Genomic DNA, 72,089 nt, shown 5'->3' with positions numbered 1-72,089 from the left:
ATTTCTTGCGCAATCCAAAGAAAACGATTAAATCGCGTATATACTGTCATTTTGCGCTATAAAAGAGCCATTTGAAGCATGTTTTACATTTGCAAATATCTTTCTTAAAAAGAACTCCATGGACTTCTAAGAGGTATCATTATGTTGCGCTTGAGCTTCTCTATCAGTTCTTGACATCGGTTTATCTCTCTCATCTCTATTTCTTGCGCAATCCAAAGAAAACGATTAAATCGCGTATATACTGTCATTTTGCGCTATAAAAGAGCCATTTGAAGCATGTTTTACATTTGCAAATATCTTTCTTAAAAAGAACTCCAAGGACTTCTAAGAGGTATCATTATGTTGCGCTTGAGCTTCTCTATCAGTTCTTGACATCGGTTTATCTCTCTCATCTCTATTTCTTGCGCAATCAAAAGAAAACGATTAAATCGCGTATATACTGTCATTTTGCGCTATAAAAGAGCCATTTGAAGCATGTTTTACATTTGCAAATATCTTTCTTAAAAAGAACTTCAAGGACTTCTAAGAGGTATCATTATGTTGCGCTTGAGCTTCTCTATCAGTTCTTGACATCGGTTTATCTCTCTCATCTCTATTTCTTGCGCAATCCAAAGAAAACGATTAAATCGCGTATATACTGTCATTTTGCGCTATAAAAGAGCCATTTGAAGCATGTTTTACATTTGCAAATATCTTTCTTAAAAAGAACTTCAAGGACTTCTAAGAGGTATCATTATGTTGCGCTTGAGCTTCTCTATCTCTTCTTGACATCGGTTTATCTCTCTCATCTTTATTTCTTGCGCAATCAAAAGAAAACGATTAAATCGCGTATATACTGTCATTTTGCGCTATAAAAGAGCCATTTGAAGCATGTTTTTACATTTGCAAATATCTTTCTTAAAAAGAACTCCATGGACTTCTAAGAGGTATCATTATGTTGCGCTTGAGCTTCTCTATCAGTTCTTGACATCGGTTTATCTCTCTCATCTCTATTTCTTGCGCAATCCAAAGAAAACGATTAAATCGCGTATATACTGTCATTTTGCGCTATAAAAGAGCCATTTGAAGCATGTTTTACATTTGCAAATATCTTTCTTAAAAAGAACTTCAAGGACTTCTAAGAGGTATCATTATGTTGCGCTTGACCTTCTCTATCTCTTCTTGACATCGGTTTATCTCTCTCATCTCTATTTCTTGCGCAATCAAAAGAAAACGATTAAATCGCGTATATACTGTCATTTTGCGCTATAAAAGAGCCATTTGAAGCATGTTTTACATTTGCAAATATCTTTCTTAAAAAGAACTTCAAGGACTTCTAAGAGGTATCATTATGTTGCGCTTGACCTTCTCTATCTCTTCTTGACATCGGTTTATCTCTCTCATCTTTATTTCTTGCGCAATCAAAAGAAAACGATTAAATCGCGTATATACTGTCATTTTGCGCTATCAAAGAGCCCTTGAAGCATGTTTTTACATTTGCAAATATCTTTCTTAAAAAGAACTCCATGGACTTCTAAGAGGTATCATTATGTTGCGCTTGAGCTTCTCTATCAGTTCTTGACATCGGTTTATCTCTCTCATCTTTATTTCTTGCGCAATCCAAAGAAAACGATTAAATCGCGTATATACTGTCATTTTGCGCTATAAAAGAGCCATTTGAAGCATGTTTTACATTTGCAAATATCTTTCTTAAAAAGAACTCCATGGACTTCTAAGAGGTATCATTATGTTGCGCTTGAGCTTCTCTATCAGTTCTTGACATCGGTTTATCTCTCTCATCTTTATTTCTTGCGCAATCCAAAGAAAACGATTAAATCGCGTATATACTGTCATTTTGCGCTATAAAAGAGCCATTTGAAGCATGTTTTTACATTTGCAAATATCTTTCTTAAAAAGAACTCCATGGACTTCTAAGAGGTATCATTATGTTGCGCTTGAGCTTCTCTATCAGTTCTTGACATCGGTTTATCTCTCTCATCTCTATTTCTTGCGCAATCCAAAGAAAACGATTAAATCGCGTATATACTGTCATTTTGCGCTATAAAAGAGCCATTTGAAGCATGTTTTACATTTGCAAATATCTTTCTTAAAAAGAACTTCAAGGACTTCTAAGAGGTATCATTATGTTGCGCTTGAGCTTCTCTATCAGTTCTTGACATCGGTTTATCTCTCTCATCTTATTTCTTGCGCAATCAAAGAAAACGATTAAATCGCGTATATACTGTCATTTTGCGCTATAAAAGAGCCATTTGAAGCATGTTTTACATTTGCAAATATCTTTCTTAAAAAGAACTCCATGGACTTCTAAGAGGTATCATTATGTTGCGCTTGAGCTTCTCTATCAGTTCTTGACATCGGTTTATCTCTCTCATCTCTATTTCTTGCGCAATCCAAAGAAAACGATTAAATCGCGTATATACTGTCATTTTGCGCTATAAAAGAGCCATTTGAAGCATGTTTTACATTTGCAAATATCTTTCTTAAAAAGAACTTCAAGGACTTCTAAGAGGTATCATTATGTTGCGCTTGAGCTTCTCTATCTCTTCTTGACATCGGTTTATCTCTCTCATCTTTATTTCTTGCGCAATCAAAAGAAAACGATTAAATCGCGTATATACTGTCATTTTGCGCTATAAAAGAGCCATTTGAAGCATGTTTTACATTTGCAAATATCTTTCTTAAAAAGAACTCCATGGACTTCTAAGAGGTATCATTATGTTGCGCTTGAGCTTCTCTATCAGTTCTTGACATCGGTTTATCTCTCTCATCTCTATTTCTTGCGCAATCAAAGAAAACGATTAAATCGCGTATATACTGTCATTTTGCGCTATAAAAGAGCCATTTGAAGCATGTTTTACATTTGCAAATATCTTTCTTAAAAAGAACTCCATGGACTTCTAAGAGGTATCATTATGTTGCGCTTGAGCTTCTCTATCAGTTCTTGACATCGGTTTATCTCTCTCATCTTTATTTCTTGCGCAATCAAAAGAAAACGATTAAATCGCGTATATACTGTCATTTTGCGCTATAAAAGAGCCATTTGAAGCATGTTTTACATTTGCAAATATCTTTCTTAAAAAGAACTCCATGGACTTCTAAGAGGTATCATTATGTTGCGCTTGAGCTTCTCTATCAGTTCTTGACATCGGTTTATCTCTCTCATCTCTATTTCTTGCGCAATCCAAAGAAAACGATTAAATCGCGTATATACTGTCATTTTGCGCTATAAAAGAGCCATTTGAAGCATGTTTTACATTTGCAAATATCTTTCTTAAAAAGAACTCCATGGACTTCTAAGAGGTATCATTATGTTGCGCTTGAGCTTCTCTATCAGTTCTTGACATCGGTTTATCTCTCTCATCTTTATTTCTTGCGCAATCAAAAGAAAACGATTAAATCGCGTATATACTGTCATTTTGCGCTATAAAAGAGCCATTGAAGCATGTTTTTACATTTGCAAATATCTTTCTTAAAAAGAACTCCATGGACTTCTAAGAGGTATCATTATGTTGCGCTTGAGCTTCTCTATCAGTTCTTGACATCGGTTTATCTCTCTCATCTCTATTTCTTGCGCAATCCAAAGAAAACGATTAAATCGCGTATATACTGTCATTTTGCGCTATAAAAGAGCCATTTGAAGCATGTTTTACATTTGCAAATATCTTTCTTAAAAAGAACTCCATGGACTTCTAAGAGGTATCATTATGTTGCGCTTGAGCTTCTCTATCAGTTCTTGACATCGGTTTATCTCTCTCATCTTTATTTCTTGCGCAATCCAAAGAAAACGATTAAATCGCGTATATACTGTCATTTTGCGCTATAAAAGAGCCATTTGAAGCATGTTTTACATTTGCAAATATCTTTCTTAAAAAGAACTTCAAGGACTTCTAAGAGGTATCATTATGTTGCGCTTGAGCTTCTCTATCAGTTCTTGACATCGGTTTATCTCTCTCATCTCTATTTCTTGCGCAATCAAAAGAAAACGATTAAATCGCGTATATACTGTCATTTTGCGCTATCAAAGAGCCATTTGAAGCATGTTTTACATTTGCAAATATCTTTCTTAAAAAGAACTCCATGGACTTCTAAGAGGTATCATTATGTTGCGCTTGAGCTTCTCTATCAGTTCTTGACATCGGTTTATCTCTCTCATCTCTATTTCTTGCGCAATCCAAAGAAAACGATTAAATCGCGTATATACTGTCATTTTGCGCTATAAAAGAGCCATTTGAAGCATGTTTTACATTTGCAAATATCTTTCTTAAAAAGAACTTCAAGGACTTCTAAGAGGTATCATTATGTTGCGCTTGAGCTTCTCTATCTCTTCTTGACATCGGTTTATCTCTCTCATCTCTATTTCTTGCGCAATCAAAAGAAAACGATTAAATCGCGTATATACTGTCATTTTGCGCTATAAAAGAGCCATTTGAAGCATGTTTTACATTTGCAAATATCTTTCTTAAAAAGAACTCCATGGACTTCTAAGAGGTATCATTATGTTGCGCTTGAGCTTCTCTATCAGTTCTTGACATCGGTTTATCTCTCTCATCTTTATTTCTTGCGCAATCAAAAGAAAACGATTAAATCGCGTATATACTGTCATTTTGCGCTATAAAAGAGCCATTTGAAGCATGTTTTACATTTGCAAATATCTTTCTTAAAAAGAACTCCATGGACTTCTAAGAGGTATCATTATGTTGCGCTTGAGCTTCTCTATCAGTTCTTGACATCGGTTTATCTCTCTCATCTCTATTTCTTGCGCAATCCAAAGAAAACGATTAAATCGCGTATATACTGTCATTTTGCGCTATAAAAGAGCCATTTGAAGCATGTTTTACATTTGCAAATATCTTTCTTAAAAAGAACTTCAAGGACTTCTAAGAGGTATCATTATGTTGCGCTTGAGCTTCTCTATCTCTTCTTGACATCGGTTTATCTCTCTCATCTCTATTTCTTGCGCAATCAAAAGAAAACGATTAAATCGCGTATATACTGTCATTTTGCGCTATAAAAGAGCCATTTGAAGCATGTTTTACATTTGCAAATATCTTTCTTAAAAAGAACTCAAGGACTTCTAAGAGGTATCATTATGTTGCGCTTGAGCTTCTCTATCAGTTCTTGACATCGGTTTATCTCTCTCATCTCTATTTCTTGCGCAATCCAAAGAAAACGATTAAATCGCGTATATACTGTCATTTTGCGCTATAAAAGAGCCATTTGAAGCATGTTTTACATTTGCAAATATCTTTCTTAAAAAGAACTTCAAGGACTTCTAAGAGGTATCATTATGTTGCGCTTGACCTTCTCTATCTCTTCTTGACATCGGTTTATCTCTCTCATCTTTATTTCTTGCGCAATCAAAAGAAAACGATTAAATCGCGTATATACTGTCATTTTGCGCTATCAAAGAGCCCCTTGAAGCATGTTTTTACATTTGCAAATATCTTTCTTAAAAAGAACTCCATGGACTTCTAAGAGGTATCATTATGTTGCGCTTGAGCTTCTCTATCAGTTCTTGACATCGGTTTATCTCTCTCATCTTATTTCTTGCGCAATCCAAAGAAAACGATTAAATCGCGTATATACTGTCATTTTGCGCTATAAAAGAGCCATTTGAAGCATGTTTTACATTTGCAAATATCTTTCTTAAAAAGAACTCCATGGACTTCTAAGAGGTATCATTATGTTGCGCTTGAGCTTCTCTATCAGTTCTTGACATCGGTTTATCTCTCTCATCTTTATTTCTTGCGCAATCCAAAGAAAACGATTAAATCGCGTATATACTGTCATTTTGCGCTATAAAAGAGCCATTTGAAGCATGTTTTACATTTGCAAATATCTTTCTTAAAAAGAACTCCATGGACTTCTAAGAGGTATCATTATGTTGCGCTTGAGCTTCTCTATCAGTTCTTGACATCGGTTTATCTCTCTCATCTCTATTTCTTGCGCAATCCAAAGAAAACGATTAAATCGCGTATATACTGTCATTTTGCGCTATAAAAGAGCCATTTGAAGCATGTTTTACATTTGCAAATATCTTTCTTAAAAAGAACTTCAAGGACTTCTAAGAGGTATCATTATGTTGCGCTTGACCTTCTCTATCTCTTCTTGACATCGGTTTATCTCTCTCATCTCTATTTCTTGCGCAATCAAAAGAAAACGATTAAATCGCGTATATACTGTCATTTTGCGCTATAAAAGAGCCATTTGAAGCATGTTTTACATTTGCAAATATCTTTCTTAAAAAGAACTTCAAGGACTTCTAAGAGGTATCATTATGTTGCGCTTGAGCTTCTCTATCTTCTTGACATCGGTTTATCTCTCTCATCTTTATTTCTTGCGCAATCAAAAGAAAACGATTAAATCGCGTATATACTGTCATTTTGCGCTATAAAAGAGCCATTTGAAGCATGTTTTTACATTTGCAAATATCTTTCTTAAAAAGAACTCCATGGACTTCTAAGAGGTATCATTATGTTGCGCTTGAGCTTCTCTATCAGTTCTTGACATCGGTTTATCTCTCTCATCTTTATTTCTTGCGCAATCCAAAGAAAACGATTAAATCGCGTATATACTGTCATTTTGCGCTATAAAAGAGCCATTTGAAGCATGTTTTTACATTTGCAAATATCTTTCTTAAAAAGAACTCCATGGACTTCTAAGAGGTATCATTATGTTGCGCTTGAGCTTCTCTATCAGTTCTTGACATCGGTTTATCTCTCTCATCTTTATTTCTTGCGCAATCCAAAGAAAACGATTAAATCGCGTATATACTGTCATTTTGCGCTATAAAAGAGCCATTTGAAGCATGTTTTTACATTTGCAAATATCTTTCTTAAAAAGAACTCCATGGACTTCTAAGAGGTATCATTATGTTGCGCTTGAGCTTCTCTATCAGTTCTTGACATCGGTTTATCTCTCTCATCTCTATTTCTTGCGCAATCCAAAGAAAACGATTAAATCGCGTATATACTGTCATTTTGCGCTATAAAAGAGCCATTTGAAGCATGTTTTACATTTGCAAATATCTTTCTTAAAAAGAACTTCAAGGACTTCTAAGAGGTATCATTATGTTGCGCTTGACCTTCTCTATCTCTTCTTGACATCGGTTTATCTCTCTCATCTTATTTCTTGCGCAATCAAAAGAAAACGATTAAATCGCGTATATACTGTCATTTTGCGCTATAAAAGAGCCATTTGAAGCATGTTTTACATTTGCAAATATCTTTCTTAAAAAGAACTCCATGGACTTCTAAGAGGTATCATTATGTTGCGCTTGAGCTTCTCTATCAGTTCTTGACATCGGTTTATCTCTCTCATCTTTATTTCTTGCGCAATCCAAAGAAAACGATTAAATCGCGTATATACTGTCATTTTGCGCTATAAAAGAGCCATTTGAAGCATGTTTTACATTTGCAAATATCTTTCTTAAAAAGAACTCAAGGACTTCTAAGAGGTATCATTATGTTGCGCTTGAGCTTCTCTATCAGTTCTTGACATCGGTTTATCTCTCTCATCTTATTTCTTGCGCAATCAAAAGAAAACGATTAAATCGCGTATATACTGTCATTTTGCGCTATAAAAGAGCCATTTGAAGCATGTTTTTACATTTGCAAATATCTTTCTTAAAAAGAACTCCATGGACTTCTAAGAGGTATCATTATGTTGCGCTTGAGCTTCTCTATCAGTTCTTGACATCGGTTTATCTCTCTCATCTCTATTTCTTGCGCAATCAAAGAAAACGATTAAATCGCGTATATACTGTCATTTTGCGCTATAAAAGAGCCATTTGAAGCATGTTTTACATTTGCAAATATCTTTCTTAAAAAGAACTTCAAGGACTTCTAAGAGGTATCATTATGTTGCGCTTGACCTTCTCTATCTCTTCTTGACATCGGTTTATCTCTCTCATCTTTATTTCTTGCGCAATCAAAAGAAAACGATTAAATCGCGTATATACTGTCATTTTGCGCTATCAAAGAGCCCCTTGAAGCATGTTTTTACATTTGCAAATATCTTTCTTAAAAAGAACTCCATGGACTTCTAAGAGGTATCATTATGTTGCGCTTGAGCTTCTCTATCAGTTCTTGACATCGGTTTATCTCTCTCATCTTATTTCTTGCGCAATCCAAAGAAAACGATTAAATCGCGTATATACTGTCATTTTGCGCTATAAAAGAGCCATTTGAAGCATGTTTTACATTTGCAAATATCTTTCTTAAAAAGAACTCCATGGACTTCTAAGAGGTATCATTATGTTGCGCTTGAGCTTCTCTATCAGTTCTTGACATCGGTTTATCTCTCTCATCTTTATTTCTTGCGCAATCAAAAGAAAACGATTAAATCGCGTATATACTGTCATTTTGCGCTATCAAAGAGCCATTGAAGCATGTTTTTACATTTGCAAATATCTTTCTTAAAAAGAACTCCATGGACTTCTAAGAGGTATCATTATGTTGCGCTTGAGCTTCTCTATCAGTTCTTGACATCGGTTTATCTCTCTCATCTCTATTTCTTGCGCAATCCAAAGAAAACGATTAAATCGCGTATATACTGTCATTTTGCGCTATAAAAGAGCCATTTGAAGCATGTTTTTACATTTGCAAATATCTTTCTTAAAAAGAACTCCATGGACTTCTAAGAGGTATCATTATGTTGCGCTTGAGCTTCTCTATCAGTTCTTGACATCGGTTTATCTCTCTCATCTTTATTTCTTGCGCAATCCAAAGAAAACGATTAAATCGCGTATATACTGTCATTTTGCGCTATAAAAGAGCCATTTGAAGCATGTTTTACATTTGCAAATATCTTTCTTAAAAAGAACTTCAAGGACTTCTAAGAGGTATCATTATGTTGCGCTTGACCTTCTCTATCAGTTCTTGACATCGGTTTATCTCTCTCATCTCTATTTCTTGCGCAATCAAAGAAAACGATTAAATCGCGTATATACTGTCATTTTGCGCTATCAAAGAGCCCCTTGAAGCATGTTTTTACATTTGCAAATATCTTTCTTAAAAAGAACTTCAAGGACTTCTAAGAGGTATCATTATGTTGCGCTTGAGCTTCTCTATCAGTTCTTGACATCGGTTTATCTCTCTCATCTCTATTTCTTGCGCAATCCAAAGAAAACGATTAAATCGCGTATATACTGTCATTTTGCGCTATAAAAGAGCCATTTGAAGCATGTTTTACATTTGCAAATATCTTTCTTAAAAAGAACTTCAAGGACTTCTAAGAGGTATCATTATGTTGCGCTTGACCTTCTCTATCTCTTCTTGACATCGGTTTATCTCTCTCATCTCTATTTCTTGCGCAATCAAAAGAAAACGATTAAATCGCGTATATACTGTCATTTTGCGCTATAAAAGAGCCATTTGAAGCATGTTTTACATTTGCAAATATCTTTCTTAAAAAGAACTTCAAGGACTTCTAAGAGGTATCATTATGTTGCGCTTGACCTTCTCTATCTCTTCTTGACATCGGTTTATCTCTCTCATCTTTATTTCTTGCGCAATCAAAAGAAAACGATTAAATCGCGTATATACTGTCATTTTGCGCTATCAAAGAGCCATTGAAGCATGTTTTTACATTTGCAAATATCTTTCTTAAAAAGAACTCCATGGACTTCTAAGAGGTATCATTATGTTGCGCTTGAGCTTCTCTATCAGTTCTTGACATCGGTTTATCTCTCTCATCTCTATTTCTTGCGCAATCCAAAGAAAACGATTAAATCGCGTATATACTGTCATTTTGCGCTATAAAAGAGCCATTTGAAGCATGTTTTACATTTGCAAATATCTTTCTTAAAAAGAACTTCAAGGACTTCTAAGAGGTATCATTATGTTGCGCTTGACCTTCTCTATCTCTTCTTGACATCGGTTTATCTCTCTCATCTCTATTTCTTGCGCAATCAAAAGAAAACGATTAAATCGCGTATATACTGTCATTTTGCGCTATAAAAGAGCCATTTGAAGCATGTTTTACATTTGCAAATATCTTTCTTAAAAAGAACTTCAAGGACTTCTAAGAGGTATCATTATGTTGCGCTTGAGCTTCTCTATCAGTTCTTGACATCGGTTTATCTCTCTCATCTCTATTTCTTGCGCAATCCAAAGAAAACGATTAAATCGCGTATATACTGTCATTTTGCGCTATAAAAGAGCCATTTGAAGCATGTTTTACATTTGCAAATATCTTTCTTAAAAAGAACTTCAAGGACTTCTAAGAGGTATCATTATGTTGCGCTTGACCTTCTCTATCTCTTCTTGACATCGGTTTATCTCTCTCATCTTTATTTCTTGCGCAATCAAAAGAAAACGATTAAATCGCGTATATACTGTCATTTTGCGCTATCAAAGAGCCATTTGAAGCATGTTTTTACATTTGCAAATATCTTTCTTAAAAAGAACTCCATGGACTTCTAAGAGGTATCATTATGTTGCGCTTGAGCTTCTCTATCAGTTCTTGACATCGGTTTATCTCTCTCATCTTTATTTCTTGCGCAATCCAAAGAAAACGATTAAATCGCGTATATACTGTCATTTTGCGCTATAAAAGAGCCATTTGAAGCATGTTTTACATTTGCAAATATCTTTCTTAAAAAGAACTCCATGGACTTCTAAGAGGTATCATTATGTTGCGCTTGAGCTTCTCTATCAGTTCTTGACATCGGTTTATCTCTCTCATCTTTATTTCTTGCGCAATCCAAAGAAAACGATTAAATCGCGTATATACTGTCATTTTGCGCTATAAAAGAGCCATTTGAAGCATGTTTTTACATTTGCAAATATCTTTCTTAAAAAGAACTCCATGGACTTCTAAGAGGTATCATTATGTTGCGCTTGAGCTTCTCTATCAGTTCTTGACATCGGTTTATCTCTCTCATCTCTATTTCTTGCGCAATCCAAAGAAAACGATTAAATCGCGTATATACTGTCATTTTGCGCTATAAAAGAGCCATTTGAAGCATGTTTTACATTTGCAAATATCTTTCTTAAAAAGAACTTCAAGGACTTCTAAGAGGTATCATTATGTTGCGCTTGAGCTTCTCTATCAGTTCTTGACATCGGTTTATCTCTCTCATCTCTATTTCTTGCGCAATCAAAGAAAACGATTAAATCGCGTATATACTGTCATTTTGCGCTATAAAAGAGCCATTGAAGCATGTTTTTACATTTGCAAATATCTTTCTTAAAAAGAACTTCAAGGACTTCTAAGAGGTATCATTATGTTGCGCTTGAGCTTCTCTATCAGTTCTTGACATCGGTTTATCTCTCTCATCTCTATTTCTTGCGCAATCCAAAGAAAACGATTAAATCGCGTATATACTGTCATTTTGCGCTATAAAAGAGCCATTTGAAGCATGTTTTACATTTGCAAATATCTTTCTTAAAAAGAACTTCAAGGACTTCTAAGAGGTATCATTATGTTGCGCTTGAGCTTCTCTATCTCTTCTTGACATCGGTTTATCTCTCTCATCTCTATTTCTTGCGCAATCAAAAGAAAACGATTAAATCGCGTATATACTGTCATTTTGCGCTATAAAAGAGCCATTTGAAGCATGTTTTACATTTGCAAATATCTTTCTTAAAAAGAACTTCAAGGACTTCTAAGAGGTATCATTATGTTGCGCTTGACCTTCTCTATCTCTTCTTGACATCGGTTTATCTCTCTCATCTTTATTTCTTGCGCAATCAAAAGAAAACGATTAAATCGCGTATATACTGTCATTTTGCGCTATCAAAGAGCCCCTTGAAGCATGTTTTTACATTTGCAAATATCTTTCTTAAAAAGAACTCCATGGACTTCTAAGAGGTATCATTATGTTGCGCTTGAGCTTCTCTATCAGTTCTTGACATCGGTTTATCTCTCTCATCTCTATTTCTTGCGCAATCCAAAGAAAACGATTAAATCGCGTATATACTGTCATTTTGCGCTATAAAAGAGCCATTTGAAGCATGTTTTACATTTGCAAATATCTTTCTTAAAAAGAACTTCAAGGACTTCTAAGAGGTATCATTATGTTGCGCTTGACCTTCTCTATCTCTTCTTGACATCGGTTTATCTCTCTCATCTCTATTTCTTGCGCAATCAAAAGAAAACGATTAAATCGCGTATATACTGTCATTTTGCGCTATAAAAGAGCCATTTGAAGCATGTTTTACATTTGCAAATATCTTTCTTAAAAAGAACTTCAAGGACTTCTAAGAGGTATCATTATGTTGCGCTTGAGCTTCTCTATCTCTTCTTGACATCGGTTTATCTCTCTCATCTTTATTTCTTGCGCAATCAAAAGAAAACGATTAAATCGCGTATATACTGTCATTTTGCGCTATAAAAGAGCCATTTGAAGCATGTTTTTACATTTGCAAATATCTTTCTTAAAAAGAACTCCATGGACTTCTAAGAGGTATCATTATGTTGCGCTTGAGCTTCTCTATCAGTTCTTGACATCGGTTTATCTCTCTCATCTCTATTTCTTGCGCAATCAAAAGAAAACGATTAAATCGCGTATATACTGTCATTTTGCGCTATCAAAGAGCCCCTTGAAGCATGTTTTTACATTTGCAAATATCTTTCTTAAAAAGAACTCCATGGACTTCTAAGAGGTATCATTATGTTGCGCTTGAGCTTCTCTATCAGTTCTTGACATCGGTTTATCTCTCTCATCTCTATTTCTTGCGCAATCAAAAGAAAACGATTAAATCGCGTATATACTGTCATTTTGCGCTATAAAAGAGCCATTTGAAGCATGTTTTACATTTGCAAATATCTTTCTTAAAAAGAACTTCAAGGACTTCTAAGAGGTATCATTATGTTGCGCTTGACCTTCTCTATCTCTTCTTGACATCGGTTTATCTCTCTCATCTTTATTTCTTGCGCAATCAAAAGAAAACGATTAAATCGCGTATATACTGTCATTTTGCGCTATAAAAGAGCCATTTGAAGCATGTTTTTACATTTGCAAATATCTTTCTTAAAAAGAACTCCATGGACTTCTAAGAGGTATCATTATGTTGCGCTTGAGCTTCTCTATCAGTTCTTGACATCGGTTTATCTCTCTCATCTTTATTTCTTGCGCAATCCAAAGAAAACGATTAAATCGCGTATATACTGTCATTTTGCGCTATAAAAGAGCCATTTGAAGCATGTTTTACATTTGCAAATATCTTTCTTAAAAAGAACTCCATGGACTTCTAAGAGGTATCATTATGTTGCGCTTGAGCTTCTCTATCAGTTCTTGACATCGGTTTATCTCTCTCATCTCTATTTCTTGCGCAATCAAAAGAAAACGATTAAATCGCGTATATACTGTCATTTTGCGCTATAAAAGAGCCATTTGAAGCATGTTTTACATTTGCAAATATCTTTCTTAAAAAGAACTTCAAGGACTTCTAAGAGGTATCATTATGTTGCGCTTGACCTTCTCTATCTCTTCTTGACATCGGTTTATCTCTCTCATCTTTATTTCTTGCGCAATCAAAAGAAAACGATTAAATCGCGTATATACTGTCATTTTGCGCTATCAAAGAGCCCCTTGAAGCATGTTTTTACATTTGCAAATATCTTTCTTAAAAAGAACTCCATGGACTTCTAAGAGGTATCATTATGTTGCGCTTGAGCTTCTCTATCAGTTCTTGACATCGGTTTATCTCTCTCATCTTTATTTCTTGCGCAATCCAAAGAAAACGATTAAATCGCGTATATACTGTCATTTTGCGCTATAAAAGAGCCATTTGAAGCATGTTTTACATTTGCAAATATCTTTCTTAAAAAGAACTCCATGGACTTCTAAGAGGTATCATTATGTTGCGCTTGAGCTTCTCTATCAGTTCTTGACATCGGTTTATCTCTCTCATCTTTATTTCTTGCGCAATCAAAAGAAAACGATTAAATCGCGTATATACTGTCATTTTGCGCTATCAAAGAGCCCCTTGAAGCATGTTTTTACATTTGCAAATATCTTTCTTAAAAAGAACTCCATGGACTTCTAAGAGGTATCATTATGTTGCGCTTGAGCTTCTCTATCAGTTCTTGACATCGGTTTATCTCTCTCATCTCTATTTCTTGCGCAATCCAAAGAAAACGATTAAATCGCGTATATACTGTCATTTTGCGCTATAAAAGAGCCATTTGAAGCATGTTTTTACATTTGCAAATATCTTTCTTAAAAAGAACTCCATGGACTTCTAAGAGGTATCATTATGTTGCGCTTGAGCTTCTCTATCAGTTCTTGACATCGGTTTATCTCTCTCATCTTTATTTCTTGCGCAATCCAAAGAAAACGATTAAATCGCGTATATACTGTCATTTTGCGCTATAAAAGAGCCATTTGAAGCATGTTTTACATTTGCAAATATCTTTCTTAAAAAGAACTTCAAGGACTTCTAAGAGGTATCATTATGTTGCGCTTGACCTTCTCTATCTCTTCTTGACATCGGTTTATCTCTCTCATCTCTATTTCTTGCGCAATCCAAAGAAAACGATTAAATCGCGTATATACTGTCATTTTGCGCTATAAAAGAGCCATTTGAAGCATGTTTTACATTTGCAAATATCTTTCTTAAAAAGAACTTCAAGGACTTCTAAGAGGTATCATTATGTTGCGCTTGACCTTCTCTATCTCTTCTTGACATCGGTTTATCTCTCTCATCTTTATTTCTTGCGCAATCAAAAGAAAACGATTAAATCGCGTATATACTGTCATTTTGCGCTATCAAAGAGCCCCTTGAAGCATGTTTTTACATTTGCAAATATCTTTCTTAAAAAGAACTCCATGGACTTCTAAGAGGTATCATTATGTTGCGCTTGAGCTTCTCTATCAGTTCTTGACATCGGTTTATCTCTCTCATCTTTATTTCTTGCGCAATCCAAAGAAAACGATTAAATCGCGTATATACTGTCATTTTGCGCTATAAAAGAGCCATTTGAAGCATGTTTTACATTTGCAAATATCTTTCTTAAAAAGAACTCCATGGACTTCTAAGAGGTATCATTATGTTGCGCTTGAGCTTCTCTATCAGTTCTTGACATCGGTTTATCTCTCTCATCTTTATTTCTTGCGCAATCCAAAGAAAACGATTAAATCGCGTATATACTGTCATTTTGCGCTATAAAAGAGCCATTTGAAGCATGTTTTTACATTTGCAAATATCTTTCTTAAAAAGAACTCCATGGACTTCTAAGAGGTATCATTATGTTGCGCTTGAGCTTCTCTATCAGTTCTTGACATCGGTTTATCTCTCTCATCTCTATTTCTTGCGCAATCCAAAGAAAACGATTAAATCGCGTATATACTGTCATTTTGCGCTATAAAAGAGCCATTTGAAGCATGTTTTACATTTGCAAATATCTTTCTTAAAAAGAACTTCAAGGACTTCTAAGAGGTATCATTATGTTGCGCTTGACCTTCTCTATCAGTTCTTGACATCGGTTTATCTCTCTCATCTCTATTTCTTGCGCAATCAAAAGAAAACGATTAAATCGCGTATATACTGTCATTTTGCGCTATCAAAGAGCCCCTTGAAGCATGTTTTTACATTTGCAAATATCTTTCTTAAAAAGAACTTCAAGGACTTCTAAGAGGTATCATTATGTTGCGCTTGAGCTTCTCTATCAGTTCTTGACATCGGTTTATCTCTCTCATCTTTATTTCTTGCGCAATCCAAAGAAAACGATTAAATCGCGTATATACTGTCATTTTGCGCTATAAAAGAGCCATTTGAAGCATGTTTTTACATTTGCAAATATCTTTCTTAAAAAGAACTCCATGGACTTCTAAGAGGTATCATTATGTTGCGCTTGAGCTTCTCTATCAGTTCTTGACATCGGTTTATCTCTCTCATCTTTATTTCTTGCGCAATCCAAAGAAAACGATTAAATCGCGTATATACTGTCATTTTGCGCTATAAAAGAGCCATTTGAAGCATGTTTTACATTTGCAAATATCTTTCTTAAAAAGAACTTCAAGGACTTCTAAGAGGTATCATTATGTTGCGCTTGACCTTCTCTATCTCTTCTTGACATCGGTTTATCTCTCTCATCTTTATTTCTTGCGCAATCAAAAGAAAACGATTAAATCGCGTATATACTGTCATTTTGCGCTATCAAAGAGCCCCTTGAAGCATGTTTTTACATTTGCAAATATCTTTCTTAAAAAGAACTTCAAGGACTTCTAAGAGGTATCATTATGTTGCGCTTGAGCTTCTCTATCAGTTCTTGACATCGGTTTATCTCTCTCATCTCTATTTCTTGCGCAATCCAAAGAAAACGATTAAATCGCGTATATACTGTCATTTTGCGCTATAAAAGAGCCATTTGAAGCATGTTTTACATTTGCAAATATCTTTCTTAAAAAGAACTTCAAGGACTTCTAAGAGGTATCATTATGTTGCGCTTGACCTTCTCTATCTCTTCTTGACATCGGTTTATCTCTCTCATCTCTATTTCTTGCGCAATCAAAAGAAAACGATTAAATCGCGTATATACTGTCATTTTGCGCTATCAAAGAGCCCCTTGAAGCATGTTTTTACATTTGCAAATATCTTTCTTAAAAAGAACTCCATGGACTTCTAAGAGGTATCATTATGTTGCGCTTGAGCTTCTCTATCAGTTCTTGACATCGGTTTATCTCTCTCATCTCTATTTCTTGCGCAATCCAAAGAAAACGATTAAATCGCGTATATACTGTCATTTTGCGCTATCAAAGAGCCCCTTGAAGCATGTTTTTACATTTGCAAATATCTTTCTTAAAAAGAACTCCATGGACTTCTAAGAGGTATCATTATGTTGCGCTTGAGCTTCTCTATCAGTTCTTGACATCGGTTTATCTCTCTCATCTCTATTTCTTGCGCAATCCAAAGAAAACGATTAAATCGCGTATATACTGTCATTTTGCGCTATAAAAGAGCCATTTGAAGCATGTTTTACATTTGCAAATATCTTTCTTAAAATGAACTCCATGGACTTCTAAGAGGTATCATTATGTTGCGCTTGAGCTTCTCTATCAGTTCTTGACATCGGTTTATCTCTCTCATCTTTATTTCTTGCGCAATCCAAAGAAAACGATTAAATCGCGTATATACTGTCATTTTGCGCTATAAAAGAGCCATTTGAAGCATGTTTTTACATTTGCAAATATCTTTCTTAAAAAGAACTCCATGGACTTCTAAGAGGTATCATTATGTTGCGCTTGAGCTTCTCTATCAGTTCTTGACATCGGTTTATCTCTCTCATCTCTATTTCTTGCGCAATCCAAAGAAAACGATTAAATCGCGTATATACTGTCATTTTGCGCTATAAAAGAGCCATTTGAAGCATGTTTTACATTTGCAAATATCTTTCTTAAAAAGAACTTCAAGGACTTCTAAGAGGTATCATTATGTTGCGCTTGACCTTCTCTATCTCTTCTTGACATCGGTTTATCTCTCTCATCTCTATTTCTTGCGCAATCCAAAGAAAACGATTAAATCGCGTATATACTGTCATTTTGCGCTATAAAAGAGCCATTTGAAGCATGTTTTACATTTGCAAATATCTTTCTTAAAAAGAACTTCAAGGACTTCTAAGAGGTATCATTATGTTGCGCTTGACCTTCTCTATCTCTTCTTGACATCGGTTTATCTCTCTCATCTCTATTTCTTGCGCAATCAAAAGAAAACGATTAAATCGCGTACATACTGTCATTTTGCGCTATCAAAGAGCCCCTTGAAGCATGTTTTTACATTTGCAAATATCTTTCTTAAAAAGAACTCCATGGACTTCTAAGAGGTATCATTATGTTGCGCTTGAGCTTCTCTATCAGTTGTTGACATCGGTTTATCTCTCTCATCTCTATTTCTTGCGCAATCAAAAGAAAACGATTAAATCGCGTATATACTGTCATTTTGCGCTATAAAAGAGCCATTTGAAGCATGTTTTACATTTGCAAATATCTTTCTTAAAAAGAACTTCAAGGACTTCTAAGAGGTATCATTATGTTGCGCTTGACCTTCTCTATCTCTTCTTGACATCGGTTTATCTCTCTCATCTTTATTTCTTGCGCAATCAAAAGAAAACGATTAAATCGCGTATATACTGTCATTTTGCGCTATAAAAGAGCCATTTGAAGCACGTTTTTACATTTGCAAATATCTTTCTTAAAAAGAACTCCATGGACTTCTAAGAGGTATCATTATGTTGCGCTTGAGCTTCTCTATCAGTTCTTGACATCGGTTTATCTCTCTCATCTTTATTTCTTGCGCAATCCAAAGAAAACGATTAAATCGCGTATATACTGTCATTTTGCGCTATAAAAAAGCCATTTGAAGCATGTTTTACATTTGCAAATATCTTTCTTAAAAAGAACTCCATGGACTTCTAAGAGGTATAATTATGTTGCGCTTGAGCTTCTCTATCAGTTCTTGACATCGGTTTATCTCTCTCATCTTTATTTCTTGCGCAATCCAAAGAAAACGATTAAATCGCGTATATACTGTCATTTTGCGCTATAAAAGAGCCATTTGAAGCATGTTTTTACATTTGCAAATATCTTTCTTAAAAAGAACTCCATGGACTTCTAAGAGGTATCATTATGTTGCGCTTGAGCTTCTCTATCAGTTCTTGACATCGGTTTATCTCTCTCATCTTTATTTCTTGCGCAATCAAAAGAAAACGATTAAATCGCGTATATACTGTCATTTTGCGCTATCAAAGAGCCCCTTGAAGCATGTTTTTACATTTGCAAATATCTTTCTTAAAAAGAACTCCATGGACTTCTAAGAGGTATCATTATGTTGCGCTTGAGCTTCTCTATCAGTTCTTGACATCGGTTTATCTCTCTCACCTCTATTTCTTGTGCAATCCAAAGAAAACGATTAAATCGCGTATATACTGTCATTTTGCGCTATAAAAGAGCCATTTGAAGCATGTTTTACATTTGCAAATATCTTTCTTAAAAAGAACTCCATGGACTTCTAAGAGGTATCATTATGTTGCGCTTGAGCTTCTCTATCAGTTCTTGACATCGGTTTATCTCTCTCATCTTTATTTCTTGCGCAATCCAAAGAAAACGATTAAATCGCGTATATACTGTCATTTTGCGCTATAAAAGAGCCATTTGAAGCATGTTTTTACATTTGCAAATATCTTTCTTAAAAAGAACTCCATGGACTTCTAAGAGGTATCATTATGTTGCGCTTGAGCTTCTCTATCAGTTCTTGACATCGGTTTATCTCTCTCATCTCTATTTCTTGCGCAATCCAAAGAAAACGATTAAATCGCGTATATACTGTCATTTTGCGCTATAAAAGAGCCATTTGAAGCATGTTTTACATTTGCAAATATCTTTCTTAAAAAGAACTTCAAGGACTTCTAAGAGGTATCATTATGTTGCGCTTGACCTTCTCTATCTCTTCTTGACATCGGTTTATCTCTCTCATCTCTATTTCTTGCGCAATCCAAAGAAAACGATTAAATCGCGTATATACTGTCATTTTGCGCTATAAAAGAGCCATTTGAAGCATGTTTTACATTTGCAAATATCTTTCTTAAAAAGAACTTCAAGGACTTCTAAGAGGTATCATTATGTTGCGCTTGACCTTCTCTATCTCTTCTTGACATCGGTTTATCTCTCTCATCTCTATTTCTTGCGCAATCAAAAGAAAACGATTAAATCGCGTACATACTGTCATTTTGCGCTATCAAAGAGCCCCTTGAAGCATGTTTTTACATTTGCAAATATCTTTCTTAAAAAGAACTCCATGGACTTCTAAGAGGTATCATTATGTTGCGCTTGAGCTTCTCTATCAGTTGTTGACATCGGTTTATCTTTCTCATCTCTATTTCTTGCGCAATCAAAAGAAAACGGTTAAATCGCGTATATACTGTCATTTTGCGCTATAAAAGAGCCATTTGAAGCATGTTTTACATTTGCAAATATCTTTCTTAAAAAGAACTTCAAGGACTTCTAAGAGGTATCATTATGTTGCGCTTGACCTTCTCTATCTCTTCTTGACATCGGTTTATCTCTCTCATCTTTATTTCTTGCGCAATCAAAAGAAAACGATTAAATCGCGTATATACTGTCATTTTGCGCTATAAAAGAGCCATTTGAAGCACGTTTTTACATTTGCAAATATCTTTCTTAAAAAGAACTCCATGGACTTCTAAGAGGTATCATTATGTTGCGCTTGAGCTTCTCTATCAGTTCTTGACATCGGTTTATCTCTCTCATCTTTATTTCTTGCGCAATCCAAAGAAAACGATTAAATCGCGTATATACTGTCATTTTGCGCTATAAAAAAGCCATTTGAAGCATGTTTTACATTTGCAAATATCTTTCTTAAAAAGAACTCCATGGACTTCTAAGAGGTATAATTATGTTGCGCTTGAGCTTCTCTATCAGTTCTTGACATCGGTTTATCTCTCTCATCTTTATTTCTTGCGCAATCCAAAGAAAACGATTAAATCGCGTATATACTGTCATTTTGCGCTATAAAAGAGCCATTTGAAGCATGTTTTTACATTTGCAAATATCTTTCTTAAAAAGAACTCCATGGACTTCTAAGAGGTATCATTATGTTGCGCTTGAGCTTCTCTATCAGTTGTTGACATCGGTTTATCTTTCTCATCTCTATTTCTTGCGCAATCAAAAGAAAACGATTAAATCGCGTATATACTGTCATTTTGCGCTATAAAAGAGCCATTTGAAGCATGTTTTACATTTGCAAATATCTTTCTTAAAAAGAACTTCAAGGACTTCTAAGAGGTATCATTATGTTGCGCTTGACCTTCTCTATCTCTTCTTGACATCGGTTTATCTCTCTCATCTTTATTTCTTGCGCAATCAAAAGAAAACGATTAAATCGCGTATATACTGTCATTTTGCGCTATAAAAGAGCCATTTGAAGCACGTTTTTACATTTGCAAATATCTTTCTTAAAAAGAACTCCATGGACTTCTAAGAGGTATCATTATGTTGCGCTTGAGCTTCTCTATCAGTTCTTGACATCGGTTTATCTCTCTCATCTTTATTTCTTGCGCAATCCAAAGAAAACGATTAAATCGCGTATATACTGTCATTTTGCGCTATAAAAAGCCATTTGAAGCATGTTTTACATTTGCAAATATCTTTCTTAAAAAGAACTCCATGGACTTCTAAGAGGTATAATTATGTTGCGCTTGAGCTTCTCTATCAGTTCTTGACATCGGTTTATCTCTCTCATCTTTATTTCTTGCGCAATCGAAAGAAAACGATTAAATCGCGTATATACTGTCATTTTGCGCTATAAAAGAGCCATTTGAAGCATATTTTACATTTGCAAATATCTTTCTTAAAAAGAAAGCCATGGACTTCTAAGAGGTATCATTCTGTTGCGCTTGAGCTTCTCTATCTGTTTTTGACATCGGTTTATCTCTCTCATCTTTATTTCTTGCGCAATGTTCAAAAAACGATTAAATCGCGTATAGACTGTCATTTTGCGCTATAAAAGAGCCATTCGAAGCATATTTTACATTTGCAAATATCTTTTTTAAAAAGAAAGCCATGGACTTCTAAGAGGTATCATTATGTTGGGCTTGAGCTTCTCTATCTTGCTACGGGGTGGTCCATATATCCTCTAAGTAGTTGGTCCCATTATGTTATTGCTGCACCGTGGTACTCATTTCAGTGGGGTCCATTTTGCCACGGAGTGGTCCATATATCCACCACGCAGTTGGTCCCATTATGTTATTGCTACACTGTGGTCCATATATCCACCACGTAGTTTGGCCTACATATTTTAATCTAACACTGTGGTACTCATTTCAGTGGGGTCCATTTTGCCATGGAGTGGTCCATATATCCACCACGCAGTTGGTCCTCATAAAATGGCTACATTGTGGTACTCTTTTCAGCAGAGGCGGCCCTCCCGGGGGGGGGGGGGGTGGGGGCAGGGGGGGGGGGCACAGTGCCCCCCACTTTTTCAGATACCCCCAAAATGCCCCTTTTTACATAGGTACAGTGCCCCTTTTATTTTGTAAGAAGTGCCCCTTTTACACAGGAAAGGTGCCCCTTTTACTTTGACAAGTGCCCCTATTACTTAGTAAAAGTGCCCTTTTTATTTTTGACACGTGCCCCTTTTCCTTTGACATGTTCCCATTTTCCTTTGTAAGAAATGTTCATTTTCCATTCTCACGAATCTTGAAATTATCTTGAATAAGTGCCCTCTTTAATCTCAAGTAAGTGCCTCTTTTTTTAGGTACGAGAAGTGCCCCTTTTCACTTTTAATAAGTTCCCCTTTCACCTCTGATGATTGCCCTATTCAAAACTGAGAGGTGCTCTTTTTACTTTGACAACTTCTCCTTTTTTCATTTGTAAGAAGTGCCCCTTCTCCTTTTAATAACTACCCCTTTTTTAAACTCAGATGAGCGCACCTTTCATTTTAACATGTGCCCCTCTTATTTTCTAATAAGTGCCCCTTTTCCTTATGATAAGTGCCCCCATTAAAAAGAGAGAGCTCCTTCCCCTTCTCATAACTTCCCCTTTCCCTTTCTAATAAGTGCCCCTTTTCCTTATGATAAGTGCCCCCATTAAAAAGAGAGAGCTCCTTCCCCTTCTCATAACTTCCCCTTCCCCTTCTCATAACTGCCCGTTTTAAACATCTGAACGGTGCCCCCTTTTCATTCAACAAATGCACATTTTCCTTTATTATAAGTGCCCCTTTTACATTTTCATAAGTGCCCATTTCATATCTGGTCAGTGCCCCTTTGCAACTTTGATAATTCCCCTTTTAATAATGATACGTGCCCCTTTTCCTTTCTAATAAGGGACCTATCCCCTTTTCATCTCTTATAAATGACCCTATTAAAATCTGATGGGTGCCCCTTTTCCGTCAACAAATGCCTATTTCCCATTTTCGTAAACGCCTCCTTTTCATCACTGGTGAGTGCCTCTTTTCAAGTAAAAAAATGCCTCATTTTCACCTCTTATAATTATCCTTTGTACTTATACACGTGCTCCTTTTCTTTTCTAATAAGTGTCTTATTCCTTTCGATAATTGTCCCCTTTTCATGTAATCATTAAACGTGCCCCTTATTTAAAGCGACTAAGAGCAGTTTCCCCCAAAGTTCGCTCGCTCCGCTCGCTCGCATTTAAAGATTATATAATTATGTTACTTAACAAAGGTCTTTTCAGTCTTCCGTTAAGAGAATGTGCTTATAATCCCATCACGATTGGATTTTTTCCTCTTTATAAGATGTAATTTTTCGCACTGCGACCTCACAGATCTTTAAAAAATTTCTGGCTCGCTTCGCTCGCTCGTAAATGCATATTCAGACATTACACCCAACTGTAAAGTTTGATGCTTAAGCGATATCTTGTATGATGTATGAAGAGAAACAAATATTGAAATCATCCCTGATAATGTAATCACAATGTAGGGGTATATACCAATGTCTAAAAATTGTATATTTTCGCTTTGAGAATTCCCACTGTAGGTGCCCCTTTTTCAGGAAGTGTCCTTTTTTGTTGGTGCCCCCCACTTTGAAAGTCGCTCGGCCGCCCCTGCTTTTCAGTTAGGTCCATTTTGCCACGGGGTGGTCCATATATCCACCAAGTAGTTGGTCCCATTATGTTATTGCTACACTTTGGTACTCATTTAAGTGGGGTCCATTTTGCCACGGAGTGGTCCATATATCCACCAAGTAGTTGGTCCCATTATGTTATTGCTAAACCGTGGTACTCATTTCATTGGGGTCCATTTTGCCACGTAGTTGGGTCCACATAATGTTATTGCTACACGGTGGTACTCGTTTCAGTGGGGTCCATTTTGGCACGGAATTGTCCATATATTCACCACGTAGTTGGGCATACATATGTTATTTATACACTGTGGTACTCATTTAAGTGGTGTCCATTTTGCCACGGGGTGGTCTATATATCCACTAAGTAGTTTGTCCCATTATGTTATTGCTGCACCGTGGTACACATTTCAGTGGGGTCCATTTCGCAACGGAGTCGTCCATATATCCACCACGCAGTTGGTCCCATCATGTAATTGCTACACCGTGGTACTCATTTTAGTGGGGTCCATTTTGCCACGGAGTGGTCCATATATCCACCACGCAGTTGGTCCCACATATGTTATTGTCACACTGTGGTACTCGTTTCAGTGGGGTCCATTTTGCCACGGAGTGGTCCATATATCCACCACGCAGTAGGTCCCACATATGTTATTGGCTTATTGCTACACTGTGGTACTCATTTCAGTGGGGTCCATTTTGCAACGGAGTGGTCCATATATCCACCACGTAGTTTGGCCCACATATGTTATTGCTACACCGCGGTACTTATTTCAGTGGGGTCCATTTTGCCACGGAGTGGTCATATATCCACCACGCAGTAGGTCCCACATATGTTATTGGCTTATTGATACACTGTATGTCTCATTTCAGTGGGGTCCATTTTGCCACGGAGTGGTCCATATATCCTCCACGCAGTAGGTCCCACATATGTTATTGGCTTATTGCTACACTGTGGCACTCATTTCAGTGGGGTCCGTTTTGCCACGGGGTGGTCCATATATCCACCACGCAGTTGGGCCCACACTTGTTTTTGTTATACTGTGGTAGTGGCTGTAATCCTGGGGGTGGTAGAGGTAATCCCGGGGGGGGGGGGGCAGTAAGAAGAGGTAGTCCCGGGGTGATGGTTCCTGCTGGTTCATGAAATAGTTACAGTGGAACAACCAACCCGGGTGATGGGTCAGCTATTTAAAGAGGGGTGGTAAGTGTTACCTGTCTGGTCCCATAATGATTGGAATGGTAGGGATCCCGACAGAGATGTAAAGTAAGGATGGTGTCGGTGACCGTAAGTTTAGTTAGGAGGAACGTCTGTGTTAGAAGATCGGGTGTCAGCTCTGGTGTGCGGAGTCCATTCGGATCGGTAGGCCTACGGTTTGAGTCTGTTTCTGTTGTACGACCAATTGTTTCTGCTAGCCGTAATGCAATTTTAGGATTCTTTGGATGAGGTTGTTGGCGGGTGACAAGACTCGATACGGTCCTGTCCAGTTTGGCTCCAACTTTCTTCTATATTATGAAGTTGGAGTGAAATCCAGACGAGATCTCCAGGGTTGTAGACAAGATTTCTTTCTTTATTGGCATACATGAACTTTTGCCTTGCTCTAGCTTGATCTTGGCGGGATCTGGCACACAGAAAAGCTGTGTCCAGACTTTGATAGAGGTAATGGGTGTATGGCAGGAATGATGTAGTGAGGTTTGGATCTTGGGTAGTTATAGATGCTCGGAGTCTAGCTTCTTTCCCGTGAAGAAAGGCGTGAGACCCGTTACAGAGTGCACACTAGTGTTTTATGCTATCTCAAGCTGATCCAGCTGTTGGTCCCCCTCTCCTCCTCTTTCAGCTAGGCACTTAGCTAGTTGGTCCTTAATGACCCTGTTTGTCTTTTCCACAATACCTGCTCCTTGAGGATGGTACGGTGAACAGCGGGATTTCCTGTTTCCCATGGTCTTGCACAGTACTAGTTGTTTGACAATGTTAGCTTCAAATTGTCGTACCTGGTCCGTGTGAAGGGTAACTGCTACACCATACTCTCGAATGTAGTTTTAGAAAAGGAGTTTAGCCACATTGGCTGCTGGTTGGTCTTTCATGGCATACATATTTCCATAATTGGTGAAATGATCCACAATGACAAGGATATAACGATGCCCTTAGGAAGTTGTTGGAGGTTCGGCTATGTCTGCGAACACGGTCTGAAACGGGGCAGACCGGATGTTCTTGAGGGGGGCGTGGTATAGTTCGGATTAGGTGATCTAACCGACTCACATGCTCTGCATGTCTCGCAGAAATCAAGGACATCTCTATGCATGTAGGGCCAGAAGTAGGATTCCAGCAACAAGACCAAGCTCTGTAATTATTAGGATCTCTGTCCAGTAGTGCCGTGTTTATGCCATCGAACTGGATCGACCAAAACAATTGATTCCTAAAATATGTTTATATTATATATAATATTTTTCACGTAACATGAGAGTAATTTCAATAAAGTTTCATACTTTTAATTAAAATGTAATGTTAAATGTTATTGTATAATTGTTTTAAATGGGGGCACGCTACGAGATTCCGGGGCAATGTGTCTGACACGGCCGGTTGTAGCAACTATACTCCGAAGATCAAGATACATTAATCTTGATCTGAGGAGACACGAATGAACGAACTTAGCTCGCTCGAGGGTCCGTTCCTGAAGTGACCATGAAGAAGGTTCAAAGCTTCTTGTATAATATTCTTTCTGGGATTACGGCTTGGTAGCGTTTACTGATCGTTTCTCGTCCATTTCGTGCGATACAAGATATCGTTGTGGATGGATAGACGAAAAAGGTGCCAAAGAAGTCTGCGCTTTCTAGGCTGGCTACGACGACTTTCTTTGACAGTGGGCCTTGTATTGTTGGTAATCATGTGCCGGATATTTTCAAAGTCTTTGTCTAGCTGCTGGTGGCAGTTTGGTGCGGAAGATGAAGGCTGAGGAACTTCTGATTGTAATTCAGACATGGTTTGGGTGCCAACCGAAGGATGCTGTTGGAATGTAGCATTAAGGGTGTACACCTGAGGACTCTGAGTGAAAGAAGGACGAGAAAGATGTGACTCTTGATGGCTGTCAGGGTGATGAGACAAAGAGCCTTGGGGTCTGTTAGATGGACGACCATGACTTGGGCTCGATGGACGGTACTCACGACGGAGGGTGTGCCTGGGTTGAGGACTTGGTGATGGATATCTTTTTGTAGATGAAGACTTGTAGCGTTGTGATGGTGAGTGATAGTGCGGGGGAGGGGGGGGGGGACGCTGGTCATATATCTTAAAATACCTCTGTTGAGGACTCTGTGATCGTTGCCTTGCAAAAGGTTGTAATTACTGAATTGTGATTTCAGCATGTCGACATCAATAGGGCGCTTTAGTAACGAGACGGAAGGCAAAGAGGACGGGAGAATTCACTCAACCGAGATCAAATAATGTATGCAGTTCGGATTCTGTCTATTGAAATACTATTATTCTTATCAGGTGAATGAAATAATTTGTATTGAGGCACTTCACACAGACTTATGCATTACATTTGGTTACATTACGAAAATGACGGAAGGCAAAGACGAGGGTAACCGAGCAAAATAATCAATCTGCGCATGTGCGAACCAGAATTGTCTCCGTCTTGTTGATTTTCACGACCTGTCTCAGCCATAATAGCGTTCGTTCCCTAAACTCGACGGAAGAGTTGTATCGCCGTACAATAGACCATTTTCGTAATGTAACCAAATTAAATGCATACGTCTCTGTGAAGTGCCTCAATACAAATTATTTCATTCACCTGATACGAATAATAGTATTTCAATAGACAGAATCTTAACTGCATACATTATTTGATCTCGGTTGAGTGATTTCTCCCGTCCTCTTTGCCTTCCGTCTCGTTACTAAAGCACCCTATTGTCAGCTCCGGAGCGGCGATTGCTGAGATGTGTTTGCAGGTGGTCAAACTTCTCGCCCGTTTCATCTTGCGTGGCTGCAACACAAGTGTCTGGTTTAGGAACTCGGGCATGTCCTAGCAAGTGGGCTCTTTCAATCCGAAGAGCTCGGGCTGTATGTCATTATTTCTTTCAAAAACAGCAGCAAGCGCTCTCTCACTCTCTGCCAAACTTGCCTTTGTTGAAGAAGGGAGATTCTCCCAAACAGTAAAAGCTTATCCAGCCAGGTGCCAAGGAAGGAGAACATGCAAACGACTTTCTGAACTAGGATCAACTTCGGCTGCAACTTTCAGGCGCTTTGCCCACTGGGAAAAATCTCTCCCATCCTGTCTTATAGCAACACCGGTTGAAACCGGCACCAGCATTAGTGAGCCACTAATTGTTGGGGCTAATTTTCTCACAAGTATAGTGAGATAATATATATTTACAAGGTGAATTATAGGGTACCTATAATTCACCTTGTTCAAATATTGCACGGTTCCCGTAGAAAGAATTGGTAGATTTTATACAAAGTATAATGTCGCTTCTTTGCGGATGATGTAAGGGAGACGAAACTCATAATCTCAATAAAGTAATAAGGCCTTAATTAGAACCGAGTAGAGAATCGAGCGAAGAAGTAAGACATGAATTATGATGAAGCTGAATTAGCCTTGATGTAAACAGGGACGTGATAGAGAAGGACTGGAATCAAACCGCTCTCATTGACCCCATGCTCCAAGCCGCCGAAAAGTTATGCGCTAATCTGCAACTGTTGACCAGGCGGTGAGATAAAAGAGCGCATGAATTTTCAGGATTTAGAATTCCTACAGCAGAAAATGGTATCACAGCAACTGTTCGCTGTCCCTTTCAATGATTTCTCATCCATTGTTGAATGTGTAACGAGTAGAATAAGCGAACACAAACTTGTGTAATTTCATCCTTTTTTTAACTTCAAAAATACAAAAAACACGCGAAAACACGCATTACCAAACTTAATGATATTGAAGATTGTAAATCATGGATTAAATAACGGGACATTAAAACATGCACAAATTAGCGCATTATCCTAAATTATTGAGATTTTGTCTGGATGTAATTTTTCTTTTACCAACTCTGGCATACAAATTATAGAAAGGACGGAGTACTAAATTGGAAAATTTGTGTGATGCACTATTCCCAATACAATCCCCATATAAAGTTTTTGATTTACACTGAAATTGTGCCGGTAATTTAATATTTTGTAATAAATGTAAAACTAGTGCCTGGCTTCCGAAAGTCCCCGCAGTGGAAACGCGGTTCGGAGCATGGAACTTCAAAGCCAAGTGGAATGTTACACATCGCATTGAATGCGTGTGAATAAATTACAAGAGTTTCGCCTCCTTTCTTTTACCTCCCTGATGTAAACTCTCTCTAACACCCCATTCACAGTGGCCTCAAACACCGCGACAGCAGCGGGACTGTCCCGCTGCTGTCGCGGTGTTGTCTTCAGTGTGAAGGCTCGGACCCGTTATAAACTATCGCGGGATAACACCGCCTCGCGATAACGCCGCGACAAACTATCGCTAGGCTCGCCTAGCTACAGCAGCGGGACAGTCCCGCTGCTGTCGCGGTGTTTACTCAGTGTGAAGGCTCTCCGCTATAACACCGCGACAAACACGTGTGATTTGTTTACTTACCTATCACTGACCTCTTTTCTCCAGCAATGGGGAACATAAAGTGAAATAGAAATAAAGTAACCAGTGGATTCAAATTGATTTTATTATTATGTAGATTTATAATTATCCAAATAAAAATATTTCACACTTCAAAAAATTAAAATATTCTGACTGGAAGCAATAAAAATGCTAGTTTTTTAAAAAGTAATATGATCGAGGATACAAAAAGCAACTTGACATGTTTACCCTAAAACCCCGCGCTGAAGTATTTCCGGTCATATCGGGGTCACTCGCGGGTCATGAGCCATGCATACACGTGTTTGTTACGGAGGTAATAAAAATCACCCGCTGCAGCGTGAATGGGTACATGATATTTATCCCGCTGCTGCAGCGGGATAACTTTTCTACTGTGAATGCATTTGTAGCGGTGTTATGGCGGTGTCGCCGCTCCGCTACAACGCCGCTACAAATTTCAAAACCACTGTGAATGGGGTATTAGAGACGTGTGCTCCATAAGAACAGCTCAGATGCTATACCAGTACATTGGGTGGCTGCACATCCCAATACAATAGGGTTTAGAATGTGCTTGCCAGAGAAAGTATGTGTTGCTCTCTAACATTTTACAGGTGTCACTTTAGAAATGGGTGACAATTGAATGAAAGGCCAGACTTCAAGCCACACAATTAAGTCAAGACAATAATATTTACAAATATAAAGTTTTTCTAAGGTCAAGTCACTACAGGTCTTTAATGATCATATCCTCAACAGGCTCTTAAATCAGTCATGCACTATTATAGAGGAACAATGGTCTGTCACTGTTTTTCTTTCTTCATGAAAACATAATCAAAATTATTAAATTTAGCACATCGATAATGCACATGATTTTAAAACACTTTATTACTTGATCTATGTATATCAGCAAAAGGCAAATAAATATATTACATTTAGTGAGCTTCATAAATGATGTAATTTTCCCTCTTTTGTATATACTGTAAGCTATTGTATTAAAAAATTCATAATGCTATTTATAAAATTGCTTTAGATTTAGTCTAAAATATCACTGCACGACTACCTGAAGACAAAACAGTTGTTGAGGCTTTATTGTTGTAGGAGGAGACTTGGATGCATTTTAAAATAAAAATATAAATGTTGATATTGTATGTATTATGGTGGAAGCCGACTTGCATAATTATGAAGTAAACATTTCCTGGTTATAACAATCTTGAATATATTAATCATGATCGTTGATATGGCAAACATCAATAATATTACATGAATTGATTCAACTGTGATCGTAGATGGCAAATTATGATATGAACTTCATTATCTTTTGATGGAAGGTCATTTCCATATTTGCCAACATTAACCTTAATATTTGATTTTAAAATGTGTCCACCTTGTTCACTGTTCCTCTTGGTTATTTACAACGGCATTAAGTAGACACACGAAGAATCAAAAGTGTTTTGAATTGATGCAAAACTCATATCATTGCGAAGGGGAAGCCTTACTGATCAAATACAACAACTCTCCTCTTCAAAATATGTTTGGGGCCCGCAGTAATCAACTCTCAAAAATGTTAGTTTTGAGATCCAGACTTTCTGCCTTCAGCGGTCCTTTGAAGAGCGTCAATATTTATGACGTCACACATGGGACACGGCTGGCTAGCTACAGACTAATACACGCGCGACTCCGGTACTGAGCCGTTTGTCCAGTGTGTGACGTCACTATTCAGAGCTCGCTACGCTCGTGTGTTTGGCTTACGTTCAGGGGCATTCGGGGGTCTAAGAAGGGTCTTGAAAAATTGCATTTAACGCCTTTCCATGATATCTATATGATTTCTCAGCAAATTATTCGTGTTTTTCAAGAGAAAATCTTTCCATCCATATGTAATTTGTTCTAATTATTAGTTGTAGTGAATTTTTCTTTGTGTAGTTCCTTTAAGGTGAAAATATTAATTTTTGATTTTATTGTTGATTATTTGCGCATTATGCAAATTACATTCATTACTTAGATTACTTATAATTGCATATGATACAAACTGGGTTCACAATTTGGACATCAAAGACTGTGTCCACCATGCTTAGTAACATTGCAATCAAAATGTAGGGCATTGCAAACATAATGTAGGGCATTGCAAACATAATGTAGGGCATTTGAATGATTTCAATCGGGTAATTAGATGTGAATTTTTAAAAAATGAAATTCTTTTCATGGCCGATGTTACTTTGCATATAAATTTTGCAAATTGTAGTTATGAAAATATTCTGTAGATGTTGTCATTGTGTTCATTGACCTTAAAAAAATAATTTTAGGCACCAAAACCCTTTGAATCTAGGAGCCTACTTAAGTGCAGATTTATGGGGGAAATACAAATTTTCTAATAAGACAATAGCTAATTTGCCTATAATGCAAATTTAACGGCTTTCAAGTACTTAGATTTTCCTAAACTTTTATTAAGTTGTTTAGAAGATAAGTCCTAAGAGCACTGTGCCCAGTGTAAAAATTTCTTTGGCAATTACATTGGGTTATCCCGTAAAATTCGCTATTTCGACTGGACTATTCAACAAAAGAAGAAGAACCAAAGTGGGTAGTTCGTCGCTAATAGCCTTCGAAATTGCATGTAAACCGGTCGCGGAAGATTTCATTTGATTTTTACCATTCTTATCAGTCCATCCTTTTTAATTTGAGGAAAAGCAGTGGGGCTGAAATGTTCTTCTTTTACAAGCAAAAGATGAAAGAAGTTGGTCAAAGGAAAATGAGTTTCCAGTGGCTTTCATGGACTCTTACCTCCTGCTATAATGTTGACGAAATAAGGGAAATGCAAGGTTTCTTGAGAGATGCTTTAGCTCTTTACTCTTCCAGATAAAGTCCAAGCTAAGCACCAGAGAGAAATTTATTTTCAAATTACTAGCAATAACAATTGTAGGAAAAAATCATTCTTTCAGCTATTGCAGATAAGTGACACTACTAATAATATAAATGTACACGAAATTACATATGCTACGCTCTTATATAATTATAAGTAAAGGAAAATGTTAAAAACACGAGGCAACATGGATTTGAAATGATTTAAATTCTAAAAGGGATAAGAGAATTTGTTCATACTTACTGTCTGGAATCTCCATGCGAAATGAGCGAGAAGTGAAGGCTGATAATTTTAAATATCACCTTTCCTCGGCAAAATTGGTAAAAATCCAGCCTCAAACAATACAACAAATGTACCACCAATGTCCTGAGAAGAATATAATAAAACAAATCATCAGGGATGGTGATGATTTTCTGTGATTTTGGCGGAGCTAAAATCCATATGCACAAGCACTAGCCTGTATAGGCCATTTTCGTAATGTAATAGAATTTAACGCATAGATATTTGTTAAGCGCCTCATTACAAATTATGTCATTCACCTGTTTACGGATAAATGTAATCCAAAAGTCAGAATGCGAATTGCATACCTCACGTGTTGTTGTGAGGTAGGGCAAGCCTTAAAGTTTGACCTACCTAGCAACAACTAATGTATGCAGTTGGCATTCTCACTATTGAAATACATTTATTCGTAACAGCTGAATGAAATAATTTGTAATGAGGCACTTTACAAAGAATTGTATAAACATGAATGTCAACTAGGGTCAATAGAAGATTTCTTTTATCGTTTCATTGAGATGTCATTCGTAGTCGTCAAAAGGGACTTTTCGATTTGCACGTCGACAAAGTGGACTGCTACTTAGTGGACTGCTACGTGTGACGTCTTTTTAAGGACGTCACACGTAGCAGTCCAATATGTCGACGTGCAAATCAAAAAGGGGACGTTCACGACTTTACTCTCGTGCTCCATGAGTGTGTACGTCATGAACTGGGCAATGAAGCCAGGGCTGTCGTTACGTGCACCCTGTTACACCCACAAATGTAATAATGCCCACAAATGTAATAACACCCACAAATGTAATAACACTTTACCCACAAATGTAACAACACCCACAAAGTAATAACACTTTACCCACAAATGTAATAATTTCACCCACAAATGTAATAACCACTTTACCCACAAATGTAATAATGACTTTACCCACAAATGTAATAAATTTGAAGGGATATTTTGTCGAATTTAAAACTAAAACCCTGTAATAAAGCATGGGTATAGCGCGCAGTCTTTGCTCCAGACCCGGTTATTTCAAAAAATTTAAAAAATCTTCAAAACTAAGACCCCACCATTTTCCAAACTAAGACCCGGTAATAAAGCATGGGTTTAGAGCGTAGTTTTTCTTCCAGACCCGGTTATTTCAAAACTTTTTAAAAATCTTCAAAACTAAGACCCCATCATCTTATTCCTGTGGAAGAACATAAGTATTGAGCATAGTCTTTCCTCCAGACCCGGTTTTTCAAAAGTTAAAAAACAAACAAACAAAAAACAAAACAAAACAAAACAAAACAACAACAAAACCTTTTAAACTAAGACCCCTCCATCTTCCAAATTAAGACCCGGTAATAAAGCATGGGATTAGAAAGTAGTCTTTACTTCAGACTCGGTTATTAAGAAAAAACAAATCTTCAAACTAAGACCTCACCATCTCATTCCTGTGGAATAACATGGGTATAGAGCGCAGTCTTTCCTCCAGACCCGGTTATTTCAAAGGAAATAGAAATTTAAACAAATCTTCGAAACTAAGACCCACCATCTTATTCCTCTTTTTTTTTCATTTAAAAATAAATTACATTATTACATATGTGGATAAAATACGTCACAAATAAATGATTGGTCGGCGGTCACACGAACTGACGAATCAGTCAAAATGGTCCATATATATATATAACACACAGAGGAGGGACCGATTCGATGGTTCGTTGACCGTCGACGATTTCTTAATCATGTAAATATTCTAACGCCCACAAATATCCTGGAATTCAATGTTCGTAGAAAAAAAAGTAATTGAATAAGTGACCTTAAATGTATTTAAATATTGTCGCTGATTGTTTTATGCATGTGATTATGAAATATGTTCACGATATGTAACACATATTTATATATATATATATATATGTACGCTATTAGTGACATTGGAACGTTGGATTGCGATGTTATATTTTCATGAGTGCGTGAATGAATTACCTTTCTTCATGTGATGAACGTATCAATTACTTATATTGAAGACTACCAATTGGTACGCGGTACACGGTGTGAATTCATGAGAACGAAATTTATTCAAAGGCAAATACAAACAAAACACATATATATTACAGTTTTCCCTACTTCTGAAACACTCAACTCCCATAGATCACTGTATATAAATAACATGAACCTACCTGATTTTGGTCAGAACACACTTTCGTAACAGAAGAAGCAGTCCTTGCCACTTGCTTTTATTGTTCTATGCTTTTGATTTCTACAATATCTTCTGGTCTTTCTGGATATTGTACTACAATGAAGTAATTGATATATCTGCCTGATTTAAGTGCTCAATATTAAGAACGTCTCCGTCACAGTTTTGTTTATTGCTGTGATTTGTTGTAACTTTAGTGTTCTGACACTGCTCATTACCATGGAGGTACAACCACGAGAGAGGGGACTCCCCCGAAAGAAATGTTAGACATAATCTCTAATCGAGAATCTAGGACACCTACCCCCCTGCCAACTACCCCCAGCTAACTACCCCCTAGAATGATAACCCCCCCCCCCACCCAGCTAACTACCCCTAGACATCTACCCCGGACAATACCCCCCCCCGGACATCTACCCCAAGTCAAGTACCCCCCGGACATCTATCCCCGGGCAACTACCCAGGCACGTAGCCAGAGTTGATATTTTTTTTTTTTTGGGGGGGGGGCACATACATTAAATCGATCGAGGTAAAAAAAAGGGGTCTACAAAATTTCAACCGATCCTGGAAATTTTAGGGGGCACGTGCCCCCCCCCCCCCCGTGGCTACGCGCCTGCAACTAACCCCAGACATCAACCCCCCGTCAAATACCCTCGGATATCTACCCCCCCCCCCCCCATCCAACTATCCCCTTCCAACTACCCCCAGCCAACTACCCCCACCCTGAAAACTACCCCCAACTACCTTAATTTGCTTGGGGTAGATGTCCGGGGGGGGGGGGGGAGGGGTAGTTGGAGGGGAGTTAGTTGTCCAGGGGGAGGGGTAGTTGGATTGGGTAAGATGACCGGGGGTAGATGTCCGGGGAGGGGGTAGTTGACTGGGGGCAGATGTCCGGGGGTAGTTAGCTAGGTGGTAGTTATACCCATGCTTTATTACAGGGTTTTTGTTTTGAACAAATTCGACAAAATATCCCTTCAAATTTATTACATTTGCGGGTAAAGTCATTATTACATTTGTGGGTGATTCAAAATATCACTTCAAATTTATTACATTTGTGGGTAAAGTCATTATTACATTTGTGGGTGATTCAAAATTATTACATTTGTGGGTAAAGTGGTTATTACATTTGTGGGTGAAATTATTACATTTGTGGGTAAAGTGTTATTACATTTGTGGGTGAAATTATTACATTTGTGGGTAAAGTGTTGTTACATTTGTGGGTGTTTTTACATTTGTGGGTAAAGTGTTATTACATTTCGTCGTTGATTTTACAAACCGTCATAAACCTCATTTTTCTGTCAAATTTCCGAAATTTTAAGAATAAGAGCAAATTCAAATTTCACCGAAAACGTCCTATCGCCTCGAGTAATTTTACGAAGTGACCTAAACCTTCGTGACTGTTCGTAAAATCACAGTTGGCGCGCTGGATTTTGTTACGATCCGTCCTATCCAATGTAAACAAGACCAAGGACTCATCGAACTTTACTTACAAGGGAAATCACACTATTTTCAAGAGCTGATCGCCGTGGTAAGCATTTCTCATCAATGTTCTGTATGTTTTAACAACTATATAATATATTCAACCTAAGCTAAAATCCCGTGATAGGGATAATATAGGTCCTTGCTTAAAAAATATCGTCTGCTCTTTATTATGCAGTCCCATTCATATACATTTCCGTAGGGTTGTATGTTGTTATTATCATGTTTATGTAGGTCATTTCAGATCTACTAGAGATATGATGACTGTAATTATAGCTGGATTTCGAACGTCAGTGTCATGCTAGAATTAAATTGTCTTGAATAAATTAAGTTAACAAAGTAAAGATCGGACAAATATCTTTCATTTTGTTGTTATTGTCTGATGTGGGCGTCATTATTTCTTGTTTTTGTGGACCTACTTTTGTTTTGTTATCAATGGCAATGGTAACAAGGTTGTCTCATACTAGTTCACAACTGAGTGAAAAGATTTAACAAGAGAAAGCATAATAAAACGGTAATAGATGTGTATACAGAAATAATAATCTGAAACATGGGGAGCCTATAGACTTAGAATAAAAGTAGATCTAGACCTAGTCTACTAAATACAGTTTTTAGTAGTCTACTAGGGTCTATACTCTAGTATATACCTCTAGGTCTACATGAAGCTATTGAGTTAGATTTGACCTTGTCTAGTCTCTAGTCTAGATCCTCAAATGTGTTGATGTGATGGCTATGTACAGTAAATCTGATAGATTTTTATATCTAGGAAAGCTTGCTCACCAAAATTGTTTTTGGATAGATCTACACGAGTGTTAGAAAATAGGAAGCATTGTGTGGTTCATCTAGTAGAGGCGAGATTCCTACTTTTAGGCCCAAATTCACAAAAGCGGTTTAAATTTAATCCATAGTTTAAATCTTCATTTACATAACCCATGGTCTAAAATTAACGCAAAATAAGCGCGACACAGTCAGAGGTCTAATATTAGACCTGTGCTAGGCAAGGTACGCTTAAGTGGCACTAATTCTAAACCAAGGGTTATGTAAACGTGGGTTTAACCCTAATAAGGCCGGGCTATTTGAAGTCTTACTACGGCCGGGGGGGGGGCATTATGGCCCCCCCCCCTAAGATCTCGGCCGTGAAAGGGTCGATCTCCGCGAAAATTTGCACGCATGTCAAGTGAAGTGTACAGAACAATATGATAATTTCAATTTTTTGAAAAAAATCACTCATTTGCATATTTATGGTAATTTATGCAAATAACGTCATAAAATCACATTTTTACCCATAAATCATATATTGTTCATATTTAAGCATTCTTTTTCACTACATATATTCATTAGACCATTTGGAACAATAATACGACAAAATGTTTTGGAAGAGCCAGCTTATTCCTTATGTTATCTCTTGTTTTGATAATTTCTTATGTATTTCATTGTTTTTTTAACTTATTTATGTTATTGTTTGTTTGTTTTTTTCTTCCTACAATTCAACTATTTTGACTCCCAAAACAACCACCTAAACTTTAAACAAGACCCAATAACCAATGTTTGATCTATTTTTAGGAAAAATGACATTCCCATATGTTTTGTACACAAATCACAAAAATGAGCGATTTTCGGGCTGACATGCAAAGACAAAAGGTCACGTGACCTTGTAACTATAGGTCCGATTTTTTTTTTTTTTTTTTTTAAAGATGCGCAAGACTCTTAAGAAAAAAAGTCAGCGAGCGGCGAGGCGCCATCCATATGCGTTCTCGAACAATCAGAAAAATCGTGGAGGGGGGGGGGGGCATAATGGCCCCCCGGCCTTATTAGGGTTAAACCGTGGGTTAAATTTAAACCCCCTTTGTGAATTTTGGCACCAGAGTCTAACTCTTTACATTTTTTTGTTTTTATTCTAGGATTAAATCCTTGCATGGATGAGATTGATGTGGTGGTCCAGTGGGATCGCGACAGGTCCAAAAACACAGTGGCCTTGAAGGACCTGGTGCTGAGGAAGAATGCTTCACTGAAAATTGGAGCTTCTGTTAAGATGAGATGGGGAAAGTGGTGGTGGAAAGGTGGGGTGGAGCAAATCATCTCTACCGGTAATCATGAAGAGGAGCCCATGGACATTGAGGGGGAAGACATGACCGAAGAGGAAGATAGTGAGGAAGATGAAGAGGATGATGATGAAAATGTACTATGACAATTTGACATCATATGGTAAGTAAATCAAATTACAGACCATTTTTATTAGATAAACATGTGATAGCATTCTAAAATCCACATTAAGACTTGTCAGTCTATAATGGATGTTTATTTTTAACATAATAAAGAGGACAAGTGAACTCAGCCTGTACTTTACGGCCTGTCAATATTGTTAAGATGTACGGTATAGTAGTGATGTATTAACTGCCTTCAAATAGTTCAGCTTTATTTTTATTGGGGAGGGGGGGGGGGGGGGGGTTCTGTACGGTTTCTTTATCAAGTTTCGAACAGAACATGCTGCATCCCTCAACAAGTTAAAAATACAAATTTTGTTTTTGTTTACTATATATAACACAATTAACCTTTTTTTCTTCTTCATTCAAGCCATATGGCCCAGATAAAGACTATTTGGAATGTTTGTTCACATTTGTTTTCATTTTCTTTAATATCACAGTGAAACACATCTGCTCCATTCCACAAATCGAAGGTATGAACTGATATTCTATGCATTTTTATATCTTTGTGTTTTCTTAATTCCTCAAGGAAATCACTATAACATTGAACTTATCTTGCAATTTAAATTGTGGGATAATTCAAGCTATGGCTTAAATTAATCCAAGGCCATGGCCGTGGATGCCCTTTTGATTGGCCTCATTGCCCCTCCCATTGGCCTTGGAGATTTTTTGTGCCCTTTCCAATTCTTCCTATTTGTGCTGTAATATAGGAATGTGCCCTACAGAAAAGTGGCCTTGCCCTAAAAATATTCAAATTTAAGGAATGATATAACCTGTATAACAAATGTGAGTTAGGTACAGCAAGGAACATGGTTTAATTCAGTTTATAAAGTTTTCCTTGTATTAAGTTGTACATTGAAGTAATATTTTCTATATATGATTTATACCACTATACCTTATGGTCATTTAATTTACCAGGTTTGAAAGTAACCTCTTGAAAATTGGGGCAAAACTCTGTACAGAATTAATCCGTAAGGCTAGTTACTCATGATCTCTGCGTTTTAACATATTATTTGGCCTCAGAAATGGAAGTATTCACGGAGTTAATTGCAGGAGGTCAAGGCTATGCAGTCCAACAAGAACAGCCTCGTACTGTAGTCCAGAGTCACCTTGCAGAAGAGCTAATGGATATTGAGGTGGAAGAGATTACTGAAGAGGAAGATCGTGAGGAAGATGATGAAAATGTACCATTGGCATCATATCGTAAGCAAACCAGACCATTTTATTAGATGAACATGCGATAGCATTCTAAAAAACACATTAAGCCTTGTCTATGATGGATGTTTATTTTAACATAATAAAGAGGACTAGTGAACTCAGCCTGTACTTTACAGGGTTGTCAATATTGTTGAGATGTATATAGTGATGTATTTACTTCCTCCAAAAGGTTAAGCTCTATTTCTACAAATGGAATCTGTCCTATAGAACTAACACCTGACAACACCATCAGCCAAAGTTGTTTTATGTAGCGGTCAGCTTTATAGCAGCATTTAATCTGAAAATGTAATAATCCATGTATATCAACATTTGCACTTTTCTTTATTGCCCCCCCCCCCCACTCTCCATTCATCATTCCAAATAATGTTAAAGATGAGATGAAATGAACTTCTGGTGATTTTAAGTGATTTACAGCAATCATTATTTGGGTTTAGTTTCTTAGGGGGAGGGATACTTGAAACTGTTCTATATTTTTTTAATTTTTTTTTTATATGCAATAAAACAATAATTCTTACGCATTCACAATTAAAATAGATAGCAGGTCTTTTCAGGAGAGAATTGATATGATGAATTAAATTATAAATTGTGTACATTTATTCTAGTTAAGTTGTTACCATCTTGTATAAAGTTTAACAAACAAAATAACTGAAGAGAAAATCTAAAAGCATTCTATACATGAAAGGTACACTATTGGTTGTATACATGTTTTATATGACTGGGATGTAAGAAGATTTTTAATTATTTTTCTAAAAGTTGTATGAGGTATGACTTTCTGCAGTGCGTCTCTGAATCACAACTTCATTTTCCAAATAAATGCTGTATTTATTATTCTTGATTATTATCAATAATTGTATATCTACAAAATTAGATGTTGGCTTATGTCTTGAAATCAAAGAAAATATATGTTCTCTAAATGACATTGAATGAAGGCCCGTGCATTTATCAGTGATACTTGATGTAAATTGAGAATATAAGGGAAATTAAATTTGACAGTGCTTTCTTTAAAAAAGATAGAAAGAAAGTTGTATGATACAAAACAGCAACACAGGGGGTAAGCAGGGCAGAGGTCTCCTTGATATACATTGTATCTGAGATTTGAAAAGAATATTCCTCACCTCCTGGCAGAGCTAGGGGTAACCTAGTCTCTTTTTCTTTTTCCTTTCTTCCATTCTCATATAAAAAAGTGACTGTTTTTCCCTCCCTAACAAAATACCCTGGCGTTGCTCCTAGTATGACTTACTGAATGTTCAATCTTTTTTCAGTATTCATGGATAAATTGCATAGTACCAGGCCGTTAAGTGAATTAATATATATATATTAAAACTGCAAAAAATTATACTTTAACCTGTGAATTCAGAACTGTAAATAAATTAAGCATTTTATCAAAACTGAAATTTATGTTTTGTTCACTTTGAAGTTAATGAGCAAAGGTATGCTGGGAGAGGTGTGAGAGTAAATGAAATGAAATGAAATGAGAGTGCAATGAGTGTCATGGTTTGAGTCAGATTTTGGGGGTATGAGGGGGGGGGGGGGGAAGAATAACGAAAGAACAGAAATTGACCATTAAAGGTACTATGTTCCTTTTGCAGCCAACCTCAAATGCTGTAGAACTTTGCAGGAATTATGAATTATGAATTATGAATTATGAATATGTCATGTATGTCCTATCTGTGAAATTTAAACGTTAGCAGTGTCCTCATATTCAAATTATGCAAGGAAACCCGTTTACTTGCTAGACTTCACTGTCAGACACTATTGAGTGACTGACTGGCTTTTTTCTTCTTTGGTAATAACATACATGAAAAGAGTTGTAAAGGGTACATGAGCATTTGTCTACATCAATAACCCACTTCTTGTGATGGCCAAGATTAAACTGATTGAATCTTTGCGCAGCATAAAACGTATGACCATTCGGTACAATTGTTTGAAAATCAAGACTATTACTTTTGGGCTCTATAGCCCTAAAGTCGATTTGATAACAAATAGTCGTTATTTTCCCACTTGAAGACATTTTCAAGCCCCACCTTTTTTAGGGAAGTTCTAAATTAGTATTATCTTTCAAAAGCAGTTGGAATTTAACTTTTTCATTTGTTGGCCTGCAAATGGGACATGGTACCTTTAAGGCATGATTTCATTGAAACACAATCATGAGAGGGCTGTCGAGGATGACTTGTGAGAGTGTAGCGTTTAGAAATATATATGTTCAAATATGTAAATAAATGACGATCTTTAAAAAACAAAACAATTATGAATCGTGCGTTTCAATCAGCCAAATATTGTGTGAAGTTATATGAACTTTCCCCAAATCTTGTCATTTGTCATATACATAGAGTTTGATAGTTGGAGCTGCAGCATTTATTCTTTGGAATTTTCAACAATTAAATAGATATGACGAGTATTTCTTTAAGTGATGAATCAAGTTTTAACCAAACGGAAATATTTAAGATTAAATATGTAAAAAATATAGATAAAATAATTTAAAGATAGACAAAAAGTAAGGGGTAGGAAAAACAAAATAGAAAATATGAAGTCTAGTTTTTCGGGAAATGTCATATAAAGATTGCTTAAAATATGCATTTATTCGCATGTGAAAATTACCAGGAGAGGCCTATTATTCCATAAAATACTCTCTCGAGCATTTTTTTGGGGGTAATTATAATTATACTCATTATTATTAGGAGTATAGTAAGTATTATTATTCGTGCATTAATTACCATAAACTAAGTGACTTTACGAAGCGTCCTTAACCATACGGGTAGTATGCGACCGTCAAAAACATGGATATACGTCGTGTCGTGATTCGAATTGCCACACTACCTAAATAATTACGTCGTGTAGTAATTCGAATTGCCACACTACCTAAATAATTACGTCGTGTCGTAATTCGAATTGCTACACGACGTAATTCCGAATTACTGCCCAACGATTTAACGTCATGACGTTAAATGAATTAACTACACGACGTTAAATAATTAAGGTCGTGTAGCAATTCAAATTACTACACGACCTAAATAATTACGTAGTGTCGTAATTCGAATTAACACACGACCTAAATAATTACGTCGTGTTGTAATTAATTACTGCTCAACGATTTAACGTCGTGTAGTTAAATCATTTAACGTCGTGTAGTTAATTCATTTAACGTCGTGTAGTTAAATCAACCAATGAGGTCTTTCGTAATGTATGCGATGCGAAGATCATATTTGCGCGCCAAAAATATGTATACGATGCGCGTTCGTGCGCGCTATAGTAGTGGCCGGTCTTCGCATCGCATATATTACGAACGGTCTCATTGGTTGATTTAACTACACGACGTTAAATGAATTAACTACACGACGTTAAATGATTTAACTACACGACGTTAAATCGTTGAGCAGTAATTAATTACAACACGACGTAATTATTTAGGTAGTGTGGCAATTCGAATTACTACACGACGTAATTATTTAGGTCGTGTAGTAATTTGAATTGCTACACGACCTTAATTATTTGACGTCGTGTAGTTAATTCATTTAACGTCATGACGTTAAATCGTTGGGTAGTAATTCGGAATTACGTCGTGTAGCAATTCGAATTACGACACGACGTAATTATTTAGGTAGTGTGGCAATTCGAATTACTACACGACGTAATTATTTAGGTAGTGTGGCAATTAGAATTACGACACGACGTATATCCATGTTTTTGACGGTCTCCTGCTTCCATACGTTTCGTGACTTTACGAAGCGTCCTAAACCTAAGTTGCAACACCGTCAAATCACGCGCATTCAATTTATGATTTTACGAAGTGACCTAAATGCTTATTGCGAGAAAATCAGCAGTTGCTGAAATGCCGTGATATGTTTTTCTACAATTATCATAATATTAAATTGAATTCATGCAAAAAATGGTGCAATATTACAAAACTAGAGAAGTTACGCTTTAAATTGATATCAAACAAAACGGAAGGTTTCTGTAAACTTCTAAGTAACGAGCGTCCGACTCGGCAATATGCCCTAACTTTTGAAGCGATTTTCTCCACAGTTTAGTTATGCCTTTAAAAGAGGTTTATGACGGTTCGTAAAACCGCCGACGATTTGTGGGCGTTATTACATTTGTGGGCATTATTACATTTGTGGGTGTAACACCCCCCCCCCCCTTTCCGGGAAGAAAACAAATCAGCGCTATACAGGGCAACGCGCAATCTTACAACCGAAAAAAAGGTGTGACGACACAATGCTTTTTCGCGTCCAAAGGCAAGCGCCTCTACTAATGTGGGTCAATGCGTAAACTCTCCTAGCATTAAGATGTGACATCACAATGATACCGGCGCATCGCTCAAACTTCCATCCAATCAGCGCGCGGTAACCACTCATGTGACATCACAATGCGTTACGCGCCGCTATGTTTACGTTTCAAGAAAATGTGTTGCTAACGCTCCATTCTTTACTGAATTCCCTTCGCATTCAGATGTCTGTACATCTTGCTTGCTTTACTATGACAAATCAGTCTATGAGAAGGCGTCGATTCTTTGGTCGATTCAAAAAGACAGTGACCAAAGGTTTTCGAAAATTATGCTGCTGCGTTCGAGGTAAATAAATGAATGAGATAGATGGCATTCTCAAATATAAAGATGAATTCTTAACGATTATTAAAAGGCAGGGGGCGGGTGAGATTGTGTGTTGGAAGGTATTATGTACATCCTCATTTAAACGAGATAGAGGTTGTGTCATTTCAAACCAAGATGTGGTGAGGTTTTAAGATGGAAAAAAAGAATGAGCGAAAAGCGATTTGCGAAAAAGAGAATGACATATTCGATATTCTCATTACTGTTTACAGCATCTACTGATGACGAACTCCCAGTTGCAGTGAGAGTTGATGATATTGCAATGGTAAGTTTATCGTTTCGAGCAATACCAAAAGTCATAACCTCTTCTGAAATTGTTTCAATTATCAATGCCACGCCTAGTAGTGTAATAAATAGACAGAATACACTGCAAATTGTAGTGCTTTTTTCCCGGGGGGGGGGGGGGGGGGGTTCAAGACTAGAATGTACTTTCGAGTTCCCATTGCTATTTTTTACTGAAAATCAAGTGGTTCATTCTCGATCGTAATTCATCTATTCACTCTCTTTCCCTTCTTTAATGTTGCAGTTGCACCATGCAAGTGGAGCATCAATCTTTGCAATTCCTAAAGTTGAAGAGGTTTGCAACATCGACACCAAACCCCACTTAGTCGTTCCTTCAGCAGTGTCTGACGACGACGGCTATGATGACGACAGCTTGAGTTCGATCTCTGTCTGGTCTTCGCTATTCGATGAGAGCGACGATGATGACGATATCTCGAGTTTTACTACCGTATCTGAACTATCGAACTTCACATGGGATCTCTTCGAAGAGACCAAGGGTAGCACAATGAACTTTTCAATCTTTGAAGTGGATGACGACGGTGTTGATAATTATACCATCGCCCAAATGCTCCTCGAGCAGTTGCTTAACGAAATCGTATAATTTGTTTGTCATCCCTGAATACAAAAATAAAAAGTGTGATGAGAATGACAAAAAAAGCTCGTGTGTTTGTGAATTTGTTATCTTGAATTCGTGTAGCGTCAAGTGTAAGAGAAGGCTGTTTTGCTCTCCACTCTCGAAAAGAGCATGAATAAAACACCAAAGTTCGACACGAAGATAATTATGAAGCACGATGACGTTATGACGGTATATGGCACTATAGAATAAATTTTTAATCCGAATAAAGATATTGACAAGAAATAACCATCCGCTGATGATGCATGCCGGACAGGCGAATGTAAAACGACTTAACGGTAGCTGATTTAAAATGACTTATTTAAGAGAAGGCTGTTTTGCTCTCCACTCTCGAAAAGAGCATGATTAAAAATTAAAAAAAGTTCTACATTAAAACAACCATCGTTTTTCCAGTCGCTCCTGCATCCCCCTTCCCGAAAAGAAAAGAAATCGAAATAAAATTTTAACCATGTCGTGGTCGAGTGGTTTAAGGCGCTTGACTTGAGATGCGAAGGTCGAGGGTTCGAATTCCGACACGGCACTAATATCATTTGGCAAGAAGGGTACCCGGTAGGATGAGAAGGTTCATGGTTGGACGAGCAAGTGTGCACTCGTTCTGACTGGCTTGAACGTCTATGGCACGCCTTTAGGGAAACAAATAAATATATGCGACACTTTCAAAAAATATATTTCACTCGAATGTATATATTCGACACTTTCAGAAAATATTCGACAAGTTTTATTTGACAAGAATTTTATTCGACATCAATTTTATTCGACACATTGTTCGTCAAAAATTGTATTTGTCAACAAATTTATTCGACAAAAATTTTATTCGACAAAATTTCATTCGACAAAAATTTCATTCGACACAAATTTTATTCGACACAAATTTTATTTGACAAAATTTCATTCGACAAAAATTTTGTGCGACAAAATTTCATTTGGCACATTTTGTTTTGTTCTACAAAAATATTATTCCAAGGAATTATTTTACTTTTTATTCGACAATAAAGGTATTCAATGAAAAAGATGTATTCAACAAAGGAGCTATTCGGCGTTCCATACATAATGCCTGCCACGAAAAAGTATTCGTCTCAAAAATTTCATTCGACACAAATTTTATTCGACACAAATTTTATTCAACCAGAATACATGCGATACTTTACACAACCACCTGAACCGTGCAGTAGTACACGCGCGCGCAACAGGTAGTCTGCAAGCACAGACCCTAATTTAACATTTTATTAGAAAATAATTGTGCCTTGAGAGAAGCCTAGCCCAGCTACCTACTGTTGTTGTTTGGTATTATCGGCGTTTCATTCTTTTTTAGAATATTTACGCCTTTCACTTTATTTCTTTCTTTTTTTCTTCTATATTTTGGTACTATTTGTAAATTCATACTCATCTCTTCTTTTTTTTTGGATAATATAATCTCAGATCTACTGGTCCATGAAAACCCCTCACCGCAATTGGCACCTTCCTGCCAGACCGGCGCGGTACATTGCGCAATCTTCTCGGCCATCATTGGCCTAGGCAACTCTGGTGCCGGTGAGAGGATTCTGGGGTAGATCTCCAGAGTCTCTTGTTTGGGGTTTACCGTCCTCAATCCGTCTTTACTCTTTCTTACCTTTTCTCTTCTAGTATTTTTCCATTTTGTAAAACCTTATTTTTCTATCAAAGTATGTATCAACATCTTAGGGCATTTGGTTGTCGTGCGATATGTGCGATATGTGCAAAAAAAAAAAAAAAAAAAAAAAAATAAATAAATAAATAAATAAATAAATAAAAATAAAAATAAATAAAAATAAAAAAAAAAATAAAAAAATTAAAACAATAAATTAGGAACAATCAAAACGCCTCGTTCTACGAACGAAGCGGATCAGTGCTCTCTGGGTCGCACTTTCTGTTGATTTTAGGAGTTTCATAATTTCGTTTGGGCTCGTTATATCACTTTCCATTATCAGCATTGCTCTTTCTATTGTATATGTTGGACATTCCATCAGATAGTGTGTTATTGTTTCAGGGGTGTTACAGTATTTACAATTTTTGTTGGCTTGGCCAGGTTGGGTTGTTTGGGATACCCATACTTTTGAGGGGTCTGCGTTTAGTCCTATGTTGCAAAGTCTGAGCCTACGAATTATGACTTCGCAGTCTCTAAAAAGGGTGCTCTCAAAGTTATGTTGAATTGTTGGTTTGAAAGGTCTTACGTTTGTTTTATTGTAATTTTGCCATGTTTCTTCCCAACTCTTGTATAGTTCTATTTTCAATACTGCTTTCATTTCAGACAAACATAGCTTGTTATTTATTTGTATTTCTTCAGTTAGGGCTTGTTTTGCGAGAAGGTCCGCTATTTCGTTTCCCTGTATTCCACAGTGAGAGGGGATCCATTCTAGATGGACTTGAATGCCTTTGTATGCCAGTCTTGTGTATATATACTTGATGTCGTTTATGAAGTTATCTGACTTATCTCCTTTCATTGATTGCATTGAGAGGAGTGCGCTGAGGGAGTCTGTGAATATCACAACCCCTGCGTGCAGGTTTAGTTGTTCAACCCATAATAGGGCAATTGTTATTGCTGCTAACTCTGCTCGGTAGCTTGAGGTATGGTCTGTAAGACGTTTAGATTGTCTTATTGAAAAATGTGGGACAAAAAAGGATGTGTCAGGAGCAGCTATAGTACATGGCCTATGGTAGTCTTATAGTGCAGACTCTCTTTTAAGACTGACCAGGGTTTGTGCCTGCAAACTACACAACAGGCGCGTTTACGGTACGAAGACTAGGAAGGCCTATAGCCTCTGGTCGGACTCCATGCAGCGCAGCTACATAGCTACATCAGGCAGGCCATCAATGTATCCTATACTTTTGCTTTGTTGATGTTATATAACATTATACAGTACACTGTATGCACTTTTAATACCCTGCATTTTCCAGTAAAATGGAATTGTCCGGGGCTTTTGTATCTTCTCCTTTGTTGTGCAAGTTTGAACAATAAAGTGATGTTTAAAAAAGAAATGTTTTTATTATTTCTAGTTCCGAACTATACAGTCAACAGCTCTACATGCACATGTGTAGACGCACGTGCGACACTGGTTATTGAATCTACAGACCTACTTGGGGGGGGGGGGGGTGTTGTGCACATACTGCACCCCTATTAAAACGGATGAATATTTTTAATGTTAATGCAGCTCGGTCAATTCATGTTCCAGTACAAACGTAACAACTTGCCACCTGTCTATGATGACCTTTTTATACAGAACTCTCTATGGCAAGAAATGTAAAGCTAAGACTTTCTAACAAAAACGGAAAGCCTTCAATTGGCCTATATGTTATGGAGTCATGTTCCACCTGATATAAATTGTCTTTCATTGTATTCATTGAGGCTAAGTTAAGGTTATTCCTGATACTCAAGTAAGGCCATCATTAATTTTTTTAAACATTCACGGAAGCACTTTCCCCCCCCCCCCGTCTTTGATATTTTCTCCCTCTTCTTTCTCGTTATTGGTACCACTTCATCATTTTACTTTATATTTACCTTTGATTGTATAATTTGTTATTATTATTGGGGGGGGGGGGTAGTCCGACTACCCTTTCTACCTTTGCTGATTTGTTTCTATTTCAAACATAACTTAGAGTCGTTTTATTGCATGTATGTATTTGATTTTATGTATTTTCATATGTTTGGCATTTGTGGAGATCATACATTGAATTGCACTGAAGTTCAATGGCCTGCTTTCAAAAGAGTATGTATACAGTAATATGTATGAGTATATTACCTACTGCATGGGTAGGATTGTTTGCATGAGGATGATGAGAAGAGGGAGGGCATAGTGATGTAGACTGGAATTGAATGGATAGGGGATAGCGGTGGTGGTGGGGGTGGCGTTATTGGAATATAAAGGAGTATATATTACCTACTTCGTTTCCACGTACCTCCCCCCCCCCCCCAATCCACTAGCTCTTTACCCGGGGTGACTACATCAGTATGCCCACACCTATTTTGTATCACCCTAAAACAATCTATAGTAAATGAAAAAATGAACAAAGTAGGTAATAGGCACTAATTTGTACCCCCTTAACGCCCCCCTCCCCCAACAAGCCCCTAACCATCCAGGCTACATGACTTTGCCCTCCCTCTTCTATGGCACGCCTTTAGGGAAACAAATAAATATATGCGACACTTTCAAAAATATATTTCACTCAAATGTATATATTCGACACTTTCAGAAAATATTCGACAAGTTTTATTTGACAAGAATTTTATTCGACATCAATTTCATTCGACACATTGTTCGTCAAAAATTGTATTTGTCAACAAATTTATTTGCCAAAAATTTTATTCGACAAAATTTCATTCGACACAAATTTCATTCGACACAAATTTCATTCGACAAAAATTTTATTCGACACAAATTTTATTCGACAAAATTTCATTCGACAAAAATTTTGTTCGACAAAATCTTATTTGGCACATTTTGTTTTGTTCTACAAAAATATTATTACAAGGAATCATTTTACTTTTTATTCGACAATAAAGGTATTCAATGAAAAAGATGTATTCAACAAAGGAGCTATTCGGCGTTCCATACATAATGCATGCCACGAAAAAGTATTCGTCTCAAAATTTTCATTCGACACAAATTTTATTCGACACAAATTTTATTCAACCAGAATACATGCGATACTTTACACAACCACCTGAACCGTGCAGTAGTACACGCGCGCGCAACAGGTAGTCTGCAAGCACAGACCCTAATTTAACACTTTATTAAAAAATAATTGTGCCTTGAGAGAAGCCTAGCCCAGCTACCTACTGGGTGTGTCAGGAGCAGCTATAGTACATGGCTTATGGTAGTCTTATAGTGCAGCTATAGTACATGGCCTATGGTAGTCTTATAGTGCAGACTCTCTTTTAAGACTGACCAGGGTTTGTGCCTGCAAACTACACAACAGGCGCGTTTACGGTACGAAGACTAGGAAGGCCTATAGCCTCTGGTCGGACTCACGCACCGGCATGTAGGTAGTCTAGGCATGCAGCGCAGCTACATAGCTACATGTAGCTGGGCTAGCTGGCTCAGGCAGGCCATCAATTTATCCTATACTTTTGCTTTGTTGATGTTATATAACATTATACATTGTATGTACTTTTAATGTTTTTATTATTTCTAGTTCCTAACTATAGGCCTACAGTCAACAGCTCTACATGCACATGTGCATATAAGACGCACGTGCGGGTGTTAAAGTGACACACTGGTTATTGAATCTATAGATACTTTTGTGGGGGGGGGGGGGGGTTGTGCACATACTGCACCCCTATTAAAACAGATGAATATTTTCAATGTTAATGCAGCTCGGTCAATTCTAACAACTTGCCACCTGTCTATGATGACCTTTTTATACAGAACTCTTCTATGGCAAGAAATGTAAGTATAGCTAAGACTTTCTTACAAAAACGGAAAGCCTTCAATTGGCCTATATGTTATGGAGTCATGTTCCACCTGATATAAATTGTCCTTCATTGTATTCATTGAGGCTAAGTTAAGGTTATTCCTGATACTCAGGTAAGGCCATCATTACTTTTTTTTAAACATTCACGGAAGCACTCCCCCCCCCCCCCCCCCGTCTTTGATATTTTCTCCCTCTTCTTTCTCGTTATTGGTACCACCTCATCATTTGACTTTATATTTACCTTTGATTGTATAATTTGTTATTATTATTGGGGGGGGGGAGGGGTAGTCCGACTACCCTTTCTACCTTTGCTGATTTGTTTCTATTTCAAACATAACTTGGAGTCGTTTTATTGCATGTATGTATTTGATTTTATGTATTTTCCTATGTTTGGCATTTGTGGAGAAATACATTGAATTGCATTGAAGTTCAATGGCCTGCTTTCAAAAGAGTATGTATACAGTATAATTGTATGAGAATATTACCTACTTTATTAATTATTAACAGTGGGTAGGATTGTTTGCATGAGGATGATGAGAAGAGGGAGGGCATAGTGATGTAGACTGGAATTGAATGGATAGGGGATAGTGGTGGTGGTGGGGGTGGCGTTATTGGAATATAAAGGAGTGTATATTACCTACTTCGTTTCCACGTACCCCCCCCCCCCCCCAATCCACTAGCTCTTTACCCGGGGTGACTACATCAGTATGCCCACACCTTCATTTGTATCACCCTAAAACAATGTATAGTAAATGAAAAAATGAACAAAGTAGGTAATAGACACTAATTTGTACCCCCTTAACGCCCCCCCCCCCCCCAACAAGCCCCTAACCATCCAGGCTACATGACTTTGCCCTCCCTCTTCTCATCTCTCATCACCCTCAAACAATCCAAACCCACTGTTCATTGACCAGAGGCTATAGGCCGCGACGTGGATCTATAGTCTTCGTATCGTAAACGCGCCTGTTGCGCGGGTGTGCACGGTACAGGTTATTCTGGTTGAATAAATTTGTGTCGAATAAAATTTGTGTCGAATGAAATTTTGGTCGAATGAAATTTTGGTCGAACAAAATTTTTGTCGAATGAAATTTGTGTCGAATAAAATTTGTGTCGAATGAAATTTTTGTCGAATGAAATTTGGTCGAATAAAATTTGTGTCGAATAAATTTGTTGACAAATACAATTTTTGACGAACAATGTGTCGAATGAAATTGATGTCGAATAAAATTCTTGTCAAATAAAACTTGTCGAATATTTTCTGAAAGTGTCGAATATATACATTTGAGTGAAATATATTTTTTGAAAGTGTCGCATATATTTATTTGTTTCCCTAAAGGCGTGCCATACTCTTCTCATCTCTCATCATCCTCAAACAATTCAAACCCACTGTTCATTGACCAGAGGCTATATGCCGCGACGTGGATCTATAGTCTTCGTATCGTAAACGCGCCTGTTGCGCGGGTGTGCACGGTACAGGTTATTCTGGTTGAATAAAATTTGTGTCGAATAAAATTTGTGTCGAATGAAATTTTGGTCGAACAAAATTTTTGTCGAATGAAATTTGTGTCGAATAAAATTTGTGTCGAATGAAATTTTTGTCGAATGAAATTTTGGTCGAATAAAATTTGTGTCGAATAAATTTTTTGTCGAATGAAATTTGTGTCGAATGAAATTTTTGTCGAATAAATTTGTTGACAAATACAATTTTTGACGAACAATGTGTCGAATGAAATTGATGTCGAATAAAATTCTTGTCAAATAAAACTTGTCAAATATTTTCTGAAAGTGTCGAATATATACATTTGAGTGAAATATATTTTTTGAAAGTGTCGCATATATTTATTTGTTTCCCTAAAGGCGTGCCATAAACGTCCCCAGAGAGTGGAAAATGTGCATACATTGTGTGCGGGTAAGTCTGATTCCGATGACCGGGGTAATAATCTATCTGTAAAGCGCTCATGCCTGGATTACATTTGCCCCGGGCGCCGTACGATAAATTAGTCTACGATTGTTCGTAGACATCGTAGGAGGCTACGCGGGCTACGATGTTTTTGTCTACATTATCTACGAGCATCGTGCCATTGTGGCCCTTGGGGGCAGGCCGGGGCAAATCCGTACAGAGGCTGCTCGGAGATTGTACGGAAATCGTACAATTTGCATGCAGTAGCCGTGCAGTCTCCGCTAGCCTCCGCACGGAAATCATACGGAGCCCGTGCAGCACGGTGCAAATGTTGCGCGGACTCAAGGCGCGGTGACCGTACTTGCGATAGCTGTGCAATTGCCGTTCGAATGCCCCATGAGTCTACAATCTCCGTACGATTTTCTTTGCCCCCATGTTCACCGAAAAATCGTACGTTTGCTGCACAATCAGCTAGTGCGAGGCCTCCGGGCGATGCCCGTGCGGGGATTGTGCAATGCCACCTACGATATGTATACGGGCTACGGGCTTACGATTTTTTCAAATTTGTTTAACTTCTCACGAAACAAAATCGTAAACTTGGGCTGCGCGGAGCCCGCGAATCCTTACGAAAATCTCACGGCCGCCTCCTGCCACCGCACAGAGGCCGCACCGAAAAGGGGATACGAGCAGGATACGGGCTCCGTAGACTAGTCGCAGGCCAAATGTAATCCAGGCATTATAGGCACATCGTTGGATCGATGTATTGAGCGCTTTATAAACACGGAATAAGTGCATGAGTGTCCCCCCCCCCCCCCCCCACATTTGCTTCCTTTCCACTAGCGAAATTGATAAATTGGGATGATTCCTGGCAACTAGATGACCAAATATATAACTTTACATTTTATCTCGTGTATATTGATGACTAAATTTATTTTTGTCAATAATTAAAGTGATTTATTAATCTCGCTTGCTTGCAAACTTATTTGTACGCCGATATCCCATTGAAACGCGTGTAAACGCATTTCAATGGGATGACAGTTTTGTGAAACGGTTGTTGTTGTTGTTGTTGTTTTAATTTGTAGGCGTTTTTCATTCAGAAGTGAATATTTACGCCTCTTCTATCAGGATTTTTATTCCTTTAAAATTAGATTTACTTTTTTTGATATATAGATTTGGATAAATTGGATTTTTAAAAGCTAAACTTTTATTTAATGATGAAGAATTCAGTGGCTGGCGAGCAAAAGGCTTGTTATCGGTTTCATTTCTTAGATGTAGTTGTATTCCAAGACGGTTGAAATTAATATAATTGAATAAATTAATTCAGTTTTATAATTTTGGTTTTTAATTATGGCTATAATACTTTAAATGTATGTATTCATATATAAATTGTTGAACAAATTCGGTAATGATGAATTTCACTGAATTTGGATTATGGATGAATGAGTCTTAAAAAATTGTTATCAAAATGCATGAAGCTTAGTCTACGTATAGCGTCATCTTTCACGCGGCGTACATGTAGGTAGGCAGACGTTAATGCCAACGTAAAATTCCGAAGTTGAAATCTAAAAAAACCGAAGTGAGAGGTTTTTACTGGATAAACACGATCATTTTGACGTACTCTATTATCTATAGAATAAATTGAACTCGAAATAAATAGCTAAAATGGCAGATTACATCCAAACTACAGAAGATGAAAACGACCCAGAAGCCACTATCGAGCTGCCAGCCGAACCACCAAGCCCTGAAGGTGCGTCCATCTTGCTATCGACGATTGTCGCCCAGTTCCCGGGTGCGACGGGGCTGAAGTACCGTAATCCCGAATCGGGAACAATGCGAGGACTCCGTGTAGTAGAAGGCCGAGTGATGGCACCAGATGGCGTGTGGCAAAATCATCTCTACGTCGTCACATTCCCTAAAGGTAAATCAGAAATAAACTTTAATTCAAACTGTCTCTTTCGTTCGTTAGCCTCTGTCTGATTTGGGTAGGGTTGGCTCTTCGAGACAGAACAGCCCTATACGCTTTAGTGTTCACGCTTTGTGTAAAGAAACGTTACACCAAACTTGGCAAAACTACCGGCCAAATTCCATATTTCACAGGATGCATATCATGCATATCCGGTGCATCTTATTTTGAAAATTAGGTAGACTCTAAAGGTTTAACTTCTTCGGTTCCACTTACGAACTTGACTGAAATAATCCGATTAATGGTCCCTTTTTAGGAAATTATGGGTCAAAATCGACATCCATGATAAAAATCTTGCAGCGATATTTAAAACTCTCGCTGGGCATGACGTCATCTAAATCTCATTCCTTCTAGTCTACGCCGAAGGCAAAATGATTATAACGGAAAAACTGCATGCCATTACGAACTCGTCATAACAGTGACAAACGATCCAATACAATAGGGAAAATTTAAAAATCGTCCAGAGTCCAGCCACCTACACTGCATCATGGTCTTGATGTTGGTTCATAATCATATTCATACTCAAAGTCATATCATAGTTCATACTTCATAGAAATGTTGTTGTTGTCTTGTTTTATTGGCCTTTATCATTCATTTATGAATATATACGCCAAATTCAAATTGCATTACTTAAAAAAAAAGATAGAAGGAAACAATATCTGAGTAGAGTAGCCTTTTTAGCTTGAAGGCTAGCTGTAGTTTAAAATGTGAAATTCGATATTGATATTAATCATATTACTTAGCCCAAGTTGGCATTCATTACCCTGATTAAAAACTAAAGAGTGATGTAAACAAAATCTAAAATGCGTTTGTAATAACTCACGTCATCAGGATTCTTCAGGAACACGTTGAAGGTGAGCAAATCGCTACCACTTTGGTATCAAATTGTCACATTTTTGAAAATTAAAATATATGAAGAACATTGTTAGTTACATGTACATGTAGACTTTGTGGCATTTATTGCAGCTTTTTAATTATAACTTTGTTTTGATTAATTTGTTTGTACTCTACTCTGTATTCTCCAGAAAATAAACGGAAAGGTGATGATACACGAGAACTTCCAGTCGGAAAGACAAGAAAAACTGATGACAGGAGAACATCAGATCTGATTGTTCTTGGTCTAGATTTCAACACAACAGTAGAAGGCATGAAGGACTACTTCTCACAATATGGTGAATTAGTTATGACACAGGTAGGGTAAACAGCAGAATACAGTTAATAAACTAAAGCCTTTTACATTGAAGGACAATTAAAGCACGTTTACATCTATGTCATTGTAATTGACAACATTACTTTCCTATAATTGAATTTGTTTGAACTACTACCAAAATGCTCTTTTCCACATCGATCAGGTCAGTAATGACAGATTTGTTGAGATCATGCACTGATCAAAAGTAAATGTAAGCTTGCACTTATTGTGTGCAGTCATATTGCTCTCATAAAAATGCTTTGTGTAAGGCCCGAGTTATCTTGGGTTTCCTTCAACCACGGACACATGTATGGCTGATAAAACCGGTTGGTCTCCAATAAATTTCTTATAGTACAGATTTTGTATTGAATTTGTACATGTACATAACTAAAACTTGTTTTGAGCAGGTCAGATATGTGGCTAAAATGTTTATAAAATTCCAGTTTGCTTCCACAACAGTGAATTTCTCTCAATGTCTTCCTTCTCTATAACACCTACTGTATATGCGCGACCGCGATTGTAAGTTTATGATCGCTAGATACGCTATTTCTATCCATATCAAGTGACACATGAGAAGAAAAACACTCACAATTTTGAAAGCAAAATGTACTTTATAAAATAGGACTCAAACAATAAATGGCCCTCAATAAAAGAATATTAATTTTTTTTGTAAGAGAATCAAATGTGGCATGAAACTTCACCTGGTGTAAAAAAAATAATGAAAAGCAAGTTTTAGCTAAGTATTTACAACGTGAATGCAAAATCTATATTGTTGTCTCACATGTTAAGATTGATGCAGCGGATGAAATACATATCAACTCCAGGCTCCGGTGGTCACGTTGGGCTCCTATTTATGAACAGAAACTACTCTGGTCTACTGTGTCTATTTGTTAAAATAATTTGTTTTCAGAAATTCACACCCAAATGGAAGAAAAAAATACATGCTCGTACATCAATTTGATTATAAGATTTCTAATATGTTCTTAAAAAAACAAGGTTTACAAAGTTATTTGCTTTTCCCCACAGCTAAAGAAAGACCCCAAAGGCAAGTCCAAAGGTTTTGGTTTCATCAGATATCGAGACATTGAATCACAGAATGCAGTCAACAATAAAAGGCATAAGATTGATGATAGGTGGTGTGAGGTCAAATATCCAGATTCCCAGGTAGAGGTTTGTCATACCTGCCTATTTTTCATTACTTCTACTTTAATGAAACAGTCAAATTTGATTTTAAAGATACTATGTCCCTTTTGCAGCCAACATCAAATTCTGTAGAACTTTGCAGGGATTATGAATATGTCGTGTAAGTCCTATCTGTGAAATTTTAACATTACCAGTGTCCTAATATTCATATTATGCAAGGAAACCCATTTACTTGCTAGACTTCACTGTCAGACACTATTGAGTGACGGCTTTTTTTCTTCTTTGGTAATAACATATATAAAATGAGCTGTAAAGAGTACATGAGCATTTGTCTACATCAATAACCCGCTTCTTGTAATGGCCAAAATTAAACTGATTGAATCTTTGCGCAGCATAAAACGTACAACCATTCGGTACAATGGTCTGAAAATCAGACTATTACTTACTGGCTCTATAGCTCTTAAGTTGATTCGACTTATCTTCCCACTTAAAGACATTTTCAAGCCCCCTTTTTTTTAGGGAAGTTCTAAATTAGTATCTTTCGACTGCCGTTGGAATTTAACCTTTTCATTTTTTGGCCTGCAAATGGGACATTGTACCTTAAGTAATGACAAAATTTCACTAAACGATGTAGAATAATATCTATTTACTACACATTTTAAGGCACAAATGGCCAAGTTCATCTGGCATTTCATGGAAAAGAGAATTTATTCTTATAAGATTTTTCCTTTTTAATGTACATGTATCTAATGAGATATTTTTATTTTTCAATCATTACTAAAAGATGGGGTATTGCTAGAAATCCTTTAAAGCAAGATATGTACATGTATAGAGTTTGTATGGAATTCTTACTCCCTCTCCATTTTCTTAATGAACAGTGTAAGAAATTTTTCCCATAAATGAGATAAAATTTAAGGTTTTATAGATTTTGACAATGCTTTGGAATTACTTTTAACTACTCCTGTATTATTCATAATAGCTCTGATTTGCAGAGTATTCTTAAATACAGTACACAAAGATTTTATAGTGTTTTGTGGTTGATGGTGATGTTGCTGTTGTTGTTTTTGTTATTGAAAACCAGCATTAAATATTGATACTTACACATCCATGTGAAAAACTTAAAATTTCTATCTGGGATATGTTTTTATTTATTTAAGCCAAGTTAATAAGGTACTGCGAACATGACAAAATGTTCAACATTATCATTAATGTAGCTTAGTAACAGCATGACTCTAGCCATTTCATAATCCAAATCCGTTCTTTCCATCTCGTTTCTATAGCAACCAGAGAAGAGGAAACTGTTTGTTGGTAGGTTATCACCAGATGTGAAGGAGGATGATATCTATCAGTACTTTGCCAAGATAGGAGAGGTCACAGATGTATTCATTCCCAAAGAATTCAGAGGATTTGCCTTTGTTACATTAGAAAATGCTCAGATTGCACAGAGCCTAATCGGCCAGGATCATATCATCAATGTAAGTCCTTTTTAGCTGGTTACAAGTGTAAACAAATTTACTTTGTGTTTTAGAGTTGATATCAATCGCAGCTTATTTGAGATCAATATCAATTGCAACTATGTACATAGAGATGGGAGACTGCAAATTTGTGATTGATTGGGGGACTTGCGATTGATTTGGATCAATTGAGCTCTTTGTAAGACAGGGCCCATATTTTATGTTGAAAGATTTTGATTAGACTGGGGACTAGGGAGTCATTTAAGGTAACATGTCAAATAAAAGAAAAGGGGAGGCGGTTTGAAAACATGACTATACCATGTATTTTACTAATATTAGTCATCATGGAATAATTTGAGAATACAGACAGCCTTTGAAATCATAACTAAGATTGTGATCAAATCAATTATCTTTTTTATAATGTCTCTACAGGGTAACAGTGTTTTGATAAACTATGCTGATCCCAAGAATAAGCAAGGGCAGAACCCTCATCAGCAAGGCGGAAGGCCACCATTTGGTGGCAGAGATGGTGGTGGTGGTGGTAAGTAGCAGAAAATACAATATGATTTGAGCCTTGCTAAAGTGACTCGGTAACATTGTTGAAGGTTGATTAAAAAATTGTGTGATTTTGGTATGAAATGTTACTTATTATCTTCCTTCTACTTTACTAGCCCTTTAACATGCAAAAAATCCTGAAAATGTTCTCAAACCACAAAGATATTAAAGGTATTACAAAGTTTTGGTATAAGGTCATGAATTTGGTTCAAATTAATAATTTCGGAAGCATATGCGTTCCTACAATATTCATTGATCGTTGTCGCGGTTGAAATCGAGTCTAAAGTTATGAAATTATAACTAATAAACTCTTTATGTTGTATAGCTCCCTCTCAAGGTCAAGATATTAGTTTAGCTATGAAACAATGTTTCTTGACTAAAATCGACCGATTAGCTATTCCCGTTTGGAAATTACATATCACAACTACATATTCTGAGATTTTCATGGTCGCAGCTACCATTGAACGGCCATAGGCGCTATTTGAAATTTATCAAAATTTACCGGGAGCACCGGTAAATTTCTATATTCAATTTTTCTCGAAAACAGAAGTGTTTTAGGGGCTAATTTTTTTAGTGTTTATAATACATCCACAGGGGCATCCAAATAAAACAAAATTGTAAAGATTCGCTATCCACCCAATTTTCAAAATTTACCAAAACTTTGTATTACCTTTAAAGGTCAACTGGTCAACACCCTCTAGTGATTAACAGTAAATTCTCCGAACTATTTTTGAATTTTCCCAACCATTTTTCCATGAAAATAAGACAAAAAACAGGCTTTTAAAATCTTTCAACACTTAAATGTCTGGAATGGTATATAGAGCCAATTAATTGCTTTGTGACAATTTACATTGACCTAAAATGAAAATATATTGTAATTTTATAGTTGGGAGAATTAAGGTATCGATAACATCAGTTTTTCCCAATTTTTATCGACAATAATTGTCAGTTTTCACTTGAAGTTTCAGATTATTTTTAATTGTACATGTAGCATTGAAGTCACTACCTTAGCACCATTTTCTCTCATCTTTACAATGTTACCAAGTCTCTTTAAGATCTGAGTCATGATAATGATATAAGCATGATATGCTTCACATTTCTCTATCTCAGTGAATTCCCTAAGAAACTTCATTGTGTGCAGTCGTGTATTTAAAAAAATGCAGTGGTTTACCTCGGCATATCTGATGGTGCCTTGAGTAAAAAAAAAATAATGCTAATCTAGACCCCTGTTACACATACGTCTGAAAGTGGACTGAGGCCGCCTCCATCCAGTCCACCTCTGGATGTGGTTTGACGCCGGCCCGAGTCCGGACTCGGTCCTGCAATCAGTAGGTGTAAGACCAAAGTGGACTCTGTAACTCTGTAACAGGGGTCCTAGTCAAAGACGTGAATTTTTGGAGGAAAAAAAAAGTGCATTATGTAGTAGGTCAGTTGTGCAGACGAGCAAAATATTCATGAAAGAAAGAAAAATATATGTATATAATGTCTTGGAAATAAATTTTATTTGAAATCCCAACTCCAAATTTTTTTCTTTGTGCCTGTAAATTTCAGTATCTTATCTTTTGTTTCTCATTGCTCAGCTATCAGGTATTTTCTTCCAAAATCTTTTAAACATTCATAAAACATTAACATGTACATGTCTGTTTTATTTAAAAGGTTTCAGCCAAGGAGGTCGCGGTGGATACCAGAACGAGTACTTCAGGAACAAGCAAGGCGGTGGTGGTAATGATGGTAGTGGTAGTGGGGGATATGGGGGTGGGGGTTATAACAATATGAATACCCAAGGTCAAGGTCAAATGATCCCTAACAATCCCCAGGGTGGGGGAGGTGGTATGGGAAACCCAGCTGCTGCAGCAATGGGAATCTTAAACCCTCAAGGCAACATGAATCAAAACCAGCTCAACCAGGCTGTGTTAGCAGCAGCCTTGAACCAGGCTGGCTTGGGTATGGTAGGGAGTTTATTGATGGGTGGAGGTGCGGGAATGAATGCCTTACAGGCACAGGCAACCATGGCCCAGTCGGCTGCACAGGGCAACCCACAAACCACACCCCAGGCTCAGAATAACCCTGCCTTAGCAGCTGATTCAACGGCCTACCAGGCACAGCAGCAGGCCGCTGCGATGGGATGGGGTGCAGGGAACCCCGCCCAAGGGGCTGGAGATGGTACTGGAGGACAGTTCTATGGGGCAGGTGGAAAGCAGGCTTCAGGTTGGTAGACCTATACACTATTTCTATCATGCACCCACTTTGTGAGTTTTGGCTTCTGGTAGCTGGATGATGATCAGGTAAAACGCGAATTTTGTTCGAGACATACAGGACATTCGGACATTTTATAGCCTTCCGAATATACAAATAAATTGATGAAATATTTTTGTGGTTAATTTTCTATGCCAGGAAAAAAAATGGTTGCCAAAAGGGATTTTGTTTTTGATGAAAGGAATGAAAAATAGGCCTATAATGTACAGACAGAGAGGGGACTTCTTTAAGGCTAATTTCCCATTTACTTCAATCCATTACAAATCAACCTAGAACCTAAACGCAGTTTCTGATAGTACTTCGCTGTTGCCCAAAAAATATTTCCATTTATTACTTGTATGATTATTAGGCTGAAAATTATTGTCCTAATGTATTCCTCTTTTCCAGTACTGTATTGCCTTAACCTGGTCGTGTAGCCGCTACTAGAAATCTGATTTAGTGATTATTAAGACAAACCAATGATCAAACTGGTTATGTCCAGCTACCATGCATGTCCATAACAACTCAATTCATGATAGAAATCCTTCAAAACTATTATTATTATTGGTACCCCAGTCACTCTGACAAACCGACACCAGACCGACAGCAGAGTGACAGCAGAATGAAGAAAACGTCACTAAACCTGTTTGTCTGACAATCAATCGGTTTAGAGTTTTTTTTTCTTCTCAATGGGACCTAGGTATTTTTGGTGTGACTGAGATAGTATTATATTAGTACAGCACTAGTCATCTCTACTCTGACATGTGACAAACGTTGTACAGGATTGGCTTTTTCTGTGCCAGGATTTTCTCATTGAGTACCCTCTGCTGAACCCTGATGAGAAAGTGATCTTGCAGTGGCCCAACAAGTTATGTTTTTTTAAAGCCAGATCCCATTTGCCTTTGTACTGAGTAATTTAAATTTCAGTCAGTCTTTCCATTGTGTTCTAAGGTTATATATCTCCAATAAATTTTTTTTAGTCCTTTTTCATCTATTTTTAGACTTTTTTCATTTCATTGAAGGAATATACGTCTTTTACATTTATTCCGTGAAGAATATGCTTATACAAGCTGATTGTATGAATCTGCTCTAACCTCAAATTAAAGTCTTTTATGTCACAAATAAGCACAATATGTAAACACACATCACTCAGATCCTTTCTAGAAATGAAGTAACATTTAGTTCAGAGTTCTGCGCTCAGGTAAGTATGGTTACAGTCCCTTATGATATAGATGAAATAAATCACATGTGAAATTCCTTTCATTATGTAAATCATGGAATGTTCATTGTCAAAACACAGCTATATTTTTCTAATAAAAAGTTATTGAAATGAAAAGGAACAAAGTAGCCACAGTGTTGAATAATTTCAGACTTCAAAGAAGATTTCAATGCTGATATTGACTCTGGTGTGTCTGAGTGCAGAACATATAAATGAAAAGGGCTGTGTCTACATGTCACTGAATTAGTGTGTGTATTTGCCGAGATATATTTATTTGTATTTATATACTTTTGTGGAATGGTTTTTGGTGCTGAAAATGCCCCCTTCTCCCTCAAAAAGTTAGATTTGTATGAAATGAAGTCATGTGGTTGAATAAAAATGTAGATAATCCTTGTCAAATTGACAAGAATGGAAAAAATCTGGTGAAGCTTATCATATCTAGTCGATTCATTATGCAATGACTAGAAAGGTGCAGTTTAGTTGTGTGGAACACTTGGTTGTAAATGCTTGAACAACGTGTTATAATTACATTTGTGTGATATATTAAGCCTGATATAAAAACTCGTAGGATTTGTGATGTGTGTACTGCATGTTATGCTGTTCATGCAGCTTTTGTCAGCAATGAATGTAATATACTTCCAAGCTGCGAAATGTTCAACTTCCTCATAGTTTGTGATGTGTCTTTTGCTGTCAAAAGGTTTGGCAAAATACAAACCAACAAATGTGCTAAGTATGATTGTAACATTGTATATGGAGCTGTATTGAATGTCTAGAGATGTTTGTACATGATTGTTTACTTTCTATTATTCCTGTTAACTCAGTGATGAGTCTATGATGAGTACTCTTTCTTTTCAAATACAGCCTTTCTTCACTTTGTTTTCTTGACAGAAAGATGAAATGAGTATGTTGGATTTGTTGGTATATATTTGCCATGTCTGTGTTGATTTTTGAAATTTATGGCATGTCATTGTTGATTTGTTGAAAGAAATATGACACTTTTATTTCATTTCTTAGCAAAACATATGACCATCATCTATGTTGTGTAGATTGAAATACATTGTATATGCAGGGGTTTATTCTTGGTCAGTGAAGTGACATGATTATGTTGTTTGTTGACAAATATGTGATGGTAATGTTGAATATAGCGATAGAAAATGCCATGTATAAATAGTAATATGTTTGGAAAGATGTGAAATATGCCAATGTAGATTTGTTGTCTGAAATATGGCATAATGATGTTGGTTTTGACAGAAATTATGTTTATGTTGACAGAAAAATGACATGTTGTTGACTACTGACACAACTGTATTTATGTTTTGATAACAAAGTCGAATGAAGTGTATTCTTTGATATTGCTGGAAACACATTGAGTCTGTATAATAGTGGATTATTGTGTTTTGAATGACCATTTTTTTTTCTTCATGACTAAGTAAATGCATGTAGGAAAATGATCAACTTTTTAATCAGTGGTATGATACACACTTGAAGTGCATTGGCTTGTATGCTTAGTGATGGTGGTCTGAAAAGATATAATTTTTTAAAGTGATTGATGGTCCATGGTTTATAATTCAGATAATCCCTGCTAGTTGTAATGGCTCAAAGTTAGATACAAAACACTCCCCCTTTTCAACTTTTCTGATATAGATGCCTTTCGATAAAGTGCACAAAATGATCATAACCAAATACATCATAAAGAAATGATTGAGAAGACCACATTCAAAATTGACTTTTGTCCAATTTTATAGTAGGGTAAAGATCATTATTAGTACTGGACTGTCATAAATGAGATCTTGGTAGGTTTGATGGCAATGTGTTGGATGGAGCAGATGATTTTTATGGCTTGTATATATAAATGATGTACATGTACATACTTTTAAGAAGTTGATGCTGTTAATGTTATTTTGTTCTTTGGAATGTATGTGATGATACATGCTTTGTGATTGTCTGGTATATCGTATATATAAGGAAGTTTTCTTCCTTTTATCTTGTGGCATTCAAACTTTTTGGAAATGATTTTGTCAGAAGTACATTGACATAAACATACCTTTGTAATAAGCGATGTATTTTAATTTCTATTTTATTGATTTTTTAAAACATTTTTGATTGAAATGGATGAAAATGTAGTCGTAAAATTCAGACTAACATATTGAATGATGTTGTGCAGTCTGTTAAGTGACTGGTAAGACTGAATATAGAAATCTTTGAAAGAATTTGAATGGGTAAAAGGCTGTGTTTCATACTGATTAGCTGATGTAGCACACTCAATATTTGGTTGGTTAGAAATACATGTGACCTGTGTGATAATGTTCATGACTAAAAGCAAAATGAAGGACGTTTTATTTATATTGTAATTTTCCCTGAGGTATGAGTAATTCATGTAATCTGTGATATTTAGTGTGTTTGCTTGGCTGCCTGCACTACAGTGTCAAATCTGTTGTTTGAGTTTGCTTTAGGTGTTTTGAAAATGCTCCATAAATATTTTTGATGTTGGAAAGTGATTATGGTGTAAACTGTAGTTTGCTTCTTATTGTGGTGAGACCATTGTTTCTAACTCGTCCGTCTGAAAGTGGTGTAAGAATACAAATGAGATGTGAAAAGTGAAGTGATATGAGGTGTTTTTTTTTTTTTTTTTTTTTTTTTTTTGGGGGGGGGGGGGTAGTCCATCTTGATATGAAGACTGCAAGTGGTAGTTTTGTTTGTGTAGTTGTGTCTTATAGTCACTTTGTCATTTAATAGGTCTTGTCAGTCATTTGTTTACAATTTAGGCAGTGACTATGAAACATTGAACAGAGTGAAACCCTTATCAATCAACATACAGTCAGTCCTCGGAGATTGAAATCACCAGTGAGATCTCCATTATACAGCATGGGTTGTGACAAATGATGAATGCCATCATCTTTTCCATTTATATCCATACATTCTTGTATGCACATTACCAAGGAACATAATATTATACAATTCAAGTGAGTTGAATTGTGGAAAAGCACAAACAGAGCTGCCAACCATTCCGTTTTTGCCGGAATTACTCCGTTTTTTCATCCAAATTACGGTATTACGTTTTTTCTTCATAAAATACGTTTATACATATATATATATATATATATATATATATATATATTTTTTTTTTTTTTTTTTTTTTTTTTTTTACATACCACATTTCAAACAACTGCCCCAAAATGGTGATTTGATCTCAAATTCAAGAGAAAACTAATTTTAAAACATATTTGAAAGAGAAAAATATTTTCAAAAAGAATGAAATGCCGATAATAACAAAATAACCAAAACAAAAATACCTGCTTGTATGGAAAAAAAAAACAGCATGAGGAATGAACATTTCTGCATTGGAAGTGTGTCGCGCGTGGTTGTAAGTTCCGTTTTTATGAATTCCTTTTTTTTGCTTGAAATTCCTTTTTTTTTTGCCATCATGATTCCTTTTTTTGGTCGCACAAGGTTGGCAGCTCTGCACAAAAGTTAAAAAAAGAAAAACAAAAGATGTTGATGCAATTTTGAAAGTAGTTTGACAAAATATGAAGAAAGTTGTATGTGTTCAAAAGCTGAGATCACTATTGATTCCACCGCAAGGTAAATGGGAGATCAGAAGTTTCTCCAGTCTCAAGTTCTCTGTTTTGTTTTAATTTTGTTCAAAGTATAGCATTAGGGTTTCAATTCGGTTTTAGGTTCGGTTTAGGGTTTCCAGAGATGCCAACCTCTCGACACAAAAAAACAACAGACTGAGTATCCTAAAAATAAAAAATAAACAGATTTTGGAGAGGAAAAAAAAATCAGATTTTCACGAAAACTCGACACTACCACAGTAAAATTTCAGAAAAATGTTTTACTGGTAAGTTCGGTCAAGTAAAATGTTTGCTCTGTCATTAAAATTTAATGAGAAAATTATAAAGCAAAATTTGTTTGGGTGTATTTTAAGAGGTGATATCGTATTATCGTATTTCACTCTTATTATCGTACTACATACGATTTTATCGTACTGGTTGGCATCTCTGTCCCGGTTATGTATAGTGTTTGGTTCAGGATTGAAGTTAGGAAATCAGTGTAGGAAACTACTGCTGTCGAAGAGCATGATAAATAATATACAAACTATTCAGGTGTATGCAATTTTCATATACCTTCTTTCATGTGTTCTTACGAAAAAATATACTCCCCAGCAATTCAGCATTTATACTTATCAAAATGATTGGTCATTGTCTATATAGGAACAGATTGGAAATTTTTCTGACGTTACATCACTGGATATACATCATATACATTATGTATAGATAGAGATCTCTAAAAGCAAAACATCCAACTCTTAACTTCTTATTAATCCAATCTGACCAGTGTATGTATGTTTGCTTTCGTTTTGAGTACTGTATCTTGTTGTTGGGATTGGAATGCCCCTGAAATGAACAAAATAAGAAATAAATTGAACTCAAACCAAGGTAAATAATGATATTGAGGAAACTGTATTTAAAACGTAGGCCTCGATCACAGTACGTCAAGGCAAAAAAGGGGACATATTCAGCTCAGTGATATCATGTAACGGTGGCTCCCCACCCCTCCCCCTTGCAGAGTAGCTTATATTTAACAACATGTAAGAGGGGGGGGGGGAATCTTCTTCAGCCCGTCGATACATTTTACTCTCTTCCTGCAAAACCATGGTATAGCCGTCTGTAATTTCCTGATTAATCAAACATTCGTGTTCAACTGGTTAAAGGGAAATCCTACCCTAATAGACGAGTAGTCTAAAAGATAGACAAATTAGAGAAGCAAACTGATGAAAGTTTCAATTAAATCTGACTAAATATATCAATGTAATATGTAGTTGCGGTCTATTTTCACATCTCCAATATGTAAGACGACTAAAATTAAATTTTAAAAAAAATCATTATTGCTCAGGAGGGTCTATTCTTTTTAAAAGACCTATAATAATATGATATCTATATAATGTATTTTGAGTAGTGCCCCAAGGGAGAAGGAACTTGGGAGAAAAACAGAAATTAATGATATTTTTGTACACGGCAAATGGGAGAGTTATCCACGTCTACGTCACCATTCACTGACTGAACTACCAATTTGAGATTCGTATAGACTTAGTGATCTCATATTCTAAACATTCATAACTGGTTATTGGTCCGATTCATTTCTAACTTTTGCCATTCTGTTTCTGTCATTTTTCTGCTTTCATACAAATCAACTTATGACAAGGTCAAGGGTTGGATTCCTTTTTTAAGGATGTCACTTGCAGTGGAAAGTACAAGTACATGCAAGCTCTATTACACAGTGTACAAAGCGTGTTCACGCATGAAGGCTTTACAAGGAAATAGCTCTCCAATATGTAGGCCTAATGTACATTAATACATTCGATATACATTGCGATGTCAAACATTCTTTTCCAGCAGGATATGACAACATTTATCCTGTCGGGATTGCGGTTTTCCTAATCTAGATACTCTGCTCGTGATAGCTAGCTCAAATTTTCTTGACCGATTGTGCTCTGTATAAAGTCCAATCCCAAACAATCGGAATAAGCGGTAAACAAGATAACGAGTTTAAAAATCTGTGCATATTGTGGCTCACTTCTATACCAATACTTAGTTCATGTTTTAACAATGGTTGTCAGGCTGCTAAGGATTCGGAGACACATGCTGTGAAGTTTTACAAAACAGTTGGAGTGACAAGAACTGTACCTGAATTCACAAGAAAGATTTTGACATGGCGTCAAGTCAATGTGCTCTTGCAGTATTTCATGTGCAATTGTAAACTTCTCAAGTTGTTCTACGATAAGGTGCCTAAACTTGTTCCACTTAAAAAAAAATGTTGTCTTGCCTTAAGTTTATTTAAATCACCGATCGTCACCTACTTCACCAAAAGAGTTCTTGATAAGGAAGGTGCCAAGCTGGTCGACCGAGTATTACTTTGAGGAGGACCAGTATCAACAAAGTTTGGACGGCATCGTGTAGAAAGCACAATATCACAAAGTAACACAAATACTAAATCAAGGCCCGACCATTCTGCACATGTGTTAAACAAATAAAGTTTGGTGAAATATAACGAAAATAGGGAAAAACACGGACAGCCTGGCTCGAGTTCAAGGAAACATAACACTGAAAATAAAATTATATTTAGAGCCTAGAGGCATATACCAATTATTACATTGTCCTGCTTTAATACTACGGAATAAACGTGCACTAAGTTTACTGTCTTTGACGAACTGATCATACGAGGTTCACACATTACAGGGTATACAAGATGATTACCAGGATGATACCGAGAATGGTTATGAGGGTGATGTCGATGTTATGCGTTCTCGTCAGACGAGTAGGACGGAGATCTAGGAGGAGGAGTAGTTGCAGGTACTCAAGGATTAGCAATGGCAGGTGAGATTATTACCCCCAAAAAAGGAAAGAGACCTTGTGTAAATATAATGATGCTTACACAATCGCAAAAAGTTACAGAAGTCTGAAATTGTAAGCCTAGCTAAAGCCTAGCTTTAGAGTAGGCCGAATGTAATTAGCATATTTCTATAACTACGCTATAGCGGTGACGTATATATATCATATAAAAATTTGTCGAGGGAGGGGGGGGGGGGGGAGCAAAATATCCGAGCCAACAGTGAACCATGTATTTTTTGGGAGAAAATATATTTTCTAGACCCTTAATAATAGCTGGGGGGGGGCGACATCCGTTGCTCTATATGATCTTTTTGTCGAGCCTTCGACAATGTTATTTACCAACTATTGTGTCATTAATGGTGTGTGGATTTAATTCAGTTACTTGCAAGCTGGCGATCAATATTGTTCCTGCAACATTCTGGGATTAACGGTTTGTATTGCAAACCGAGCAAAAGAACATATTGAAAAAGAGGTTTGAACAGGATTTGCATAATTTAATTTTATAAGGGAATTTTGTATTTTACCCGGTTGATAATGCCCCGTGCCCCTCGTACTTGAGTGAGTTTGTCATACATTGTATACCTATGTTGGGCATGGAAAGTCGCCTTACAGAAGTACTAGTACATGATTGTATAGACCTATTTCTCTACAGGTATAGACTTGAACTATATTTTTAGCCGTAAGTTTGGTGACTCGAATGTTTGTTTTCCCGGATCTCGGTACTTTAGACCCCATTCTCACTCACTTCGTTGAACCGGTCTACGCTAGACCGACCGATCCTTCGTTATTTGTCTTCACACCGGCAATTTTAACCTAAATGAAAACCATGATTCCGTAGAAACAGGAACAGTTCCTGTTGCTTTAACATCACGGGTTATAATACGCACTGCCGATGTCACAGGCGATTGGTTCCGGGGTTCGTTTCTGTATTTATTTTGTTTTTTCCTGGTTTGTAAGATACTTATCAAATGAAAAGGATGAGAAACTACAAGTACTTAAAATAAACCCAAATTTGATGTGAATAAACGCACAAAGACTACGATATTACACCTTGCTATATTTTACTGACAGATCGTGTGATACAATAAATATTAAGTGGGGCAGATTATTCAGTTACTGTGATAGACTGCGTCTAGAGCAAAGGTCGAAATCACAGATTAAAAAATGATTATGATATGCAATAGTCGTACCAGGGCAGACGGACAAGCATGGAAAAATGAATGACCTTGAAGGCCTGTCAGATCAGTGGCGGATCCTGGCCCCCCAAAACAGGTAAATTTAACCTATTCTTAAAATAAAAAAGAAGACGGGGCAACCTCCCCCTAGCACAAAAGGGGGGGGGTGTTAATTAAAAAAAACTGTTCCTTACCCACCCCCCCCCCCCCCCCCCCGCTTATTCGCCGGCTGGCTGACTCGTCGCTAAACATTTTTTTTCACGAATTGGGCCCCCTTTTTGGTCCCTCCCTTGCCGCCAACTGGATCCGCCCCTGTGTCAGATTAAATGGTAATGTTCACAATCATTGGCGAATCGCGGGGTTATGTGCATAATGTTCCATTTATCGGGTGGGGGGGGTTGACGGCTTGCCAGCACTTTGTTTCAAAATATGTCTCCCTTACAGAGAATACATTACTGGATCCGCCACTGACAATAATTGAACAGCATGAGGGACCTAGTTCAAATGACAGGAAAGGGAAAAGGGGTGAAAGAAGGGGGGGGGGCTATTAAACAGAGAGAAACGGTGGGGGGGGGGAATGAGAGAGAGAGAGAGAGACAGACAGAAAGGCAGACAGAGAGAGCTAGAATGAAATAATGGCAGAAGCCGCGCTTCTGGGTGCGGTGGGGGATAAGTTTAGAGTGCCCCCATTTGTTAAGTACCCTCAATGTGCCTCGTTTTATTTATAATAATTGTTTTTTTTCCTTTCAATTAAGTTCTCTTTTCACAATTGTTAAGTGCAACAATATTAGAATCTGATATATTAATGACAATTTCAATTTGACAAGTGCCCCTTATTCTTTCTAAGGAATGCCCTTTCCCCATATGATAAGCGCCCCTTGTCCTTTCTGACTAGTGCTCAATTCCAACCCTTATTATTATTTGCACATTTTCACTTCTGATAATAAAGTGTCCCGATTAAAATCTTATAATTGCCCCTTTTACTTTTACAAGTGTCAATTTAATGTTTTTATAGGAAACCTTCCCCCTGGCGATTAATTTTTTTTCACCTCCCACAAGTACCCTTTTTCAATAATTATATGCTCCCTTTGCTACTTTTTTAATTTTTAAATTTTTTATAAGTGTCCCTTTTACTTTCTATTACGTGCCCTTTGATAAGCGCCCCCTTTTACCTAATTCCCATTGTCGCTTGCAAACTGTGCGCTCTTACAGTCACATGAAGGACAATATCTAGCTTCAATCAATGGGAGTAGCTGTGTATAGTAACGGTTACCCTATTGCTTTTATCAAATAATTGTGCCCAAATTTCAAAATAACGAACTGTTTCTTTAAGAGATGTAATTGTAATGCTTTCAAATGTTCCTTCTCTAGAAAATGAGAAGGTGATCAATTTGCTTTCTGGACTGGTGGTATGGTTTTGAGCGAGTTTTAAACTCAAGGCAAGTGCAAAGCAAATTACCAAAAGCCAATCGTAACAATAATTATTTTGTACTCTCTACATTTTTTTTGCCACCCCTCCTCTCCCCAGAATTTTTTTTTCCCTTTTAACTTCCATCACATAATTTAAAGCGACTGAGGGCAGTATTGTTTTCTTCTCGAATTCCTCCAAAGCTCACTTACTCGCACTGATAGTTCATCTAATTATGGAACCTTAAAGGCCTTATTCATTCTTTATTTATGAGATTGCCATTAAAACCCCATCAAGATAGATTTTTGTTAACAAATAAAATCGCAATGCAAATTTGCCAACTCGCTTCCATCGCTCACAAATAAATCTTGAACCACGGAAAGAGAAACAAAGTAATAAAATGTTGAAGATGATTCTTAAAGCGTTATTAATTAGAGTGCAGGGGTAAATTTATTAATGTCTCATATTTTTGTTTTGAGATTATCTTGTGTTTAGATGCTCCTTTTAAAAGAAAAGTATTTTTGGAAATGAAAGGTGTACAGTATATGAGAAGGAATGAGACGGCCTCCTCACGAACCCTAGCACCCGAACACTCTCAGAACTATTGTAAGTCTGTATATTCAACGGGACTACTGTCCACGTAAGTTCGAATGAAGTAACCTGAAGTCTATTTAAAAAATAAAATTAGTTCAGTTACCAGCCCTTTTTCAGGACATGAGTTAATGAACCGCTATTGAATTCCAGAAGGGAAGAAACACCATCGTGAACACAAGTTTATCAGACACCATTGGGGGACTCATCAAACGATGGAGCTGCCGCACCCCCTCCCATTGAATGTTCACGTCCACCCTCCACCACCTCCAGTCAAAACTCTTCTTCGGAGTATTTAGGAGGAAAAGAATCCAAGATCCAAGAATGGAAGAGAGAAAGTAAAATAAGAAAAACGCATTATAACTTCGACCCGCAATGCTACATTGGGCAGTTCATGTACATCCAACTTCTCCATCTGAAGGGTTACCGCCCCTTATTCCTGGACACGCCATCTATAAAACATCATATCATTTCCTTCATAATCATCGTCATTAATCTTTTGTCTACATTCTTTTATCAAAATAGAAGAAAAAAGAAGCTTGTCGCATGATTGCCACCGACCTTATTGTGAAAGTAAGATAATTATTATGA

At 36.8% G+C, this 72,089-nt stretch overlaps 1 protein-coding gene across 2 annotated transcripts; it reads left to right on the top strand.

Moving 5' to 3' along the window:
* Positions 1 to 53,659: 53,659 nt before the first annotated feature.
* LOC575362 (TAR DNA-binding protein 43) lies at positions 53,660 to 64,430 on the top strand. Of its 2 annotated transcripts, none has more exons than XM_030987213.1 (6): positions 53,660 to 54,092; positions 55,163 to 55,329; positions 56,353 to 56,490; positions 57,750 to 57,944; positions 58,356 to 58,464; positions 60,135 to 64,430. In XM_030987213.1, exons 1-6 carry the CDS (start codon positions 53,837 to 53,839, stop codon positions 60,692 to 60,694), a joined length of 1,425 nt encoding a protein of 474 aa, XP_030843073.1. In that variant the 5' UTR covers positions 53,660 to 53,836; the 3' UTR covers positions 60,695 to 64,430. The 2 variants fall into 2 exon arrangements, with proteins under 2 accessions (XP_030843073.1, XP_030843072.1); XM_030987212.1 differs by having other exon boundaries at positions 56,353 to 56,496.
* The last annotated feature ends 7,659 nt before the right edge of the window (positions 64,431 to 72,089 follow it).

Source organism: Strongylocentrotus purpuratus, unplaced genomic scaffold (genome assembly GCF_000002235.5).
Source record: "Strongylocentrotus purpuratus isolate Spur 01 unplaced genomic scaffold, Spur_5.0 spur5_scaffold_16, whole genome shotgun sequence".
NCBI classification, from domain to species: Eukaryota; Metazoa; Echinodermata; class Echinoidea; order Camarodonta; family Strongylocentrotidae; genus Strongylocentrotus; species Strongylocentrotus purpuratus.
This window is presented reverse-complemented; position numbering and strand designations above follow the sequence as displayed.

Excerpts from the sequence above, each read along its gene's own strand:
- LOC575362 (XM_030987212.1), top strand. The coding sequence starts at position 53,837 with ATGGCAGATTACATCCAAACTACAGAAGATGAAAACGACCCAGAAGCC. Across the intron at positions 55,330-56,352 it reads GTGAATTAGTTATGACACAG|CTAAAGAAAGACCCCAAAGG; the intron begins GTAGGGTAAACA and ends TTTTCCCCACAG. Across the intron at positions 56,497-57,749 it reads ATCCAGATTCCCAGGTAGAG|CAACCAGAGAAGAGGAAACT; the intron begins GTTTGTCATACC and ends TCGTTTCTATAG.